At 45.1% G+C, this 72,089-nt stretch overlaps 1 long non-coding RNA gene across 1 annotated transcript; it reads left to right on the top strand.

The window, feature by feature from the left end:
• Positions 1-41,722: 41,722 nt before the first annotated feature.
• Positions 41,723-67,921, top strand: LOC147108822 (uncharacterized). The gene is made up of 2 exons (XR_015080735.1): positions 41,723-41,811; positions 67,740-67,921. It is a non-coding gene; the product is annotated as an uncharacterized LOC147108822 (long non-coding RNA).
• The last annotated feature ends 4,168 nt before the right edge of the window (positions 67,922-72,089 follow it).

The raw sequence follows: 72,089 nt of genomic DNA, 5'->3' as shown, positions 1-72,089 counted from the left end.
CAAGCAGTCAGGTGAGTGCGTCGGGAGGAGGAAGATCTGACAGCGATGGCGATTGGGGTTGGCGGTGGGAGGGAAGGCCGAGGCAGGGGAGGTTCAAGGTTTCCTTGTGGGGCCTGGAGGAGCACATCTGCTATTAGCTTATCAACCCTCTTCTGGGCCTGCTCCCACTTGGTGCCAGGCTTCCCTACCGAGACCAGCACCTGGCGGCAAACACGTTACCGCGCGTTAAGATATAGCCGGGGTCAGATTGACTCAGATGTTTGAATATTTATGAAGCGCTCGCCAGCCTGTGGTGGGGGCCGCACACACCTCCTGAAACCTGGGTGTTAAAATTACGGCCGGCGAGAATAGGGTGCCAAGCAGTCCGCTGCCTCAATTTTAAACCCCTGCATACCTTGTTCTCACCGGGAGGCTGGTTTGGACCAACAGGGGGTCGGTAGCGTGGTGGGTATATTATTGCACTTGTAATCCTGAGGCCTGGACTAATGATCCAGAGAACGTGAGTTCAAATGCCAGCATTGCAGATTGAGAATTTGATTGTACTTTTAAAAATCTGTAAATAAAAAACTGGCATCAGTAAAATTGACCGTGAAGCTGTCAGATTGTTGTTAAAAAACCCAACTAGTTCACTATTGTCCTTTAGGAAAGGAAACCTGACGTCCTTGCACGACCTGGCTTATATTCAGCTGTATCAAACTGCTGGACTGCAGCTGGTCAGGAAGAAGGCCCACCACCACCACCACCTCCCCAGGGCATCTAGGGATGGCTGATAAATGCCGGCCTTGTCAGCGACGCCCACATTCCAAGAATGAATACAAAAATAAATATTTTTATATAATCTATTAGCCCAATGATCCACTATCCCCCTTTAGAAATTCGTTCAGAAATAAAAAAATATTTACAGCTCTTGGGAATTCATTTTTCCTTGGCTGGCTCTGCGGTCCTTTCGGCGGTAAATCTATTAAAATTCCAACACAATTGTTTTCAAATCACAACTTCACAGTTGGATATGGCTATCCATTTTAATCCAACTACAAATCAAGCTAATGAATGAATTTTGCAGCATAGAAGTAAACTCCCTGACCTTTGTAAGTAGGTCTAATGTTATTTGTGCCAATACAAAGGAATAAAGAATGTAAGAGAAAAGTAAATATGATTATCACAGAGAGGTTATAAAAATAGACAAGGCAAACCCATTTCTGCAGAGAAATTAGCCAAATCAGTACTGGTGCCTCGAAGGTAAAGGGGGAGAGAAAACATCTCAATGATGTTAAAAGTCTACCAAGGGGACAATTGCTTTCAGGCCGCAGTCTTGAAATAAAAGTGCAGAAGGATCACCATCCCAAAAATTATCAGCATAGTAGGGAAGGCCTGTTGTCTGTTTAGAGGCCGTGGCAAACGAAGACAGGGCAGAGGCAGGAGTGTAAACCTTTAGCTAGCAAACAGTCTTTCAATTAAAAAAAAAACTTGTTTAAAACTGTCACCATCTTTTATGCAAAAATTAAAGGTGTATGTATGCAAATTGTTTGTTTCTATCACTAATATATAATGCTTCTCCACAACCTCTTAAAATTCAAATACTAGCATAAAGAAAGAAGAAAGCGGCATACAGTGCCTTTCTCAATCTCAGGATGTCTCAAAGCGCTTATACAGCCAAATAAGCACTTTTGAAGTGTAGTCACTATTGCAATGTAGGGAAAGGTGGTTTAAATTTCATAACACAGGAAGCCTCCACAGAGCTCACTTTAATTTGCCGACAATTGTCAATTGTACTCTGCATAAATCATGCTGGATCTGCTGGTGTGTCACAACTCCCAGGTCCAATAGACAGTAATGAGGATGCCACCATTGTAGTCTTGAATGAAGAAGGGCTTGATAAGCAGATTAATATACCATCCTCTGAGGACATCAATTGCCAAGACAAGGCACCTTCATATGACTCGGCAATCACCTAACAGGAGCACCTGAAACTTCCTCAGGTGAAACCTGAGACGAAGGTAACCATGGAGTAACCTGAAAGAGTAAAAAATAGCCACCTCAACCACCTTGGGTCAAACATTGATGCTTCATGCCTGTTGTGTATGTACCTTTAAGGGAATAACTGGTCTCAGACTGCAGTACCGGCAGTGACCACCCCTGTATAAAAGGCACTAACAACCTTCTGTAGTTTCAGTTTCCCAATTGTCTCCATTCAGTAAAGACTTGTTATAATCAACTCCTGCTGTCCGTGTCTCAATTATACACAGACATAATATTGGCGACGAGCAGATACGAACTTACCTACAGTCTGCACCACCTCATGGGATCCATCCCTGAAGCGAAGTGAGCAGAGGTCGAGGCCAGAAAGAAGAAAGAAACAGTAGAAACGGGCGTCGACTGTGGGCATCCGCCTTTGAGTCAGCGGAGTTGAAGATTTACAGGAGAGGCTGTCGAGACCGGGGCTTGGTTCCTGTCGACGGTGCTTCAGCTAATCGGGCTGGTGGCAGGTAGTACACTGATCCTTCCTGGGCTGCGGCGGTCTAGAACTCGAGCGGGTGGCTTGCAACGGGGCCGAGCAGCGTTGTCGGGAAGAGGAGAGAGAGGGTGGAGCACACAGGGTGCGGCCGGTGCTACGAAGCCGGGTGGCGTACAGACCCGAGAAGAGGGAGGCAAGGGTCCCACAAGGTTGTTCCAGGACGGGAGAATAATAAAATAAAATATTAAACGCGCAGAAAGCCGCGAGGAGCTGCAGGTTGCTACGGAAACCGCGGAAAGCAACGCTAGCAACAGCGGGGAAGAAGGCAAAGCGCGGGAGGCGCCATCTTAATCCAGCGGGGATTTTGTTAAATCGGGGAAGAAGGCAAAGCACGGGAGGTGCCATTTTAGATTTCCAAGATGCCGAAGACTGGCTATATCACTGCCTTTGATAATGCAATAGAAGACTGGACCACGTATGTGGAAAGAGTCGAGGTATATTGCGAGGCAAACGAAATAGCTGATGAAAAAAAGGCATCAGTACTGCTAAACTTAATGGGCACAAGAACGTACGGCCTATTGCGGGACCTGATTACTCCAGCCAAACCAAAGGCGAAGAGTTTTAACGAAATTGTTGCTATCCTACAGGAACACCTAAACCCTGCACTGCTGCTGATAGCAGAAAGATTTAAATTCCACAGGAGAACTCAGCATAAAGATGAGAGCAATGCTGAGTACCTTACGGAACTACGCAAGCTATCAAAGCACTGCCAGTTCGGAGCAGGACTGGCAGATACCCTACGGGACAAATTTGTCTGTGGACTCCTGAGTGAAGGAACCCAGAAGAAGTTACTCTCAGAGAAAGAGCTGACGCTAGATAAGGCTTTCAGCGTGGCAGTATCATACGAAGCAGCAGCCAGGGGAGCTGCGGAAATACAGCAAAAGCCACAGGAATACGGCACCCACGAAATGACACGGGGATTTGCAAAATGTTATTGCTGCGGCAGAATAAACTATGACCAGAAGGACTGCTGGTTCAAGGACAAAATATGCAGGCAATGCGGAAAGATGGGACACATTGCACGAGTTTGCAGGTCTGGGAAGAAGACCAACGACAACAAAAAGGCTACTAAGGAACCGTACAGGAAAGTACAAAAGATGACAGACAGTAGTTCCATAGACCAGATGAGCGATAGTGAATCCGGGAACAAGAGACTAAGCTGTCTCAAACTTCACAACGTAATCGCAAAAGAGGATCACCGAGCCATTTGGGTCACCCTCACGATAGCAGGGTCCCAAGTCAAAATGGAATTGGATACAGGATCAGCTCTAACCGTCATGAATCGACGAGACTACGAGCGGCTATTCTCACACATACCCTTGAGGGAGACATCCATTGTCTTGAGGACGTATACGGGGCAAAAAGTATACCCCAGAGGAAAAATAAGGGTGCCTGTCGAATAAAGCTGCAAGAAAATACGGAAATTGTATCTCTACATTCTGCAAGATGGTGGACCACCGTTATTGGGACGTGAATGGATCAGAAAGATAAGTTTAGACTGGCACTCCATTCAGGCACTGACGGTGGCTGGTAAAAAGGATGACGACGTCACTCCTGGACGATTGTCAACAATCTTAGCTGACGCCAAAGAGGTATTTCAACAAGAACTGGGCACTCTTAAAGGCGTAACCGCCTCGATAAAAATAGAGGAGAATGCAATTCCCAAGTTTTTCAAAGCAAGACCGGTACCATATGCAATTCGCCCAGCCGTCGAGGCAGAGCTGCAGAATCTGGAGAATGCAGGCGTGTTATCTAAGGTAGACTGGAGTGAGTGGGCAACACCCATCATTCCTGTCATGAAGAAAACGTTAAACAATAAGTCTGAGGAGCCAAGGAAGGTTCGCATCTGTGGGGACTTCAAGGTGACGGTGAACCCAGTACTTCACACAGTACAATATCCTCTTCCAAGGATAGAAGATATCTTCGCCTCACTATCTGGAGGGAAGCGTTTTACAAAAATTGACCTAGCACAAACATATTTGCAGATGGAGGTTGAAGAATCCTCTAGGAAGTATCTCACGATAAACACTCACAAAGGTCTTTACCGGTATAATCGACTGGTCTTCGGAGTAGCATCAGCTCCGGCGATATGGCAAAGAGCGATGGAACAAGTCCTGCAAGGGATTCCGGGGACTCAGTGTTACTTAGACGACATCCTAGTGACAGGTGAAGATGACAGTGAACACCTTGCCAACCGAGAGCAGGTGCTCACTAGACTACATGAACATGGGCTACGAGCCAATCGCCCCAAGTGCGAGTTTTTTAAGAAACAGATATCGTATTGTGGCCACGTGATTGATGAAGAGGGGTTGCATAAGTCCCCTGACAAAATTGAAGCGGTAGTTACGGCTCCGGCGCCTGAAAATGTGTCGCAACTGAGGTCATTCCTCAGATTGGTGAATTACTACCATAAGTTTTTGCCGAATTTGTCCACAATTCTGCATCCACTGAACGCCCTACTACGAACAGGAGTAGCATGGAAATGGAGCGATGAATGTAAGCGGGCCTTTCAGAAGAGTAAGGACCTAATCACTTCAAGAGAAGTATTGGCTCACTACAACCCATCACTACCGATAAGACTGGCGTGTGATGCGTCTCCCTACGGCATTGGGGCGGTACTGTCACATAAATTCCTTGATGGTTCAGAGAGGCCGATAGCTTTTGCGTCACGCTCGTTAACTTCAGCCGAGCGTAACTATGCTCAGATTGACAGAGAGGCCCTCAGCCTGGTGTGGGGGGTGAAGAAGTTCAATCACTACCTGCACGTTCAGAAATTTACTCTACTAACTGATTATCAACCTCTCATCTCCATTTTCAACCCTCAGAAGGGCGTACCGATAATGACGGCACAAAGGCTGCAGAGGTGGTCCCTTTTCCTAGGGGCACACCAATATGACATCGAGTACAAGGGAACTAAACAGCATGGGAATGCTGATGGATTGTCGCGCCTACCGTTACCGACGGTGGAAGAAGAACTGACAGTGGATCCAGTGGAGTTATTCCACTCGACTATAGTCGAATGTCTCCCTGTGACGAATGCAAACATAGAAAAGGAAACACGAAATGACCCGACACTCTCCTGGGTCTATGATTTAACGGAGAAGGGATGGCCAGCACATGGCGAACCACTGCTGCCAGCATTCTCGCCGAGAAGAGAACAGCTGTCAGTGTGCAGAGGGACCTTGATGTGTGAATCCAGAGTAGTAATTCCACCCAAATTGACAGATAGAGTGCTCAATGAGCTTCATGAGGGTCATCTGGGTGGGGTAAAAATGAAGAACTTAGCCAGAGCGTTTGTGTGGTGGCCGGGAATCGATAGAGAAATCGAAGAGATGACCAAGAGCTGTACAGGATGCCAGAAGGTCCAAAACGCCCCACCACAAGCTCCTCTACATCCATGGGAGTGGCCTTCATCTCCATGGCAAAGGGTGCACATTGATTTTGCTGGTCCCTTTATGGACTCGATGTTTTTAATTGCGGTGGATGCACATTCAAAGTGGCCAGAGGTAATAAAAATGTCCTCAACCACCACAGAAAAAACTATCACAGTTTTACGAACCATATTCGCCAGGAATGGGCTGCCTGAACAGATTTGCTCTGACAATGGACCACAGTTTGTGTCTGAAGAGTTCCGGAGGTCCTTAAAGAACAATGGTGTTAAGCATTACACACCCACCCCATATCATCCAGCCACTAATGGATTGGCCGAGAGGTTTGTTCAAACATTCAAGAAGGCTATCAAGGCAATGTGTAATGAAGATATACCCCTACAACACAAGGTGGATAACTTCTTGTTTGCCTACCGGAATGCGACACATGCGGTTACCAACCAAACTCCAGCCATGATGTTCTTCAATCGAAGACTACGATGTCGCTTGGATTTGGTTAAGCCAAACGTCCGAAGAGATGTGGAGAACAGGCAGTTTCAGAATATGAATGAAAGGCTGACCAGGAGTTTTAAGATAGGTCAACCAGTTTTGGCCCGCGACTACCGCACAGAGAAATGGCAGCCAGGAACGATCTGTACACGGCAAGGACCTCTAATGTATACCGTGGACGTTGGAGAGAGCATTGTAAGACGCCATGCTGACCAGATTCTAGAGTCACTGGAAAACGTCAACTCCACACCATGATCTGATACACCTGGCGATGAAACCGAAGTACCAATTGCATCTACTGCAGAATCTGTGATATTGGAAGCAGATGAACCAAACAACAACATTGATCCCGACTCAACCTCACCAGAAGAACCTGATACCCCAAAGAGGCGTTATCCAGACAGAATCAGGAAGCCTCCTCAAAGATTGAACTTATAATTGCTTAACCTCAACCAATGTATCTCGCAACCGTAATTGTAATTGTAATTAGTTATTATTTAGTTGTTAAATGAATGTTATGTACTGTTTATCTAAAAGGGGAGCAATTGTTGTGTATGTACCTTTAAGGGAATAACTGGTCTCAGACTGCAGTACCGGCAGTGACCACCCCTGTATAAAAGGCACTAGCAACCTTCTGTAGTTTCAGTTTCCCAATTGTCTCCATTCAGTAAAGACTTGTTATAATCAACTCCTGCTGTCCGTGTCTCAATTATACACGGACATAATAATGCCCAAAAGAATGAGAAGGTTAAAGTGGATGGTATAGAGATTTTCAAAATTCTGGAACTTTTTGAGAAGGTAAATAGTGACATTGTTTTCACTGGCTTGTGAATCGGTAACAAGGGGAAATAAGCTTATGGATCATCTTTTGAAGAATGAAGAGGGAAGTTTTTCAAACAGTGGTTATTAGAACATGGAGTTCTTTAGCACACGTGGCTGTTGAGGCAGAGGCAGTGGCCCAGAAATTCGGGTCGGGGGCTTCCCGCGGGTGCAAGCCCCCGACCTGCACTTACCTAGCGCGCTGGCCGTTGAGCTGTGGGCCCGCGTGGGATTCCGATCCTGGGCCTCCTCCAACTGTCGGCGCGCAGTGCTTGCGTATCCCAGGGGCGCAGTTAGTTCGATGCGTCCCCTGGGATCACGTGGGCCATGGAGAGCCAATGGTAGCAGGGAATACTTCATTCATAAGTTTGACAGGAAGGGCTGTCAAACCTATAAATACTATAAGCCCTAAAACATCACTAAAACTTCAAATAATTTTTTTTTAAAACATCACATTTTAAAAATAACTATAAATTACATGAAATAACTATTTTAAACAATTTAAATTTTTGAAAAAATTAATTACATTTTCTAACGGGGCTAAAAATAAACTTACCTTTCTTTAAAGTATTTAAAAATAATAAACCTGTGGAAAAAATGTTTTAATTTTAATTAATTCACCACTTACCTTGTTAAAAGCACGCCTTGCGCCTGCTTTTTAAAAGTGTAACTGCTGGAGACTTACCCTCCCGTAGAACCTGCAAAAAGAACGTAAATTCGATGTGCACGCGATGCCTCTCCGGCGCACGCGTTCCACCTGTCAACCCCTTCTTTCAGGGGAACGGAAGTGCCGGTTTCCCGCGCATGCGCAGTGCATGCACGAAACCGGCACTTTTGTTGGGCCGACGCATGAGTACCCCGTGCGTACTCACGCGTTGGGACCCGAATTTCTGGGCCAATAATTTAAAAGGTAAAAAAGGAAGAATATAAAAAGATAAGGGGAAATAGCAGGGAAATGAGTAGACAGAATTAGTGCCAGTACAAGTGTGATGGACCAAATGGCTTCTTTCTGTGCTGTGGTTTCTATGATTCTAGCTCTCAGCACGATACAACTGTAAGAGAACAATGTTCAACGTTCTCACCAAACTGGAAAACTCCACTGCCTTCCTCCATTCCACAGGCATACAATTTTACAAACTGGCTGGGAATAAATCGCTTGACCAGGATGGCTCACCAGTTAGTCACTGACTCAAATCATTTAAGATGAATCACAATCTTCCACATGCCCAATAATAGCCTAACTATAGGGAATTCGGAGACAAATTGAAACACCATGGGCTGAATTTTGCCGGCGCTCAGAGGGCGGGTTCGGAGGTGGGTCCGCTGCCAAAATCGAAAAGATTGACAGCGGGCCGGTATCCTGCTCTAAACCCGCCTCCTTGTGAGTTTCCCTAGTGCCAGTTCTGCCTGCACTTTGTAGACCTGGCAATAAGCGGCGGGTCAGGCAATGCTGATAGTTAGCAGGGTAGTTAAAGCAATTGAATCAACATTTTACCACATCCAAAGCATTTTCCCAAGTTTTCCTCGAGGTTCCACCGCTCGGGGATCACGCCAGGTAAGTATGTCGGGTTCTGAACAACTCTCCATTTGTTTCATTAGGTCACATCTGCAAAGGTGGTTTAAAACCTGCCATTTTACTGCTGGTCATTTTCCAATCTCAGAAGCTTCAGCCTTCAGTATTTGGAACCCACTTTTGAAGTGTTTGGAGTAATCTCTCTATCCACTGTCACCTCCTTGGAACAACCTATCTCAACATTGACAGATTATTAATGTCATCTCAACCTCACCTGCCATCTATTCCATCAGCATCGATGCCCTTGAAAACATCTCACCTTGGTCCTCAGAATCCCATCACGATCAGCCCCAACACCAGCATCCCCAGGCACACCAGCAGCACCAACATCAACACCAACCTTCTCCACAATCAACTGATGCTGCACTGGACACAGGGCATTATCACCGGTGTACTATGCTGCCCGGGACACCAACGATGGACTCACCATGTCCAGATTAGCTTCACTTAACACTGAACACCCTGGCTGCCACATGAGGCACCAGGTTGACACCGCCCTACACCAGCACCATAACGCATCCCTACAATGTCCTAGCCATACCTTTCACACTCATCACCATTGGGGGGGGGACGTTATGTCTCACCATTCACAGCAACTCACTAAGATACTTTCAAAGGTGCACACAAATCTGTCCAAGAACGCAAAGTGTTGAAAATAAAGATTTCAATGTTTGACAGCACATTACCAGAAACTTCACATGAACATTGGCTAAACCACCCAAGTGCCTACCCTTGTGTGTTGTTAGCTGGTATGTTTGGACTAGGATGAGGGTGAGTGTGAGGGGTGGCTAGTGAGATGGGGAAGTGATAATGTAGATAGAGAGGGATGGGTGGAGGTGCAAGGTAAGTTGGTGTGAGTAAAGATGTGCAGGAGTAGGGTAGGGAAGGCAGAGTGGTGGGGATGTGATGAGTGGCACAGCAGGGTGAGGTTGAGTGTGGCTTTACAGTAACATTTCATGATCTATTACGTTCATTGAAAGGGTTGCGCCACTGCAGTCTGGTCCTCCTGATGACATTCCTACTTGTGCAACCAGGCTGTGTTGGTGTCCTGGGGAGGTATCTTCCGCCCATGGGAAGGGAAGAGAACCTCCCTGCGTGCTATGACTCCCTCCATAAGCATATGGAGGGAGTCATGAGAGAGCCTGGGTGCAGCTGTGCACCTCTGTGCAGTGCTTGTCAGTGTTTGCAGCACCTCAATGCTGCAGGACACTGACAGCACAACTGTCAAAATCAATTTGGACATGGCCCCTTTAAGAACGTAAAATGACGTCATCAGACCCGCTTCCTATTAATTGGCCGGGAACCTCGCAGGGCAGGGCTTAACAAGCCCCATCATCGGAATATCTTGTTGGAGGCCGGGATTGATACAGATGCGAGGTCCCCACACGCCACCGAAGTCGCCCGCCCTGGACCTGCCGAGGTTGGAAGAATCCAGCCCCATGTGACTAAAGTGTCCCATCACTGAGCCAAATCTTTATGCAGGTTCCCAGCCCTGATCTCTCTGTTAAAGGCTCCACACCACCGCAGCAAGGTCCCTTTGGTGCTAGCAGGGAAATCAGGATGAGGAAAGGGACTGCTTGTTGAACACATGGCGAACAAATTTAAGAAAAATATTTGGACTCAGGCTTTTCTTTTCATAAGAAAACCCCATTCATCTGAGTGCAGCGATTTCCGTCCTTGCCAGTTAATACCATTCTGTGAGATGCTTCATACTGTGCAGTGATTTCAGTATCACTTTGAACTCGTAATATGCGTTTGAACATAGTTAGGGGTATTCAGCTAAATTGTTGAGAATGTAGAGACCGACCGATGTTTATTTAATCGGGGTCGAGAAGAAACCAATGGCATCAAAGTCACTTAACTGTTGTAATTTTTAGGGTTACTGGCAACATTGGGGAAAGGCTGGTAAGATAGGAACTTACTTCAGAAATTCTGACATAGGTGTTCAGAACATAATGCACGTCAGGCATTGTTCTTCGGTTGAAAGTAGGTCATTCATTCAAGTGCTGTACATTCCAGTTATAGTTTCTCCTCCACTTGGGTTCTTCCTGTTGATGGGTTGTTGCAGCGTTTTCGCTCAGGCCAACATCCCCAGCATCGAAGCTCTGACAACGCTTGATCAGCTCCGATGGATGGGCCACATCGTCAGCATGCCCGATACGAGACTCCCAAATCACGTGCTCTACTCGGAGCTCTGACACGGCAAGAGAGCTCCAGGTGGGCAGAGGAAACGCTTCAAGGACACCCTCAAAGCCTGCTTAAAAAAGTGCAACATCCCCACCGACACCTGGGAATCCCTGGCCCAAGACCGCAAAAAGTGGAGGGGAAGCATCCGGGAAGGCGCCGAACACCTCGAGTCTCTTCGCCGGGAGCAAGCGGAAGCCAAGCGCAGGGAGCACAAGGAGCGCACGTCAACCCAAGCACCCCGCCCACCCGCCGCTTCAACCACCATCTGCCCCACCTGTGACAGAGACTGTAGGTCCCGCATTGGACTAATCAGTCACCTGAAAACTAATTTTTAATGTGTAAGCAAGTCATCCTCAGTTCCGAGGGGCTGCCTAAGAAGAAGAAGAACATTCCAGTTATAGTTTCTCCTCCACTTGGGTTCTTCCCCATCTTCCTGTTGATGGGTTGTTGCATGTGAATGAATCATTTGACTGGGTTGTGCTCTTCTGAGCACTGCAGGGTTATTAAGGCTTACAAACAAAATGAAATCTGTCAATACAAAATTGCACGTGGAATGTTTTTATTCATTCCAACTCTTCATTATAATCTCACTTGTTTTCTAATTTCACGGTTGTTGAGAGCATAATTGCTGCTTTATGACTCCAAGTGGAGACTTCATACCACTGAGAAATATGCCATGTGGCAACAAAGTGCTACCATCACAGTTGGTGCCAGAGCTTAGAGCCCAGGCAGCTGAAGGCACGGCCGCCAATGGTGGAGCGATGAAAATCAAATGAGGATGTACAAGAGGCCAGAATTGGAGGAGCGCAGAGATCTCGGAGGATGTAGGGCTGGAGGAGGAGAGAGTTAGGAAACATGTTCTTTCGTGCAAAGTGTAATAGGAAGAACAGCGAGGTGCCCTGTACGGTCCCATATTTAAAAATGTAAATGAACCATTGACCTGTGATGTGTTTCTGTGACCTCTTTACAGTGGTTCAGTGCTATTAAGACCTTAAAAACTGCCGGTACTTAATACTAATTTCTCTCAGGAAGGGTAGCAGTAACGGGAACTATTCTTACTTCTATAGCATGCCTTCCATACAGAAACGCATCTTGAAGTCTGTGACAGTGTGGCAGAAAAGGGAGGACACCAAACAGGAGGATGAGTGGGGGGAAAAAAGCAGGAAAAGGGGTTGGGGGTGAAGCTCAAAGCAGCGTCCAAGATGAGGGACTTTAGGAGGCTTTTGAAGGCAGGGAGGGAGGTGGCAAAACAGAAAAATTTGGGGGGAGGGGAGTTTGAGAGAGCAGAGGCGTTATTGTAAATGCATTTGTGAATGTATCCTCCATTATTTATTTCTAGTGAAATCATGAACATGTTCCAAAAGAATGGTTTTGTTAGAAATATAGAACAGAGGAAATCCTCACAAACACACTCACTGTAGGCTAGAAGTTGTTGATGATAATATAGAATAAACACATGATGCAGTTGGATGACATTTCTCTCTCCACTATTTTAATGGAGGCATTCATTCATTTATTTTAAATTAGCAGCTCTCTCATGGCATTGCTCACAGGTTATACTGAAGCCTGAAATCTGATATGTGACAATTAAAGTGTGATGGGAAGTACATGTGTTGCTTACAAAAAAAGTGTGCTATACACAAAACTTTGTATTTGTCCTCTATTACAGAAAGTATGACTTGCATTTATATAGCACCTTTACGACCAATAAAGTACTTTTAACGTGTAGTCACTGCTGTAATGTTGGAAACTCCACAGCCAATTTGCGCACAGCAAGCTCCCACAAACAGCAACGTGATAATGACCAGATAATCTGTTTTCTAGTGATGTTGGTTGAGGGATAAATATTGGCCAAGACACCGGGAAAAACTCGTCAGCTCTTCTTCAAAGAGTGCCATGGAACCTTTTACATCCACCTGAGAGGGCAAACAGGATCTCGGTTTAACGACTTACCCAAAAGACAACGGGCTGGATTTTCATTGAGAAGGCGAGTAGGAGGCGGGACTACAACTTTCGGGGTTGTAGTCCCGCCTCCATCGAGTTCTAGCCAACCCACGTGATTTTGATTGACCTTGTTGAGCTCGCCCAGCAGGCTCAGCAGGCCAATTAGGGGCCAACCGGCAACAGGTGACGTCACAGATTGATATTTCATCTGTCAAGACCTTTGACAGATGAAATATCAGCGTTTCACAGTTGTTTGAAGCTGTCAAACACAGACAGTCTGTACTCTAAGTTAATTCCTTCCTCTCAGGATGATTTAGAGATCTCCCAGGAACAGAAAGCTGAATGCTGCAATTTTTGACAGCTCGCAGCCATTCTGCTTTCTGTGCCGGTGAGATGAGGGACTCCTGAGACCGGAAGGAAGGAAGGATGTAAAGGTAAGTACATGTAAGTAAAACTTCTTTAAACACTTTGCACAGACCAAACACACTTACCTTTGCACTCATGCACCCATCACTCACCTGAACACCGAACATCTCGACCCCGCCAAGCCCTTCATCCCGACGGTCCGCCTCCTCTAACTTGGCATGGTTTGGAACCGTCGGGAATCCCACACTTCAACATTAAAAATAGAGATTAGGCTAAAAACTGCTTGTTAACTACCTGTTAACAGGCAGTTAATTGGCACTAATCCCCTTCCCGTCTCGGGGAGGCGGGTCCCAGTGCGCGGCGGGTACCCGCCTCCTTTGAAACTGGCATGGAGGCGGGTTGGGGGGCGGGATGGGTTCGGGACCCCCGATTTCGGGATTTTAACCCCCCACACGCCTCCAATCCTGCCTCCACGGCCCAATGAAAATCCTGCCCAGCACCTCCGACATCCCAGCACTCCCTCAGTACTGCACTGGAGTGTCGGCTTAGATTTTGTGCTCAAGTCTCTGGAGTGGGATTTCCGAACCCACAACCTTCTGACTCAGAGGCGAGAGCGCTACCAACTGTGCCACGGCTGACACTAATATCACGAACACGGAGAGGAATTCTTACTATATGATAGATTAAAGATATCCTTGGATATTTGTCTAGACTTCTGGTATTTCGAGCAGAGATTTTCAAACATTTATATGTAAGGAATTCCCTGCAGATATTGACATACTCCCAGGGACCCTGCTGAAAATACTGACACATTGCCAGGACCTCTTAATCTCTGAAAAATTGCCTTAGCTACACAAAAGAAAGCAATGGTTTCATTGCATGAAAACATTTTATTTTTGGCATACAGAAGGAAAAATAGAATGCCAGTGAGTCACCAAACTCAGGAAAATACAGACATTTGATGATAACATCATGATGATCTTGCAGACCCCTGGTATCCCTGAATGTACCCTCCGGGATCCACTTGCTGGCCTCAATTTTCAAAACCTATGTTGTAAAGACAAGGCACTGAAGTTCACCAAGTTACAATATATTTACTTTAAAGAATCTTTGTACATGAAACTGCACTACCATTTCAACCAAGAATTCACTTTGCAAATCTTCTTAGCTACATTATGGCAGAACACTCCATGGCCTTGTGCTACTGACGGGTCCTCAGCAACAATAACAGCAACAGCAACTTTCACTTATAGAGTATCGTTAATGAAGAAACATGCCCCAAGGCACAAGATAAAACAAATGGAAGGGCCAAAGAAGGGGATAATAGCAGGGGTGAGAAAAAAGCTTGGTCAAAGAGGTGTGTTGTAAGGAGGACCTTATAGGAGGAGAGGGAGGTGGAGAGGCGAAAGGGTTTAGGAAAGGGGATTCCAGAGCAAGGGGTCTCGGCAGCTGAGCCACTGAATAGTAAGGTGAAGGGATGGGAGGATGTAAAAGAGACCTCACTCATAGTGGAGAATTGCAGGAGCTTTGCATGTGATTTCCTGCCCCTATGATTTTCCAATAAGCTGCCGTGTGCTTGGTCTCGCCAGCGGTGCAGTGGCCCGGAATGTTCTGCCCGTCATTTTAAAAAGATCCCGTTTGCAGACCAATTCACTTTACTGCCCTTCTGCCAATGGCAGTCCAATTTGGGCACCGTTATGTAAATTAGAAGAGCCAGTGCTCGTCCCTTCAGACAAGAGGACATGAATCTTGTCATTCATGTGGAAATGACTTATGAAATGATACTGGGCGGCCTGCTGGTGGCGCTGTCCAGGGAGAGTATAAATACTCGGGCATGGGCCCAGCTTGCTCAGGACATTCTTTAACAGGAACTAGTGAAGGACACAACTGGATCTCCATGTTGAAAAACAGTTGATTAAAGCTTTGTTTAATACTCAGACCAAGTGCCTAGTAGTTTTCTTACATCACAAGGCAACACCTTCAGTGGCAACTTAAGCATTGCCATTCGGAGCTGGGGCTGCCATCACTTCTGGCTGTCCACAGACGGAGCTGCTCAGCTCTCCCCCCACCCCCCCCCCCCCAGCCAGGCTATTGATGCATTTCTTTTCCACTCACTGTCCTGTCCAGACCATCCACAGTCATCAGGGAAGAAAGAGCGGACAGAAATAAAGCCACAAACCACAAATGGAAACAACTGCACATGTGCAAGATTAGGCGTGCACAGCTGTGGAATCCATGCCACAGTGCGAATCGGGTGGATTCGACAATGCAAAGGAACCTCATCTGTAATATAAATGAGCCCGAACCTTTTTACAGGATACGCCACTGGTTTCAACATGATCAATCTGTAGCCTTTGACATCTCCCCCTCCCTCCACCCATCGTCCCCCCCCCCTTCCCAATTTCATGGGGGAAATCAGAGGGTTTGAAGGGTTCAGCGTATTCTTCCAGATGGCCCAATTAAAATTGAGAGCTCACTACGTGGAGAATGATAAAGTAAAAAAAAAAAACACACCCTACTGTGCTGTTGCACAGCTGGTATTATTTTTGTAACTGTAAACCTGCAACAAGAAAAAAGGGTGCATGACACTAGCCTCTGGTGCGGCTGTCTTTATCTCCGAATAATAAATTCTGAAAACCACATGAAAATTAGTGCAAGAGATGAAGCCTTTGAAAAAGGAAGCCGAGACGATCGGAATTGTCGATAGCTGTTAACTGGAAGCTTGGCTAACTTTGCAGTCGAGCCCAAAGTGAGGATTTTGCCTTTTCTGGAATATGGTTGATCAGAATCAGTCACTTTTTCTTTCACTTTATGTCTTTATTTGGAAAATAAAACATGAAATCATTATCCACTCCATTCTGCTCTTGATCTAATACGGATGACAGACATGTTTAGAGAATCTGTCTTACCTCCTTGAATAGAGTAGGTTGTTAAGACTTTTAACCTATTCTTCATTTAGAGTGATGTGCAATGTATCAGACTCCTGTTAGCTCTTTTGACGAGCGCAACCGTCAATGTAGCTCTGAACAGAATGCCTCTAGGATGGTATTAGCCCATATTTAAGGGTTGCAATGTGTGTTCAATAATGATATTACATCTGTGGTGCTCCAGGAATAAAACACATATAAAATTACAACTACAGTTACATAAAAGGATTAAACATTGAGAAAAATAATTGAAAATGCCTTTGTCGCTACAAATGGCAAATCTTAAACAGGCTTAGCTCCCGAGACGCCTATGATCCACCCACTATGAAAGCTCAGCCCAAGCTGGGCTGCGTTCGTTGTGGCAGTCCCAGATAATATATAGACTGCAATGTGAGCTGTAACAGCACTTTCTCTTACACGAAATAACAAATTTGGTGCGATAGATAAAATTGTTAATATCACGCCATTATTTGTATCACTGCTTTACCTTCCCCCCACCCCCCACCCACCCCGGTGAGATGTTTAACAAGAGATTTTAACAGATGGCACTGCCCTTTTATATATTAACTGAACCATTCCAAGAAGCAAATATCCCGACTGGGAACTGTGCCCGAAAGGCACCTCATCCCCGTCGTGCTGGGCTGCGAGGCAGAGGCGAGCAGCTCTTGTTATTTGATGACTCGGGGTTATACTGGGGCCATCGGAAGAAAAGGCTGAGACCAGCCCCAGCTCACCTAACGCTGCCCAAGCACGTCATGACAAGAAAATGGAAAGATTCCAGTGCACCCTGTAGTGGGAGAGTGTGGCCTCTCAATACGCGATAGACTGTAATGCAAACCTAAATGAGTCAGCGCAATGTTTGAGCTTATGTTCAATGCTGAGCTCAAAGAAGTCAAGCCTCCACCGCACGCACCCACACAGGCATGGGGTTATTTGAAGCCTTTATTAGTCCCACATGATGAATAGCCGTACGAAAAAAAATACAGCATCTGCTATCAGTGCCACCATTCTAATTATACAGAATATTACTGTACTGTGCTGCTGTCCATTGTATATAACCTGCTGCTCATGGAATTGCTTTGAACTGTACTACTCCCATTCTGCTGGTCTGTCTTATGTTGCAATCACAATAACATTTTCTTCATAAAGAAAGAGAAAGGGAAGGAGAAAAATAACTCCCGAGGTCGAGACGAATAGCACTGCCACCTTTAGCTGAACTTAAAACTTGACAGGGAGCAGGACAGAGGTGGGATCATAGCTTGAGTTCCCTCCGCTGCTGATGAAAATATATTTATGTATCTCATCAATTGATGCTTCATATCATGAGACATGTAGTGAGTGAATGGAAAACAAAAGCCTTTTACTTATGAAAAGTAGATTTAGTGTCCATTTTAGCAATTTCAAGACAGTGCGTTGGAAAACTCGACTGCCAGTCCAGTGGTAGGCAAGTGGTATCCCCAGAAATAACCCCAACTCCAGCCCTGGATTGTTTCCATTCAGGAGACAGAGCCAAAATCAAATTTGGCCACATTTATTCTCAGCCAAATTGAGATTTTCCTTTTCAAAGAGTTGGAGTGGAGCCAACGTTTTAGTTTGCCATCACCTTGGAGACGGACGGCATTTTTAATGGTTCAGATCGTGGATTCATTCCTAGCCTTCCCACAAAGGGTGGTAGAAATTTGGAACGGTCTCCACCAAAAAGGCTGTGGATGCTGGGTTAATTGAAGCTTTCAAGACTGAGATTGCTAGATTTGTGTTAGGTGAGGATATCAAGGGGCATGAAGCAAAGGCAGGTAAATGGGGCTGAGGTACAGATCAGCCATGATCTAATTGAATGGCAGAACAGGCTCAAGGGGCTGAATGGCCTACTCCTGTTCCTGTGCTCCGAGTTAGAGCCTGGTGACGTAGAATTTTTCAGCATCCCAGAAGAGACTAACTCATTGGCCCAGAAATTCGGGTCTCCACGGGTGAGTACGCACGGGGTACTCACCCATAAGCCCAATGGAAGTGCCGGTTTCCTGCATGCACTGCGCATGCGTGGGAAACCGGCACTTCCGTTCCCCTGAAAGAAGGGGTTCAGAGTTAGAACGCGTGCGCAGGAGAGGCTGCGTGTGCGCATCGAACTTGCGTTTTTTTTGCAGGTTTTCCCGGGAGGGTAAGTCTCCAGAATTTACACATATAAAAAGCAGGCGTAAGGCCTGCTTTTTACAAGGTAAGTGGTGAATTAATCAAAATTAAAACATTTTTTCCACAGGTTTATTATTTTTAAATATTTTAAAGAAAGGTAAGTTTATTTTTAGCACCGTTATAAAATTATTTTTTTCAAAAATTTTAATTATTGTTTAAAATAGTTATTTCATGTAATTTATAGTTTATTTTAAAAATGTGATTTAAAAAAAATTTATTTGAAGATTTAGTGATGTTTTGGGGCCTGTAGTATTTATAAGTTTTGACAGCATTCCCTGCTCCGATTGGCTCCCCATGGCCCACGTGATCCCAGGGGACGCATTGAGCTAACTGCGCCCCGGGATACGCAAGCACTGTGCGCCGGCAGCTGGAGCAGGCCCCGGATCGGAATTCCACGCGGGCCCACAGCTCAACGGCCGGTGCGCAAGGTAAGTGCAGGTCGGGGGCTTACACCCGCGGGAAGCCCCCGACCCGAATTTCTGGGCCAATAGTTGCGAAGTTGTTTCAGAATCGGTGCTGCTCCAAATGAAGACAACGTGGATTTGAGAACTTGTATACTCTAGACTTATGACTAGAGTCCTTCACCTGGTTCAGTATAAACATATTAATGAAAAATATGAGAGGTAGCCACTTAAGCCATCCACATATAAAACTGGTGGGGCGATGAAGAAGTCCCAAGGGAATTCGAAGTTTCAAAATTTTGAGTTCTAAGCTCAGGGATCAGAAGTCTCAAGGCCCACTCCATCCTGACTCTCTCAATAGGGATTTCGTGGCTTCTGACAGGGGACGATTTCTTTTTTGTGCAACATTGGCCCTGGAATTTTCGGTCAGTGGCGAAGCAAAGGTATTCGCCGCTGGCCCCGAAGTAAGCTCCCCACAAAAATCTCGTGACCTCTGTGGCGAGAGGTTCGGCTTTTCCGACGCGCAGTTGAAATCAGCGTAGTCTAGTGGGAATCCCACAGTGCGATGCTGCTGTGACGTTGACAAGCTGTCTAAGCAGCCAATCACACTGCAGAATTCTCACAGACAGAGATCCAGGAAATAGAAAGCATTTAAAGCAATCACTTTTTTAAATATTTACAGAGCGCGAAATAAAGATTGGGACATACACATTGGGTTAAGGTAGAAGCTGCAATATCATGAACAAACTTTAAAAAAAATGTTAAATTAATTTTAAAATCTAATAATTTTTAACTTAATGGAGAAATGTGATATTCCACCAATATAAAATGAGTTTTTCAGGGCCAGAACGGTTGTTTATCAGTAGTTATTACTCAGATCGGTGTTAAAAACCCAGTTACACTTCATTTGAATGGGTCTAACTTTTTATGGAGTTTCTAACAGCGATATTTGTTGGGAAAAGGGGAAGTTTTTGTCAGATCCGTGATTTCACTGATTGCCAGCTCTGGTGGGGGGGTTCCACAGCGCAGCATGTGGAGGAGCAGTGAACGACAGGCCGCAACTTCAAGGTTTTCATGTTAGGCTGCGCGTGTGCTAAATCCTGAAGTTGCGGTCAGTCTCAAAGGTGAAATGACGGCAAACGCTGCCCAGTTTGCCGTCATCATGACCGTAAGTTCTCGGCCATTATTCCTGAAATCTTTTGTTAGCCACTGAAAGTAGCTCTGAAAATGTTTGTGCTTGTAAAAGTCTCAAACACCGGGACCCTGAAATTCCATAGGGTCCTGGGTGGTCTTCCTGGTCTCTCACAAGTGGGCGATCGGCAGAACCCCCCCATGTAAATGGAGTTATGGCGAGAGGCCAGCAGAACCCCTGTGGAATTTCAGAACCAGAATATTTTTGAGGTGAAGCATAACTTGATGAGATGTAAATTTAACGTGAAATCATAATTGAATTTGTTTTGACAACCGAATCCGACGTTTGCAATGTTAGTAATCTGGCTCAGTTGGTGGCATTCTTGCCTCCAGGTCAGACGGTTGTTGTTGCAAGCTCCAATATAGGACTTTAAAACATAATCTGGGCTGATGCTCTACCGCAGTACTGAGGGGGCTGCATTGGCAAAAGTGTTGTCCTTGAGATCAGAGGTTAAACTGAGGCCCCAGCTATGTGTTCTGGTACATATCCAGGATCCCAGGACACTAAAAAGAGCATGCTAGTCTTCCAGTATTCTAGCCAACATTTCATAGAAACATAGAATCATAGGACGCGATCTTGCCAGCCCTGGTATGGAGGAGGGACTGCCGGGAAAATGGCAGAATCTGGGGGCAGATGCCCAACCCGCCTCCGTGCCATCTTGCCAGGAGGCGGGTAGCCGACCCACGCCGGGTCCCGTCACCTTGGAGGCGGGAAGGGGATTAGTGCCACTTATCTGCCTATTTACAGGCAGTTAACAGGCAGATAAGAGGATTATCCCCATTTTACCCACAGAAGTGCGGGCTTCCCGAAGGCTCCGAACCCCGCCAGGGTCACCGAGGCGAGCAGTGGGTCTGCGGGGTGCAAAAGTGCGCTGTGAAGGTAAGTGATGGGTGCAAGTGTGGAGAGGTGAGTATGTGAGGTGAGTGGAAAGTGTTAGTAAAAGTTTACTTACCTTTGTTTCTTCCTGCAGGTTTCGGGAGTTGGGTATGCGGAGAGTCTCGCACCTCCGTGGCAGAGATGACAGACGGCCGTTGCATTCTCCAATGCAACAACCATCTAATTTCTGCTGAAGAAAGAGATTTGATGAGTCTTGAATTCAAGAACTCATCAAACTACATAGAATGTCAGTGTTTGACAGCTTCACAGAGCTGTCAAACGATGACAATTCATCTGTCAAAAATTTTTGACAGATGAAACGTCATACGCTGACATTCTCTGTAACCGGCTTTCCCTTAATTGGCCTGCTAAGCCTGCTGGGCGGGCTTAACAAGGTCAACCAAGGGAAAATAGCGTGGGTTGGCCAGAAGTTGATGGAGGCGAGACAAAACCCGACAAGTGGGAGTCCCGCCTCCAAAAGCTCCCCATTGGCAAAATCCAGCCCATAGAAATTTACAGCATGGAAGGAGGCCATTTCGACCCATCGGGCTTGAATTTTCAAGCTCTGTGGAGGCGGGTTTGGTGGCGCGAGTGGTGGGGAAATTGCAGAATCGGGGGGCAGGAACCCATCCCACCCCCAATCCACCTCCGTGCCAATGTCCCAGGAGGCGGGTACCCGACCTGTGCTGGGAGCCTCCTCCCCGAGGCGGGAAGGGGATTAGTGTCAATTAACTGCCTGTTAACAGGTAGTTAACAGGCAGTTTTTTGCCTAACCCCTATTTTTAGCCCTGAATTGTGGGCTGTCCGACGGCTCCAAACCACGCCAAGTTAACGAGGTGGAGTGTCGGTCTGAAGGGGTTGGAGGGGTCGAGATGTCCTTTGTGCAGGTGAGTGATGGGTGCATGTGTGCAGAGGTAAGCGTGTGAGGTAAGTGTAAAGTGTTTTAATAAGTTTTATTGACCTTTACTTTCTCCTGCAGGCTTCCTTCCTTCAGTTCTCGGGAGTCCCTCAGTTCACCGGCACAGAAAGCAGAATGGCCGCTGAACTGTCAAAAGCTGCAGCCTCTGCTTTCTGGTCTGGAGAGATCTCTAACTGAGTCTTGTTAAGTATGTGTATTGTATTGAACAATTAACACAAAGACTTAAACGTATAACTCAAACAGGTCTTTACTGGTTGGAGGTAGGGACTATACATAGGTCTTTACTTCATGCCCACAGGCGGGAACTGAGGGGAGATCAGTACCCACAGTACTATTTATACCCCTATGGCCAGGAGTGGTACTGCGTATCACTACGCCCAACAAGTAGTGCAGTCCTGTCCATAGGTTCAAAGTAGCACACATATTACATACACAACATTCCTCCCTTCCTAGCTTTACAGTCATCTCCCCATTTAACATAACGTAATAACATATATACATATATAACTTCAGGTTTACATAACAGAATAACATAGATACATAGATAACTTCATGTCAAAACAGATCACAGATTCAGTCTCTGCGGAAAACAGTTCACAGATTCAATCTCTGTGGTGGAGTCGGTTCACGTTGCTGGAGTGACTCATTCAATAGTCCTTCCATGGATTTAACAGTTTGAACTTCCGAACTGAATTGGCTCCGTTCGGAGGGACCACGTGTGTGATCTGGTAGAGGTAATAATGGTTCAGATGGGTCATCTTCTGTTTCGACTTTTCCTTTTCTGCTTCTTGGAGACTCTCTGGGCTCCACTGTCAGCTGCCAGCTGCATGCGCAGTTCCTCCTTCTCTCCCTCCTTTTTCCGTAGTAGAGCCACCTTCTCCCGATGTTCCGTAGACTTTCGGTGCTCCTCCATGATTTCTGTATGGTGGGAGTCGAAGTTACAAGTTGGGCAGGACAGGACATAGTAATATTCGGTGTCGTCCTGATCTAGGCCAGCGAGAGGGTCTTCTATTTCCTCCATACCCAGCTGGGCGTTAGCCAGCTTTTGTTCCAAGTCCAGACATCTTTCCTGAAGAGACTTCTTCATGCGTACCTCTTCATCCAGCTTTTTCTGGGCTTTCAGCAAGTCGTTTACTAATGACCTCATTTGAGATTTTACTACTTCAACTTCTTTTGGAGATTGATTGATCGGACTATTCAATCCCTCTACCGGAGCAGCTGTTTCAGCGGTCTGTTGTTCTACGTTGACGTGAGTCAGCGTACTTTTGGCATCCAAGGGCTGCTCTGTTGCAGTCATCTCAGTCTGTGTTGCCACCTCAGCTCTTCCAATAACCTTTGAGAGCTCCGAACCCCTTTCGTTTGAATATTGAAGTTCGTGTTCAAGTTTTTCCCATTTCAGAGTCCTGTCCTTCAGCATATGCAGGAGTTGGCTGACCGTTAACTCCTCTGACATCAGACGTTTTGTGTGCTCCTGCTCCATTTTCTCCATCAGCTGCTTCTGTTGTCTTTCCAGATTCTCCAACTCTATATCAAAGAACTCTTTCGTTGCATTCAACTCTTGCTCACAACGGCGAAGCATTTGTTCTAATTGCTGTTGTAGTTTGAAATGGAGTTGAGTTCGAGCCCGGTGTCCCTCAGAAATGGGCACATCAGTAGACTTGCCAGACTCAGAATCCACAGTTAAACTATGTTGTTGTTGCTCAGTGGAATTCTGTGCTGAAACTTTGTCTTTTGCACCTGAGTTGGGCTTACCATCATCCGTTCCAGAGTCTGGGCCGACTATCTTCACCGAGTTCTCACTCGTTATTGTTTGTAGGAAATGCCAGTCCATATTCATTTTCCTAATCCACTCCCGTCCTAGTAGTGGAGAACCTCCTTCAGATATCACATATAAGTCCATTATTTGACTGTCTTCGCCCTTGTGGACCACTGCAACCTCTATTTTCCCGATGGGGTACACTCTTTGCCCCGTGTATGTTTTCAATATAATCCCCGTATCCTGTAGGGGAATATGTTGGAATAACTTTCCGTAATCTTTCTTATTTATGACCGTCAATGCCGATCCAGTGTCCAATTCCAGTTTTACTTGGACTACTTCTATCTGAAGAGTGACCCAAATTGTCTGGAGGTCTGCACCCTTACCAGCGTTGAGTACTCTTAAGCTAGCCAGTTCATTACAGCTTAAGCTAGCCAGTTCATTACTGCTAGCGTCTGAATCGGACTCCTGTTCGGTCACCTTGTGTACCTTTGCGTATTTTCCTTGCGGTGACTTCTTGTTGCTGGTCTTCTTCCCTGACCTGCATACTCTAGCTATATGTCCAAGCCTACCACAAGTTCTACATTCTTGGTTTTTAAACCAACACTGGTTCTGATCATGTGTTGTCTTTCCACAACGATAACATTTGCCAGAACTCACACCCAATTTGTGTGCACTGAGCTCCGGTGACCGTAGCTGCATTACTGCCGTGCCTCTCGCTGCGGCTTCGTGTGCTGCTGCCATAGTGACCGCCTTCTCAAGCGTCAGCTCATTCTCCTCGAGCAGTCGCTTTTGTGTATCCTGTTTAAATAAACCACACACAAATTTGTCTCGAAGTGCCTCTGTCAGTCCCGTTCCAAACTGGCAATATTTCGCTAATTTACGCAATTCCAGCAAATAATCAGCATTGCTTTCATGCTATAGCTGCCTTCTGTCATAAAATTTAAATTGTTCCGCTAGCATCAGCGGCGTGGGGTTTAGATGATCTTTCAGGACAGTAACAATCTCATCGAACATCTTATCCGCCGGTTCATCTGGTGATAACAGGTGTTTCAATTGCCCATATGTCTTCACACCCATTAAATTTAATAATGTTAGAGCTTTATCTTGGTCATGAATTTTATTGGCCTTACAATAATTTTTTACTCTTTCAACATATATGGCCCAATCTTCGAGGTCACTATCAAAGGTGCTAATATTCCCGTGTTTAGGCATTGTAGATTTGCAATTTCTCAGATTTTATTTTGTTTACTTGTTATCAAAGATGGCGGCTTCCCGCTCTTGCCGTCGTCCTCCGCCCACAAAATGGTGGTTTTCCCGCGCTTGGCGGTCTTCACCCATCCCCCGACGCCGTCTCCCTTCAGCCCCCGAGTGCGGCCCTTATCTTTGGTTCCGATCGCTGGCCCGCGCTGCGCCTTGCACTTGAAGCTCTTGCTCGCTCCCTCCCGGGCTCTGGCTTACCCACTCGCGCGTTTCACCGCGGCTCTTATCAGGGATTGCGATCGCCCTTATCTTCTCCAACTTCCCCAGCCCTGTCTTTGCAGCCAACACTGCACGGCTTACCCCACCACCTAGGTTGAACAAGGAAACTGCAGAAAGACTTCTGTCAGTCGCTGGAAGCTGTCAGGATGTTTGCTGCACTCCAGTGCTCAGTCGCTGATGGAGGCTTCAGAGTCCTAAAGCCTGTCGCTTCTAGTGGGGTGGTGATGTTTGAAACCTCTCTTCAACTGCCGCAGGGTAAGAACCTGACTCGTCGCCAGTGTTAAGTATGTGTATTGTATTGAACAATTAACACAAAGACTTAAACGTATAACTCAAACAGGTCTTTACTGGTTGGAGGTAGGGACTATACATAGGTCTTTACTTCATGCCCACAGGTGGGAACTGAGGGGAGATCAGTACCCACAGTACTATTTATACCCCTATGGCCAGGAGTGGTACTGCGTATCACTACGCCCAACAAGTAGTGCAGTCCTGTCCATAGGTTCAAAGTAGCACACATATTACATACACAACAAGTCTGAGTAGAATGATTCAAGTTAGAAGACAGATTGTCAGTGTTTGACAGCTTCACAGAGCTGTCAAATGCTGATTTTTCATCTGTCAAAAGCTCTTGACAGATGAAATGTCAATTGCTGACGTCACCAGTAACCAGGTGTCCCTTAATTGGCCTGCTGAGCCCACAAGGTCAATCAAGGGAAAATAGCGTGGGTTGGCCACAAGTCAATGGAGGCGGGACTACAACCCAAAAAGTGGGAGTCCCGCCTCCATCACGTTCCCATTGACAAAATCCAGCTCATCATGTCCACGCCACGGACAAAGAGCTATCCAGCCTAATCCCACTTTCCAGCACTTGGTCCGTAGCCCTGTAGGTTACAGCACTTCAACTCCCTTAACCCATTATTGCTCATGGGCCTTGCTGTGCACAACATGGCTACTGCATTTGCCCACATAACAACAGTCATTGCATTTCAAAGTACTTGACTGTAGGAAGTACTTCGGAAAGTTTCTGAGTAATGTGGCGTAAATGCAAGATCTTTCTTAAATATGGTGATTTAGGGGTTAATCTGGGCATCGTAAAGATTATACAACCGATTTGCAACAATTTATACAGTGCTATACTTTTTACAGTACGCTTCACAACACAGTCTGCAAAATCACGGGTAAAATTAGACATTAGACTAATTGATTATTATTACATTTTAGCTTTTAGCAGTAATTCATTAGAGCTGCTAATGGCACAGGATCCACAGCAGCAGTCCCTGGAACATCACATTTGTTTTGCCTCATGTAACACAAAAGACATGTTTTCTATATAATATGAGCAAGAATGATATCCTTAAAAAATTGCTTCAAATTACACCCCAGGGAAAAGGTGGCTGCCAAAACCGAAGGTTATTTTTAAATGCTCCTCCATCTTCACAGCATGTGTGACTTATACAAAGTGGAGGCCCTCTGCCCCCTGTCCCTGTGGTTTAAGTGAGGATCAACAGAAGAAGGGTGTGCCAATATTAATTTAAGGCCAAGAATTCAGAAGGTGCCGAACATTTGCCGAAGTTGTCCCAGCTACAACTGTCCCTCTGTTTGTTTGAAACACTTTCATTTGACTTCAATTGCCATTTTGTGTGACAGTAGACGGCTCGTTTCTTCAATGTAATCTGACGGACAATCAGTTCAGTAATGCAGTAGCTTTCTGAGTCGCCCTGCCCTTTAAACCACTCCTGGTTATCATAATGGCCCGGAATTTCCTGGAAAGCTACGGTGTAACTATGACGTAAGAGTGGAGTTATGTCGCTTATTTTCCTGAGGAAATTCGCATGTAACTGAGTCATGCCAGTTGTACGCCAGAACATCGCTACATACAATTTCCTCAATCGTTTGCGCCGCTCCCAGGTTACATCTGCTGAAACCCCACCTGGCTCATTAGGCAGCTCGACAGAGAATACGCGATTCCTCTGCATTTATGCCAGTTTTAAATGGCCCCAAATTTACACCCAACATTTTAGGTGCAGCAGGATCTGAAATCACTGGCCCGTATTTTCCGATCCCTACGGGTGTGCACGAGCTGTATACACACCCGTAGGGACCTTGCAAATGCCGGTTTCAGGCATGCGAAGCCCATGCGCTGAAAACCGGCATTTCCGATCTGTCAAGAATCCTCTTCACAGATCGGACGCCTGCCCTGGAAAAGGGCCTCTGCGGGGAGAGAGTTCCGCTTTCTGCACAACCTCCGCCCGCTGAAATCCCTTAAAAATCTTAGGCCTGCTTTTACCAGTATAAGAGTTTAATCATTTATAATTTAAAAGGTAAGTTTATTTTTAGCCCCGTAAAAAACTTTAATGTTTTTAAATTAAATTTTTGTTTAAAATATTTAATTTAATGTAACTTTAACTAATTTTAAAAATGTGATTTAAAAAAAAATTAATTTAATGTTTTGATGTGTTTTTGGAGTGATCTCCATTCATACTTTTGACAGGTCTAAGCTGTCAAAAGTATGAAGGGAGATTCCCTTCTCCCATTGGCTCGCCTGGCCCACGTGATCCCAGGGACACTTGCGAACCGCCCGCGCCCCTGGGGTACGTGGGCCCTGCGCATTTCATCATGGAGAGGCCCAGGATCGGAAATGTTTGGACCTCTGGAGCCCTCAGGTAAGGGCGTAGATTTTTTCTTATAAAATTCTAACAGGACTAGACAGACTAGATGCAGGAAGGATGTTCCCGATGGCGGGGGAGTCCAGAACCAGGGGTCACAGTCTAAGGATAAGGGGTAAGCCATTTAGGACAGAAATAGAGTCATAGAGTTATACAGCATGGATAGAGGCCCTTCGGCCCATCGTGTCCGCGCCGGCCATCAAGCCCTGTCTAATCTAATCCCATATTCCAGCATTTGGTCCGTAGCCTTGTATGCTATGGCATTTCAAGTGCTCATCCAAATGCTTCTTAAATGTTGTGGAGGAATTTCTTCACCCAGAGAGTGGTGAACCTGTGGAATTCTCTACCACAGAAGGCAGTGGAGGCCAATTCATTAAATATATTCAAGAAGGAGTTGGATATATTTCTTAACGCTAAAGGGATCAAGGGATATGGAGAGAAGGCAGGGACAGGGTACTGAATTTGGATGATCAGCCATGATCTCATTGAATGGCGGAGCGGGCTCGAGGGGCCGAACAGCCTACTCCTGCTCCTATCTTCTATGTTTCTATGTTTCCAGATCTGAGGCCTCCGCACGCAGGAAGCCTCCGATCGGAAAATTATGGGCCACTATTTCTGGAGTCTGAGAGTGAATTTTTTAAAATTCTCCTTATTGAAACCTGCTCTGCTTATTTATGGCATCAGAATCTGTTACATTAAGGGAAAAGCTTCCACAATTGCAGTTTCTTAAACACGCTGTGCGTAAATGGCGGTTTAAAAAAAAAAATTCATTCTGGGGATGTGTGCGTCACTGGCAAGGCCGGCATTTATTGCCCATCCCTAGTTGCCCCGAGAAGGTGGTGGTGGGCCTTCTTATTGAACCACCGGTAGCAGTTATGATACAACAGAGTGGCTCGCTAGACCAGTTCAAAGTCAACCATGTTGGTGCAAGACTGGAGTCACATATAGGCCAGACCGGGTAAGGACAGCAGCTTTCCTTCCCTAAAGGACATTAGTGAACCAGTTGAGTTTGTAACGACAATCTGACAGCTCTTTATTTCCAGCTTTGCATTTCCAGATCTTGTTTTTAAACTAATTCAAATTCTCAAACTGCTATGCTGGGATTTGAACTCATCCTCTCTGGATTATTAGTTCAAGACTCTAGGTCACTGGTCTAATAACATAACTACTGCACTACTGTACCCGATAGTTTGATGGCTTTAAACATTAATTTTCATGTCATCAGTAAGACAAGGAGGGACTTAAACAAGGAAGACGGTCCATATTCCACACTTTCCTCAGGTCCCAATTGTTTACACTCTTGCCGGCTCTGTTTAATGCCAATTTTTACGCTCTGAAATATGCTAATAAGATTCTCAAAAAAGTTCGGTTGAAGTTGCCATCGGCAAGATTGGCGTTAAAACAGATGTAAAGTGTGGCGTAATTTCAGCGAAATGCAATCCAGAAAATTCTGGCTCAACGTAACATTTGGCAAACAAGGCAGCAAACATGCTCACTGCATTTTTTTTCTTGATAGTCATGAGGATGAGCAAGCTTCAGCATAATGGAGCACATATACAAGTGCAGTTTGGTAAGGAATGACTACAAATCTATTAGGGATTGACGATATCAAGTAGGGGGTGAATTCAGTCAAGGATGGATGTGTCCAATGGGAATAATACTGTCAGGCAGCCATAAGTGCAATCAGAGAGGAGCATTGGGATCAATTCAGAATCAGCCAGTGAAGGAAAGGGGAGCAAGCAGGTCAATTTAGAATAATCATGTGGAGCAGAGGAATGTTCAGATGACGTGCATTTTACCAGTTAAGGCATTTGGATTAATCCTGAAATTACCAGTGTCAGGCAGGAGCCCCTCTGATCAATAGGAAAGGACAAAGGAGTACTCAGATTGATTGAAACTTTACTTTCAGATCCATCCAGTGCTAAAATTCTATATGGTACCAACAATCTGGGAAGAGGGAGTCAGGTTTGGTGCTTTTGTTTGGGTAAATTCAATTGACATTGCTCCCAGCCCATTAAATTCAGCCTGAGGGAAGAACGCTTAGATTCACTGCGAAAGAAAGACTTGCATTTATATAGCACCTTTCACAAATTCAGGACGTTCCAAAGTGCTTTACAGCCAACGAGGTGTTTGAAGTATGGCCACTGTTGTAATGGAGGAAACGCAGCAGTCAATTTGCAGACAGCGAGCTCCCACAAACAGCAATGAGATAATGACTTAGAAACATAGAAGATAGGAGCAGGAGTAGGCCATTCGGCTCCTCGAGCCTGCTCTGCCATTCAATGCGATCATGGCTGATCATCCAAATTCAGTACCCTGTCCCTGCTTTCTCCCCATATCCCTTGATACCCTTAGCCTTAAGAAATATATCCAACTCCTTCTTGAATATATTTAATGAATTGGCCTCAACTGTCTTCTGTGGTAGAGAATTCCACAGGTTCACCACTCTCTGGGTGAAGAAATTCCTCCTCATCTCAGTCCTAAATGACTTACCCCTTATCCTTAGACTGTGACCCCTGGTTCTGGACTCCCCCGCCATCGGGAACATCCTTCCTGCATCTAGCCTGCCTAGTCCTGTTAGAATTTTATAAGTTTCAATGAGATCCCCTCTCATTCTTCTAAACTCCAGCGAATGACCAGATCATCTAAAACAAAAGCAAAATACTGCGGATGGTGGAAATCTGAAACAAAAACAGAAAATGCTGGAAATACTCAGCAGGTCAGGCAGCATCTGTAGAGCGAGAAATGTTTCAGGTCAATGACCCTTCATCAGAACTGGAAAAAGTTATAGAGATGTAACAGATTTTAAGCAAGTGCAGGGCAGGGAAAGGGGGTAGGGGAGGAAAGAATAAAAAGGAAGGTCTGTGATAGGTTGGAAGGCAGGAGAGATTAAATGACAAAAGGTATGATTGTACAAAGCAAAAGTCGATAGTGATGGGCCAGAAAATCTACTTTAGTGATGTTGGTTGAGGGATAAATATTAGCTAGGAGACCAGTGAGATCTCCCTTGCTTTTCTTTGAATATTGCCGTGGGATGTTTTGCATCCACCTGAGAGAGCAGATGGGACCTCGGTTTAACAGCTCATCTGAAAGACGGTGTTGTTTTAGCAGGGTGGGGGAGTGGATAGGTTAAAAATTTGTATGAGAACTTGGCCCATAAAAGAAAAACCTAAGTAAAGATCCAGCTATATGTTTGAGATACTGCTGTTATTGATTAATTTTACCTATATCTTGCAGGCAGGAGTTAATCTCAGTGCAATAGGGCCTCCAAAGCGTCACCTTTGCCATCAATCCTCACACACCAGACAAGATCACTAACTACTCATGACTCATGCATATCCAGCTCCTGTTTGTATTGTGGTGTCACACCGACCGGCCTACGCTTACTTCATCACTTGCAATAACATCTCCCTAGTCCATCTGGCACGAATGATTCGCTTTAAAAAATAATAAAGAGTGGATTGTCCCAGTCCCCACAAGCAAGGAGGTACCTCACACCCCACGAGTACGCATTGAAAAATCAGATCAAATTGGGCCCACTGCCTGCGATTGTCCGATGCATACTCTCGGCATGTGAGATGCCATGTTATGTGCAAGACCGCTGAAAATGCACCCCAACTCCGTGGCTCAGCATGTGGCGCTCTCGCCTCTGAGTCAGAAGGTTGGGGGAGTTCAAGGCCCACGAGAGACTTGAAGACAAAATCTAGGCCAACACTCCCAGTGCAGTACTGAGGGAGTGCTGCACTGTCGGAGGTGCCGTCTTTCGGATGAGAAGTTCAACCGAGGCCCTGTCTACCCTCTCAGGTGGATGTGAAAGATCCCACGGAACTATTTTGAAGAAGAGCAGGGGAGTATGGTAATCAATAACTCCCAATTTCTAAATAAGAAAATAAAATCTCTGACGTCATGTATCTTAAGTAGAAGCATGTGCCAATCTGCATTATCACCACAGTTTTATCAGCATGTGTAAGCCCCTATCTCTCCAGGAGCCTAAAATGCTGCGTCTTTTTATCAACATTATCTCAGTAATTATACGCACATCGTTTTTTTTATCTGCACGTCTAAATATAACAGAACATTCACTCTGGTACAGCACACGCGATTAAAAATGAAATATGATCTGTGTTTATGGGTCTGGCTGCCAAGGCTGCTTTCATGCTGCTTTTTGGCATGAGTGACTATTTTTACGACTATTTTGTATAAACTGTTGATGCATTGTCTGTTTTATTGGCTCGCAGACACTTTCTGTAAAATTGTCAAAATCAGATCCACATGCCGGGGTTTTTATAGGCCCAGCACCCTCCAAAGGGTGGGAGATATTTTCGGCGCTCAGAATCCACATCACCTTATTTTTTTACATCCTATCAGTTGATGTAAAAAAGGGTTTCTTAGCAATGTACCCAGGAAATTGGAACAAAATAGTGGAGAGTGGAAAAACGCTCCAGAATTCATCAACTAGATCTGCAAATTCGGACACATTTTTGACTTGGGGACAGACGTAGCAATCTTGAAGGAGTTAAAAACTCCAGATGCACGATATATTTTTTTTTCGAAAGACAGAAGCTAATTTCTGTAAATACAGTTCACACTGTACCCAGAAGTAAAGATGTCTGCCAACGACCGTAGCCCGGTATATGCCACTTCCTGTTGCGATGGAGCAACAGCAATGCTGCACGCCTTGTACAACTGACGTGAAAGCTAATCGGATCAGATTAGACTGAGTGACTTCAGACACATCGCCTCATAGCCTCTTGCCCAGTGCAGTACACTGACACTTCCGTTTTGCCATTCCCTCCTCTGCAGTACCACACTCATTGATTCTGCTTCTCGTCACTGTGCTTCCATATAAATAAAGCACATTCAAAAACTCCCATGGGGCTGCTGGAGACTTAAGAAACAGCCATTATGATAAATTAAGTTGTTGCGTTTCCATCTAAAAATGTTTAATTTAGCACATCAGTGAAAATTCACTTTCTTGTTTGTGACTGCAACCATGTTATTGTGGGATAGGATAGAGGCAGCAAACATTCAAGAATGAGCACTTGAAATGCCATAGCACACAAGGCTACGGACCAAGTGCTGGAAAATGGGATTAGAATAGACAGGGCTTGATGGCCGGCGCGGACATGATGGGCCGAAGGGCCTTTTTCTGTGCTGTATAACTCTATGGCTCTGTGTCCCTCCTCATCCTCCTTGACCTGTCTGTAGCCTTTGACATAGTCACCCACACCATCTGACATGAATCGGTTATTCATGAAAGAAAGACTTGTGAAGTGATGCTGAGCGGCCTGCGGGTGGCACTGTTCAGGGAGAGTATAAATACTCGGGCATGGGCCCAGCTTGCGCAGGACATTCTTAACAGGAACTAGTGAAGGACACAACTAGACCTCCATGTAGTAAAACAGTTGATTAAAGCTTTGTTTAACGCTTAGACCAAGTGCCTAGTAGTTTTCTTACGTCACCATCCTCCTCCAATACTTCTCTGTTGTCCAGTTCAGTGGGACTGCCCTTGCTTGGTTCCACTTTTATCTATCCAATCGAAGCCAGATCATCTCTATCAATGGCTTGTCTTCCCAATCCAAACTGTCAGCTTGGGAGTCATCCAAGGATCAAGCCTTGATCACTCTCTTCATCCTCATCTACATGCTGCTACTTGGCAACATCTACAGATTTAGGGTCAGCTTCCACATGTTTACTGAAGACACCTTTACTTTACCTCACCACCACTTCTCTTAACCCCTCCGCTGCCTCTCTGATAGCGACTGCTTATCCAGCATCCAGTCTTCGATGAGCCACAATTTTCCCTCCAACTAAGCATTGGAGAGACCAAAGCCATCGTCTTCAGCCCCCACCTCAAACTCCATACCCTCGCAACTGACTCCAACCCCTCCCTGGCCACTCTCAGGCTGAAACAGATTGTTCACAACCTCAAAGTCCTATTCGACCCTGAGCTGAGGTACCAACACCATATTCTCTTTATCACAAAGAACACATACCTCAACCTCCACCCTTACTTCAGCCGATCCGCCGCTGAAATTCTCCTCCACGACTTTGTCGTTTCCAGATTTGAATATTCCAGTGCTCTTCCAGACAGCCTCCCATCCACCACCCTCTGTAAACCTCAGCTGTAAAACTCTGCTGCCCGTCTCCTATCCCACAATAAATCCCACGCACCCATCATTTCTGTCTTAACTTACCGACATTGACTACTGGTCCCACAATCTCTCAAGTTTAAATTTCTTATCCTTGTGTTTAGAGCTCTTCATTGTCTCACCTTTTCTCTATCTCCAGCGCGATAACCCCCTCCCCACCCCAGAACTCTTGTTTCTCTAATTCCGGCCTCTTGTGATTCTCCTCACTCTTTGCCCCACCATTGGGGGGGCCATGCCCTCAGCCACCTAGGCCCCATACTCTAGAATTTCCTCCCTAAAGCTCTCTGCCCCTCTAGCTCCCTTTCTTGAAGCCAATGGACTGTTCAAGGGATTGGGGGTAATATTCTGGCATGGATAGCGGATTGGCTATCTAATAGAAAGCAGAGAGTTGGGATAAATGGTTCATTCTCAGACTGGCAAACAGTAACTAGTGGTGTTCTGCAGGGGTCAGTGCTGGGTCCCCAACTCTTTACAATCTATATTAACGATTTGGAGGAGGGGACTGAGTGTAACATATCAAAGTTTGCAGATGATACTAAGATGGGAGGGAAAGTAGTGAGTGAGGAGGACATAAAAAACCTGCAAGGGGACATCGACAGGCTAAGTAAGTGGGCAGAGATTTGGCAGATGGAATACAATACTGGAAAGTGTGAGGTTATGCACTTTGGCAGGAAAAATCGTAGAGCAAGTTATTATCTTAATGGCAAGAAACTGGAAAGTACTGAAGTACAAAGGGATCTGGGGGTCCTGGTGCACAAAACTCAAAAGGTTAGTATGCAGGTGCAGCAAGTGATTAAGAAGGCCAATGGAATGTTGGCTTTCATTGCTAGGGGGATAGAATATAAAAATAGGGAAGTATTGCTTCAGTTGTACAAGGTATTGGTGAGACCGCACCTGGAATACTGCATACAGTTTTGGTGTCCATACTTAAGAAAAGATATACTTGCTCTCGAGTCAGTACAAAGAAGGTTCACTCGGTTAATCCCGGGGATGAGGGGATGGACATATGAGGAGAGGTTGAGTAGATTGGGACTCCACTCATTGGAGTTCAGAAGAATGAAAGGCGATCTTATTGAAACATATAAGATTGTGAAGGGGTTGGATCGGGTGGATGCGGGGAGGATGTTCCCGATGATGGGTGAAACTAGAACTAGGGGGCATAGTCTTAGAATAAGGGGCTGCTCTTTCAAAACTGAGATGAGGAGGAACTACTTCACTCAGAGGGTGGTAGGTCCATGGAATATGCTGCCCCAAAAAGCTGTAGAAGCTACATCATTACATAAATTTAAAACAGAAATAGACAGTTTCCTAGAAGTAAAGGGAATTAAGGGTTACGGGGAGCGGGCAGGAATTTGGACATGAGTCTAGGTCCGGATCGGTCATGGCCCTGTGGGTAGCGGAGCGGGCCCAGGGGCCCTGTAGCCTGATCCTGCTCCTATTTCGTGTGTCTAATTCTGTTAGATTCAGGAGATGGTTCTGTGATAGTAGATTGGCAGTTAGGATCAGATCAGCCATGATCTTATTGAATGGCGGAGCAGGCTCGAGGGGCCGATTGGCCTACTCCTGCTCCTATTTCTTATGTTCTTATGTTCTTATGTTGGGTTCAGCAATGGGTGCGCGATCCATTCCATCAGGTTACCTCCTGGGTGGTGAAGTTGAAAGTTACCCCCAGTGAGTTTTGACCTACTTCTCCCGGTGAATGCACAATTCTCAGGCCCGAGTTGGGTAGGGGACTGGCTTGTTGGGGGTTTGTCTATTAAAAAAATACATTAGCAAACATCCTTTCCAAGCACAATAGAAACACAAACAAAGTCATTTTTTCCAAGACACTGGCTAGCTATCGTGCAGCAACCAGGTCAGGCAAAAAGAGCAACCAACAAGTAGGAAAGCATTAAATTTGTCTATAGGTAAATGTGCCCTTGGACAGATCACAATAAACCTTTCTGCTTACAGCAAGGAGATTTAATAAGGGTAATTTATTTTAACTGTTCAGTTATTTGGCCCTAACCTCCCCCGCCATCTCATGGTTGTAAATGCTAATTTGCAAATTGTTTATTTATATGCGAGACAGGAGCTGATATAAATATCAGGCTTTAATCTCTTTAACTATCCTATGTGTTTAAATAAGAACCAGTACTTTACTAAATAAAGGCTTCGACCATATCATACTTTATAGGGGCTGCTCTTGCCTGCCGGATAAATAATGCAAAGCAAGATAAAAAGACAGACAAAATAAAACTCTGACTGTGTTTCCTCAAACTATTGTCATTTTCGGAGAATGAATTTGTAAAATCTATGTATAACAAGGAGAAAAATATTGCACAGTATTGGGACAGTGCCAAGATGGCTGTGTGATGTATGTGTTGTACAGGGACACATAAGTAATAATGGCTGAGATTGCTCAGTCAGTAGAATGCTTGGCTTGCAGCTGAAAGGTTACGGGTTGAAATCTCGGTTCGGCGCACTCAGCTTTCCTTCTTTGAGAGGCTGGTTGAACAAGTTCAGTCCAGGCAGGAAGGCAACGGTAGCGAAATAGAGAAGGGAGGCAAGCTGTCCACATTACTGCTGATAGCTGCTAAAAAGGTACCCCTGAGTTTCAAACAAAGAAACCTCAGGCAACGGCATGTCAAACATGTTTCTGTACAGGCTTGCATTTATAGATTTGCATTTACATAGCGCCTTTCATGGCCATCAGACGTCTCAAAGCGCTTTACAGCCAATGAAGTACTTTCTTTTAAAAATGCAGTCGCTGTTGTAATGTGGGAAATGCGGCAGCCAATTTGCGCACAGCAAGCTCCCACAAACAGCAATGTGATAATGAACAGATAATCTGTTTTAGTGATGGTGGTTGAGGGATAAATATTGGCCTCAGGACACGAGGGATAACTCCCCTGCTCTTCTTTGAATTAGTGCCATGGGATCTTTTACGTCCACCTGAGAGAGCAGACGGGGCCTCGGTTTAACGTCTCGTCCAAAAGACGCCACCTCCAACACTGCAGCACTCCCTCAGCACAGCACTGGAGTGTCAGCGTAGATTTTTGTGCTCAAAATCTGGAGTGGGACTTGAACCCACAACCTTCTGACTCAGAGAGGTGGTGTAAGGTATAAGGAGGTGTTGGCCAGGTCAGAATCACTGCCACCGGTTCCAGGGTTCTGGATGGCGGTTGCGTTGGCGGTGGGGGGTGGGGTGGGATTGAGAGGGGGAGACTGGATCAGGATTAAGGGCACCGTGTCCAGGTTTCTAGGTGGGGTGTAAGGGGAGGAGGGGTGAGGCTGGATCAGGATTAAGGGCACCTTGTCTGGATTTCGGGATTGTGGTGTCGAGGGGAGGTTGAATCAGAATTAAGAGCACCATGTCTATGTTTCTGGATGGAGGGTTGGTGGGGGTGAGGCAGAGAATCTACATCTGGATTAAAGACATTAGGGTACATATTTGTCTTGGAAGGCAGTGCAAAGTGGGTGATGGCGAATCAGTAGCTCGATTTACACTTCCACTGATGTTCCTTTCCATTGACTTTAAAGTCGATACCAGAAATGCGACGGTATACCTATCAGGAAAGGTTGAACAGGCTGGGTCTCTTTTCTCTTGAAAAGAGAAGGCTGAGGGGTGAGCTAATAGAGGGCTTTAAAACTACAAAAGGTTTTGATAGAGTGGATACAGAGAGAGCGTTTCCACGTGGGGAAATGCAAAACTAGAGGACACAGATTTAAGGTGATTGGCAGAAGAACCAATGGCGACATGAGGAAAAACTTTTTTACGCAGCGAGTGGTTAGGATCTGGAATGCACTGCCTGAAAGAGTGGTGGAGGCAGGCTCAATAGTGTCTTTCAAAAGAGATTGGAGAAGTACTGGAAGGAAAAAAATTTGCAGAGCTACGGGGAAAGAGTGGGGGAGTGGGACTAGCTGAATTGCTCTTGCAGAGAGCTGGCACGGGCTCGACGGGCCAAATGGCCTCCTTCTGTGCTGTAACCATTCTATGATTCTATGATAGTCACCAAGAAATCCAATAGGGAATTCAGAAGGAACTTCTTTACCCAGAGAGTGGGGAGAATGTGGAACTCGCTACCACGGGGAGTGGTTGAAGCAAATAGTATAGATGCGTTTAAGGGGAGGCTAGATAAGCATATGAGGGAAAAGGGAACAGAGGGCTATGCTGATAGATTTAGATGAGGAAAGATGGGAGGAGGCTCGAAGTGAGTATAAACGCCGGCATGGACTGGTTGGGCCGAATGGCCTGTTTCTGTGCCGTATATCCTATGTAATCAATGGAAGAGAAAATTGGGCAGAGTGCAAAATGGGCTGCCAATTCGCTACCATCCGAAACAAATTCATACCCCAGTGTGTTCAGAATTCTGGATGGGGGAAGTTGGGTCAGGATTACAGGTATCATGTCCAGATGTCGGGCTGTTTGGGCAAGAGCCACATCAAGATTACCGGGACCACCCTCCTGGTTATGGGCGCTGGGGGGAATGGGAGCTCGTCAGGATTACAAGCCTCTCTTGATTCAGGAATTATTCCCTTAGATTGGAAAATTGCCAATGTCACCCCACTATTTAAGAAGGGTAGGAGAGATGAACTAGGAAATGATAAGCCTATTAGTCATGGTGTGGAGATGCCGGAGTTGGACTATTAGTGTAATGTCTGTCGTGGGGAAGTTACTAGAATCTGTTATTTGGGACAGAGTGACTGAGCACTTGGACACTTTTTAAAAATTCATTCCTGGGTTGTGGGCATCGCTGGCAAGGCCAGCATTTATTGCCCATCCCTAATTGCCCTGGAGAAGGTGGTGGTGAGCTGCCTTCTTGAACTGCTGCAGTCCGTGTGGTGAAGGTACTCCCACAGTACTGTTAGGGAGGGAGTTCCAGGATTTTGATCCAGCGATGACGAAGGAACAGCAATAAATATGAGCTGATCAGAGAGAGTCAGCATGAATTTGTAAAGAGTATGTCATGTCTAACAAATCTAATTGATTTTTTTGAGGTGGTAACTAAACTGGTAGATAAGGGAATGTCTATGGATGTTATTTATATGGACTTCCAGAAGACATTCAATAAGGTTCCACACAAGAGATTGTTAACCAAAATGAGAGCACCTGGAATTGGAAATAACCTATTGACATGGGTAGGGAATTGGTTAGGAGGTAGGAGACAAAGAATAAGGATAATGGGTATGTACTCAAGTTGGTAGGATGTGACTAGTGGTGTCTCCCAGGGATCTGTCCTGGGGCCTCAGCTTTTCACTATATTTATAAATGACTTTGAGGAAGATATAGCCATATATTCAAGTTTGCTTATGACGTTAAGTTAGGTGGCACAGTAAATAGTACAGATGGGGCAGAAGGTGGCAAAGGGACATTGATCGATTAAGTGAGTGGGCAAAACTGTGGCAGATGGAGTTTAGTGTGAGGTCATCCACTTTGAAACTCAAAAAGATAGATTAGAGTATTTTCTAAATGGTGAGAAACTAGGAACTGTGGAAGAAGCAGAGATTTAGGTGTCCATGTACAGAAATCACTAAAAGCTAGAGGACAGGTATAAAAAAAATCATTAAAACGGCTAGTGGAATGTTGGCCTTTAGCTCAAGGGGGCTGGAATACAAAGGGGTGGAAGTTATGCTACAGTTGTATAAAGCTCTTGTAAGATCTCATCTGGATTACTGAGTTCAGTTCTGGTCACCACACCTCAGGAAGGATATACTGGCCTCAGAGTGGGTGCAGTGCAGATTCAACGGAAGGGTTATATGATGAGGACAGGTTGCATAGACGAGGCTTGTATTCCCTTGAGTATAGAAGATTAAAGGGTGATCTCATTGAGGTGTTAAAGGATTTGATAGGGTAGATAGAGATAAACTATTTCCTTTGTTGGGGGAGTCCAAAACAAAGGGGGCATAACCTTAAAATTAGAGCTCGGAAGTTCAATGGTGATGTCAAGAAGCACACCTTCACACAAAGGGTAGAGGAAATCTCCTCCAAAACGCTGTTGAGGCTAGGTTAATTGAAAATTTCCAAACTGAGATGGATTGATTTTTGTAAGGGGGCAAGGGTATTAAGGGGTGTGGAACCAAGGAGGGTAAATGGAGCTAAGATACAGATCAGTCATGATCTCATTGAATGGTGGAACAGGCTGGAGGGGCTGAAAGGCCCTATATTCCTTTGTTCCTATTACAGTGATTGTGCTCATTTTCTGGATAAAGAGGGAGTAGCTCTAGAGATTGTGTTTTATGATAAGTGGGTGAGCCGGGGGCAGGGTTACATGGGCTGTGCTTATATTTCTAGATTGGGTGGAGGGGGGAGGAGCGGGTTGATTATGTTAAGTATAGAGGGACAGTGCTCCTGTTTGATTTTCAAAGCTTTACAGGATTTTCCTAATTTGAAAGAGATGTTAATACAAAGGAAATTCACCTTCCCCCATAAATAAATCAGAGCTATTATGTGCATGAAAGTAGGCCGATTCCTGGTCATTAGCAGCGAGGCGCATTCAGTGCTCAAAGGATTACGAGTCTTTCATATTTAATTTGTCTTTGTCTGAACTTTTATAAACAAACGTGAACTTTTTTGACCCTATTAGCAACGGAGGCATATCACGCTTACGATCTTCAGGGACTGAATAGGCTTTCCCCATCATAGACACGTCGCTTAGTACAGGATACACACAGGACAACAGTGGGGTAGACTGATTGTACAATGTGAAAGCAAGACAACGCTGATTGCTCCTGACTGCGATAGCTCTTTGTCGTAGTTGGAACGTGCTCAATGACCCACTCGTATAAACTTTCAACATAAATCAGCTTCTAACAGCTTCTAACATCCTAAATAGTATTAAGCATAAGAGGCCAGTTGAACAACTGAGATGAGGAGAAATTTCTTCACTCAGAGGGTTGTGAATCTTTGAAATTCTGTACCCCAAAGGGCTGTGGATGCTGAATCATTGAGTATATTCAAGGCTGAGATAGATTTTTGGTCACTAGGGGAATTAAGGAATATGTAGATCGGGCAGGAAAGTGGAGTTGAGGTCAAAGATCAGCCATGATCCTATTGAATGGTGGAGCAGGCTCAAGGGGGCCGTATGGCCTACTCCTGCTCCTAATTCTTATTTTATGTGCAGAAGGCAGCTTAGATGCTTCATGATGTCATGAGACCCTCTTATGACGTCACAGCGTGGATGCTGTGGATCTGAGACACCCCAACGTTAGTGTTAAATTCAATGACATTTTTAAAGTTACCATCAGGACACAATGGTCAGTCAGAGCCCTGTGATCTGAAAGTGCCGCTCTTCACTACCCCCCAACTCCACCATCTCAATTTGAGCATGCTGCTGGTCCCAATGTAGGCCTATCAGAGTCCTAAGTGTTGCACTGTCTTCACTGATGCCTCCAAACCCATGAAAACTTGGGTCCAGCGGAATTTTAATAGTGTGGCATGCCAGTGGTAGCTGCAGGAGTATCGTGTAGGCACCAAGATTAGGGTACTGCCAATGTATAAACACCAAACAGCGATGTTAACATATAATTTCTGCCACCGATAAACAGTGACTGAGAGTTATGGGAAGATCAGCCAGGTGTTTTGAAAGAATGACTCTCTACAAGTAACTTCTCAGGTGGGGTAGGTCTGTGGTTGATTCCACAATACAGTTTGTGCGAAGGGCCGTCAAGTGATAAACAACTGTTGTTAGAGACTACTTTCACTGAGCAAGGCAAATCTAACAGATACTTAAATCATTTTTAACAAAGGTAAAAAAATGTCCTGTTTGGATTTTATCTTCTTGTGTACAGTATAAGTAACAGCTTTGTGACTCTTGCTAACCGGTTGTGATGTCAATGCCAGGAGACAAGAGGCTGACCATATAATCCACAATTGACAAAGTTGTAGGCTAGTTATGTCAGTTTGGTTGGTTGGTTATGTTGGTCTTGGTCCTAGTTGACTTGTTATGTCAAGCAAGTTCACGAATAGTATGAACATCTACAGCTCCTGTATGTATGAACATTTACACCATTTGTCATTTATTTATTTGTATTTAATATTTTTTTCTCCTCCCAATTCAGTTCTTTACGTAACAGCCTTCACTTTATTTGAAAACGTAATTCATTATGTGAAGGGCTTTGAGACATTTTGAGTTGTAAAGTATTACATAAATGCCAATGTTATCATTTTCTTCTCTCTCTAGGCCGTGATTTTCTCAGTGGTGTCAGGATGGGGGCGGGTCAGCTGGTTTCTGGGTGCCGGTCCGACCCCCAGCTGCCTCCGCTCTGCAGACGTGATTTTCCCTTGATTGGCCTTGCTGCGGGCTTACCGGCCAATTAACAGGAAGCGGGTCTGATTACTTCATTTGATGACGTGTCATCTGCCGGTTTCCTTAAAGGGACCATGCACAATTTTATTTTGACTATTGATTTTTCAGTGTTTGACAGCATTGAGGTGCTGAAAACACTGACAATCACTGCACAAAGGTGGCCTCTTGCACCCAGGCTCTCCAATGACTCCCTCCATATGCTTATGGAGGGAGTCACAGTACGCAGGGAGGTTCTCTTCCCTTCCAAGGGCGGAAGAGACCTCCCCAGGACACCAACTTACCTTGCACCTCCACCCAACCCTCTCTATCTACTTTATCACTTCCCCATCTCACTAGCCACCCCTCACACTCACCCTCATTCTACTGCAAGCATACCAACTAACAACACACAAGGGTGGGCACTTGAGAGGTTTAGCCAATGTCCATGTGAAGTTTCTGGTAATGTGTTGTCATACAGTGTAATATCTTTTTCAAAAAGTGCCCCTTATTGGACAGATCTGAGCGCACATTGAGAAGTGTCTTACTGAGTTCCAGTGATTGTTCAGTCATAACTACCCCCCACCACCACCCCCACACACCCCCATCTCGCTATAGTGATGTGTGTGCATGGAATGGCTTGGACATTAAAGGGATGCTTCACGGTGCTGGTGTGGGATGGTGTTAACCTGGCGCATCATGTGGCAGCCAGGGTTTACAGCATCAAGTGAAGAAAGTCTGGCCATGGTGATGCCATTGTTGGCCTCCGGCCAGCAGTTTTGTCAGGGGCTGATGACCTGTGTCCAGCGCAGCATCAGGTGATGGTAGCGAAGGTTGGTGATGAGGTTGGTGATGTTGGGGATGATTGTGGAAGGCTTCGGAGGACCAAGTTCTGATTGTTTCATTGGCTCCGATGTTGCTGGAATAGATGGCAGTTGCAGGTGAGATGACAGAAGCAATCTGTCACTGGTGAGAGAGGTTCTCCCAATGAGGTGGTACTAGACATACAGTTCGATTTAAAAACTTGTAAGCTAAAGAAATTTGTATATGTATTAAAAATGCAGTAACCAACCTTTTCTTTGCTTTGAAACTCACCATGTGCAACATTGCATCCTTGACACCACTTCTGCAGCTGTCATCTTTTCACAAACATCAGAGCAGACTCACAACACGCCACACTTTCCTGGTGTGTTGTCCGAACATCGTAAAACCCGATCCAGAAGCTGGAGAATCAAAAAAGACCCTGAAAACTGCTCACAGGTACCTGGTAATAGGCAGTTAATTGACTTTAATCCATTTCCTGCCGCTAGGTGTCGGGTCCATTCGCAAATCAGGGACCCAACACTTGGGAAGGCTGTGTGGAGGCAGGTTGACGGCAGGTGCGCAACCCGCCGTTAATCAAAATGACTTTAACCTCTGCTCCGCCTCCAAACCCGCCCTCTGAGCGCCGGCAAAATTGCGGCCTAAGTCTCTATCACCATTTACCACTAGTTGTTGGAGCAGGCATTCTGTTCCCAGGCATCTGCTCTCTGACTCCTTAACTGATTGCTAGTAAGGGATGGTGTTTGCAAGAGCAGCTCAGCAATGACTTACCTTGTGACTTTCCATCTCTCCCCTGTGTGACATCCACTGGCACTTACCCCTTTGTGGTTCAGGCAGGATCTGGGGAACACTGCAGGAAGTCCTGGGCATAGATCCATATCCTAATATGCCATAGCATTCTATCAATACACAGTGCCACTTTCAACTGCAACCCCACACCAGCATAACATACAGTTACATAACTGTAGGGGTTCCTAGAACTGTAGGGGTTTTCTTTAATGTCAAGTCTTTAAATTATAACTGGAGAGTGAAATAGTTCATTACAATGTGATCTGAACCAGGGAAATGTCACCGTTATGAATCTTGTTGCCATGGAGTGCAAACGTCTGCAAGAGGGGGAGGCCTTCTTAGGAGCTGTTTTCTTTAATTAGTTTTTTTAAAATTTCAATTCATTTAACTCGCCACTGTTTGTTTGGGTTTGAATGGGTTTTGTGTGTGTGTTGCTGTGGGAACCGTGGGGTAGGCTGGGTAGAATTTATGTGCTTCATGTGGGGGTAGGTCTGTGGAGGCCCCATGACTGAATTTTAATTGCAATATTTTCACACGGGTTTTTAAAAAAATATTAATATAGAGATGTAACACAACCGGTATTAGGTTGTTTATATTAGCGCTCCAGACACATCACAGCTGGGATGACTAGAGGATATACACCAGGGGACAGTAGGGAGTACACAAGGGGGGACAGTGGGATATTGGGGATATATAGTAGAGGATAGTGTAAGACATAATTCAGTCCATGCATACACAACCCATATGAACCTCTTATTTACACAGAGTAAACATGTTACAGAAGTGGTACCTTAAGCTTATAAATACTACAAGGTCATTTTACACAGCATTTTATTAGCTGCAATGTATACATTATAGGATTAGCAACTATTCAATGTACATTATATAGTTAGTATCTAAAATGTACAAATTGCATAAGTATGGGGTATATTACACAGTAGACACTGTACATAATACTGTGTTAGTCAGTACAATATGGGCTGGATTTTCATTGGGCCGTGGAGTTGGGATTGGAGGCGTGCGGGGGTTTAAAATCCTGAAATCGGGGGTCCCGACCCCATCCCGCCTCCAACCCGCCTCCATGCCAGTTTCAAAGGAGGCGGGTACCCGCCCCGCACTGGGACCCGCCTCCCCGAGGCGGGAAGGGGATTAGTGCCAATTAACTGTCTGTTAACAGGTAGTTAACAGGCAGTTTTTAGCCTAATCCCTATTTTCATTGTTGAAATGTGGGATTCCCGACGGCTCCAAACCACGCCAAGTTAGCGAGGCGGGCCATCGGGATGAAGGGCTTGGAGGGGTCAAGATGTTCGGTGTTCAGGTGAGTGATGGGTGCATGAGTGCAGAGGTAAGTGTGTTTGGTGTGTTTAAAGTGTTTAAATAAGTTTTACTTACATTTACATACCTTTACAGCCTTCCTTCCTTCAGGTCTCGGGAGTCCCTCATCTCATCGGCACAGAAAGCAGAATGGTCACCAGCTGTCAAAATCTGCAGCCTCTGCTTTCTGTTCCAGGGAGATCTCTAAATCATCCTGAGAGGAAGGAATTAACCTGGAGTACAGATTGTCCGTGTTTGACAGCTTCAAACAGCTGTGAAATGCTGATATTTCATCTGTCAAAAGGTCTTGACAGATGAAATGTCAATCTGTGACGTCACCTGTTGCCGGGTGGCCCTTAATTGGCCTGCTGAGCCCGCTTGGCAGGCTCAACAAGGTCAATCAAGTCTAAATCGCGTGGGTTGGCTAGAACTCGATGGAGGCGGGACTACAACCCCAAAAGTTGTAGTCCCGCCTCCTACCCACCTCCTCAATGAAAATCCAGTCCTATGTGTCTATGCTACAGGGTTATCCCTTACAGTAAGGACCTTATTTTAAAAGGCTCTGTAGCATCAGTTGGGGTCTTGCCCATTGCCTCTGGATAATTGGGCATTGGGTCTCCATTGGCTGAGGCACCTACGCCCAATTTTCTGAGCTATCTTTTTGGAGGCCTGCGCTGAGGGAATGTGAAGGTCATCAAATTTTATTTCATTTACCTCACTCTGTATTTTTCAGTGTCAGAAGAAGCTCTGCCCTCTGCGTGAACGTCGCCCATCAGAGATGGGCGGAGCCTCTATGATAACGAACAAGCTCTTGGAGTTTGTCAGCACCAGGAGCCCTCGTAAATGGAAGGAAGTTCTTTTTTAATCCATTGCTTTATTGCATTTTTTATGCCCCATTCCTGCATTTAGCTCCATGTATTGGTTTTGCAGGGAGATCCTCCATTTTCTTGTATTTTTTTTCACTTCCAATATTTTTGGTTCTCTTTGCTGTGATGTTCCACTTTACAAGGCATCCGAAGGCAATGGGTAAGGTACAGAGCCTTTTAAAATAAAGTTGTTACTGTAAGGGATAACGCTGTAGCATAGACACATATTGTACTGACTAACACTGTACAATGCCTACAGTGTAATATACCCCATACATGATTACTTATGCAATTTGTACATTGTACATTATAACTGTATAATTGAATAGTTGCTAATCCTATAATGTATACATTGCAGCTAATAAATGCTGTGTAAAATAACCTTGCAGTAAATATAAGCTTAAGGTACCACATCTGTAATATATTTGCTCTGTGTTCATAAGAGCTTCGTATGGGTTGCATACGCATGTGCCACCTCACCAAACTGCTAGAGTGGGCATATCTTCAGGGTTCCAGAAGTGCTGCATAAGAAAGTTCAAGATGGGCCCAACGGTGCAGGTGCAATGACCCCTAGGGTGCTCTGGCCCAACCAGCATTATTGCAGGACCTGCACCTGGACATGTTAGAGAAGCCCTATCTCCAACGCCTCAACTTCAGAAGAAAGACTACCAGAGAGTTATGCCATCTGCTGCCCACTGATTGGCACATGACATCTGGCGCAGGGATGGTATTTCCAGGAGAAGTGTAAGCTATCACAGCATGAAGCCTCCCTGCCATCTCATCCTTTAGAAGGTTCAATTATGAGGATAGGTTTCATAAACTTGGCTTGTATTCCCTTGAGTATAGTAGATTGAAGGGTGATCTGATCAAGGTGTTTAAAATGTTAAAAGGTTTTGATAGGGTAGGTACAGAGAAACTAATTCGTCTGGTGGGGGCATTAAAAGCAAGGTGTCATAATTTTAAATTAAAGCTAGTCAATTCTGGAGCGAAATCAGGAAGCACTTTTTCACACAAAAGGTAGTAGAAATCTGGAATTCTCTCCCCAAAAAGGCTGTGGATGCTGGGACAATTGGGGCTTTGAAGACTGAGCTCGATAGATTATTGTTAGGTAAGGCTATCAAGGGATATGGAGCAAAGGAGGGTAAATGGAATTGAGTTGCAGATCAGCCATGATCTAATTAAATGGCGGAGCAAGCTTGAGGGGCTTAATGGCCTACTCCCGTTCCTAATGTTCCTATGAGGACAATCATCATTGCCTTGCTCCTGAGGAGAACATATCTTCCTTAGTTGTAGTGAGGTACGAATGAATTGAGTGACTGCATTGACTCGGGGACTGACTTACCTCCATGCAGTTGTCAACTGTGCTTTTATTGGAGGGTGGTCCACAACTCCAACTAGGACTACCTTCCTTAGGTACATCTAATGCAGTAGCACCCCCAAACCTTAAGGATCAAAGGTAAATCGTGCTTGACTAATCCACTGGAACTTTTTGAGGATGTAACTGGTAGAATAGATAAGGGAGAACCAGTGGATGTGGTGTATTTGGACTTTCAGAAGGCTTTCGATAAGGTCCCGCATAAGAGATTAGCGTGTAAAGTTAAGGCACATGGGATTGGGGGTAAGGTACTGACTTGGATAGAGAACTGGTTGGCAGACAGGAAGCAAAGAGTTGGAATAAACGGGTCTTTTTCCAAGTGGCAGGCAGTAACTAGTGGGGTACCGCAGGGATCGGTCCTAGGACCCCAGCTATTCACAATATATATTAATGATCTAGACGAGGGAACTAGATGTAATATCTCCAAGTTTGCAGATGACACAAAGCTGGGTGGGCATGTGTGCTGTGAGGAGGATGCCGAGAAACTCCAGTATGATTTGGACAGGTTGGGTGATTGGGCAGATGCATGGCAGATGCAGTAGAATGTGGATAAATGCGAGGTTATCCACTTTGGTGGCAAAAACAGGAAGGCAGATTAATATCTGAATGGCAATAGATTGGGAGAAGGGGAAGTGCAACGAGACCTGGGTGTCCTTGTGCACCAGTCGCTGAAGGTAAGCATGCAGGTGCAGCAGGCGGTTAAGAAGGCAAATGGTATGTTGGCCTTCGTAGCAAGAGGGTTTGAGTACAGGAACAAGGATGTCTTGCTGCAGTTGTACAGAGTCTTGGTGAGACCGCACCGTGGCCTAGAAATTGGGTTGGGGCGCCAAAGTGGCGCAAAATTCGGCTAAGCGCAGGATTTAGCGCAGCAATCGGTGTGATACTGATCACCAGAAATTCAGTTTCAGTGCCCCTCGAGGGAGACGGGGCGAGGCTCGAGGTGCTCCGCGTCCCTCTTAGGGCGCTGAAACTGATTATCGCAGCGCAATGTGCCGCAGCGCCACATGCTGCGGCACGGCACGCTGCGGTACTGCAGGCCTTCCTCCCACTGTTAAGGGGGAGGTGCCTGCAACAGCGCGATCCCCGATCGCGAGTGCCGGCAAATGAGCCCGGCACCAAGGAGAAGTGCCGGGCTCTCGGGAAACAGCTGGCAATGCCGCGGGGGGGGGGGTTAGGAGGCTGGGGACGGAGGTGCTGGCAGGCGGCCGCCGAAAAAGGCGGCCGCCCCGCACCTCCACCTTAACTTGCGCCGCTGCCGGCACAGTAAGGCCCCGTGAACCAGGCGCGGGTAGCGAGCGGCGCAACTGCAGCGTTCGCTACCAAATATCGCGAACGGGCCACGATTGGGGCGCTGTGCACACCGATGACGTCATCGGTGGCGGCGCAGCGCAAATGCCTAACGCCACCATTAGCGCCCCTACTGAATATCGCCGGAGACGCAGCCAGTGGTGTTACAGCCACTGACTGCCTCTTTAGGCGCTAACAGGTGGCGCTACTCACCCAATTTCTCCCCCCTTGAGTGTTGTGTGCAGCTTTGGTCGCCTTATCTGAGGAAGGATGTTCTTGCCATGGAGGGAGTGCAGTGAAGATTCACCAGACTGATACCTGGGATGGCAGGAATGACGTATGAGGAGAGATTGGGTCGATTGGGCTTATAATCGCTGGAGTTTAGAAAAATGAGAGGGGATCTCATTGAAACTTATAAAATTCTAACAGGACTAGAGAGACTAGATGCAGGAAGGATGTTCCCGATGGCGGGGGAGTCCAGAACCAGGGGTCACAGTCTAAAGATAAGGGGTAAGCCATTTAGGACAGAGATGAGGAGGAATTTGTTCACCCAGAGAGAGGTGAACTTGTGGAATTCTCTACCACAGAAGGCAGTTGAGGCCAAGTCATTAAATATATTCAAGAAGGAGTTAGATATATTTCTTAAGGCTAAAGGGATCAAGGGATGTGGGGAGAAGGCAGGGACAGGGTACTGAGTTTGGATGATCAGCCATGATCTCATTGAATGGCGGAGCAGGCTCGAGGGGCCGAATGGCCTACTCCTGCTCCTATCTTCTATGTTTCTATGTTTCTATCAAAAGGAGCAAAGTTGCCCATGTGTCTCCGTTGTGCCATGGTGAACAATTAGGTAACATTTCTGTCCCCACCACAATTTCCTCTTTTATGCTTGTAAGATCTGCTCCCATGACCAACGCTCCGATCTCTAGCCAAGTTTGCTGCAGGCCAAGATCCCATGTAGTGTAGTCAAAATATATCCTATATCCTATTACACAAAGGATATAGAGGCACTGGTGAAGGTGCAAAAAAGATTTACAAGGATGATACCAGAACTGAGAGGTTATAACTATCAGGAAAGACTGAACAGACTGGGGCTCTTTTCTCTAGAAAAGAGAAGGCTGAGAGGTGACCTAATAGAGGTCTTTAAAATTATGAAGGAGTTTAATAAGTTAGACACAGAGAAAATGTTTCCACTTGTGGAGGAGTCCAAAACTAGGGGCTATAAATACAAAATAGTCACTAATAAATCCAGTAAAGAATTCAGGAGAAACTTCTTTACCCAGAGAGTGGTTAGAATGTGGAACTCGCTACCACATAGAGTAGTTGAGGCAAACAGCAAAGATGCATTTAAGGCTAGCTAAGCACGAGGGAGACAGGAATAGAAGGATATGCTGATAGGGTCAGATGAAGCCGGGCGAGAGGAGGCTCGTGTGGAGCATAAACACCAGGATAGATCAGTTGGGCCAAATGGCCTGGTTCTGTGCTGTACATTCTTTGTAATTCTATCTAAAAAATGGAGTGCGGAGCTTATATCAGAAAATCTGGTGCAACCACCCCCACTCTACAGACATGAGTGCACCTAAGATTTGGGCCAGCACGAGCCCATTCTTGCTAGGATCAGAAATTCAGTTCTTATGAATAGACAGGATTAGTTACAGTGATAGATAAGCACAATATTAGTCAATGCACAATTACAGATTTGGTCACTATAAAGTATATATTATGAATTAATTACATTACTGTACATATTACAGAGTTATCTACATAGTATATATTAAAAGTTACTGTATATTACAGGATTGGTCACTGCATAATGTATGCTATACAGTCTCCTCCTCTTAATTCAGAGTCACTAAATTCAAATTATCTGTTAAGTGCCAGCTGTAGCTCAGTGGGTAGCACCCCTAGCCTCTGAGTCAGAAGGTTGTGGGCTCAAGTGCCCACTCCAGAGACTTGAGCATAAAAAATCTAGGCTCAATGCTCCCAGTGCAGTACTGAGGGAGTGCTGCACTGTCGGAGGTGCTGTCTTTTGGATGAGATGTAAAACCGAGGCCCCGGCTGCCCTCTCAGGTGGGTGTAAAAGATCCGATGGCAGTATTTTGAAGAAGAGTAGGGGAGTTATCCCCGGTGTCCTGGGCAATATTTATCCCTTAATCGACATAATTGAAAAAAAACAGATTATCTGGTCATTATCACATTGCTGTTTGTGGGAGCTTGCTGTGCACAAATTGGCTGCCGTGTTTCCATACATTACAACGGTGACAACACTTCAAAAAGCACTTCATTGGCTTTGGGACGTTCGGTGGTCATGAAAGGCGCTATAGAAATGCAAGCCTTTCTTTTTTTCCTTTTAATTTGCATTGAAATCATGAAAAATAGCTAAACATTACAATTGTTTAATTCAAGCTGCTGGATAATTTGAATTATTTCAAGCAAAAAGCTATTTAAAGTTAAAATGATAATAGCAAGCCCCATTTGGTATATATTAATACATTTTGATTCTAATTAGTATCTCGTAGTGCCTCACCTATATTACTAGCTGAAATGTTATTCCATTTCAGGTTCCCTCCCAGCCTTGAATGTCAGATCTTTCTATATTCTTGTCCATCATTAATTGTTGGATGTTTTCAGCACTTAACATTTTCTTAGATCCACCTTTCACTGCTTTGCTGTCAATAGTAGGCTGGCAACTTAAAGAGATTTTCTTTCTGACGTTTAAAGATGCGTATTCTCTTCATCTTTACATCAAGAGAGCGTGCTGCTGAAATCAGCCGTAGAGTGGTACATATCCAACTTAAAAACTTTACAAAATGCACAATAAATTGAATCCAGCATTGTGTACACAGGGCTGATATAAATGGCACCCCTGGGCTTAATTCCAATTACAGGGTATTGGTGAGGCCACACCTGGAATACTGCATGCAGTTTTGGTTTCCATATTTAAGAAAAGATATACTTGCTCTCGAGGCGGTTCAGAGAAGGTTCACTCGGTTGATTCCGGAGATGAGGGGGTTGACATATGAGGAAAGGTTGAGTAGGTTGGGACTCTACTCATTGGAGTTCAGAAGAATGAGAGGCAATCTTATCGAAACATATAAGATTGTGTTCATTAATAAATAGACATTCTTATTATGAACACAGCTAGCTTTTGCTAGACACTTTATTGAGCACATGTGGATTAGGTACAGTATCTGTAGAGGCATCCATCTTGACTGCTGCCTTGTGGGTAGCCTAGTGCCTCATGGGTAATGTAGTCTTAATATACATACAGCTGGGTAGTGTAGTCTTATATACATACAGCTATATACAGCTCTACACAGCTCTACGGCTCCACCTAGTGTCCACTATAGAATGACATGTTATTGATCATTACATCCCCCTTTCTTTGAGGTTTAACAAAATCAATATCAATCAACTTTCAAGAAAACAATAAAGATAATATCAGTAACACTTTTGTTAGTGCTCTATAAACATAAACATTTTCAAAACAGTCAACACATTTTCAAAGCTTTACATTGTACTCAAAGATTAAGTCTATCAGGCTTTTTTACTTCACGTGTGGATCTTCTCAACACGGGTAAGTCTGATGTGTCTTCATGAGATTGTTCTGGCGGTGAATGACAAGATGCAGTTGCAGCATTGTCATCAATCTGGTCTTGAATAGTCTCTTGTGTTTTTAGGAGGGAACGGCGGTTCCTCCTGAGAATCTGTCCTTCCTCAGTTCTAACAGTGTATGACCTTGGTCCTACTTCCTCAAGAACTGTAGCTTTCCTGTTCCATGCATCTGGATCCTCAATCTTGACAACATCATCCCTTGTCAATGGTTTTAGAGTTTTGGATGACTTGTCATAGTATGATTTCTGTTTCAGCTTTAACAGTTGAAGTCTCTGTCTCAGTTCATCACTTTGCTGTTCTTTTGCACAGCAGGGTAGCGTGGTGCGCAACTTGCGACCCATTAGTAGTTCAGCGGGTGAAGAACCACAGTCTAAAGGTGAGGCTCGGTGGCTCAGCAGGGCGAGATAAGGATCAGACTTGCTTTCTGTCGCTTTCTTCAGTAGCTGCTTGAGAACTTGAACACCTTTCTCTGCCTTACCATTTGACTGAGCATACAAAGGACTGGATGTGATGTGCTGAAAGTCATAATGTGCTACAAACTGTTGCCACTCCTTACAGTTGAAGCACGGACCATTGTCGCTAACGGCAATCCTGGGAATTCCATGTCTGGCGAAGATGGATTTCACATGCATTATGACACTGCTTGCTGTGGTGCTTGAGAGCAGTGCCATCTCAGGATAGTTAGAATAGTAGTCAATCACTATTAGATAGTCTTTACCAGTTAAATGAAAAAGGTCCATACCAACCTTTTGCCATGGTGCTGTTGGTATGTCAGCTACTATCATTGGTTCCTTTGCTTGTTTGTTTTGGTGTTTCTGACATGTCTCACATTTGCCTATCATGTTCTCAATGTCCTTATTTATGCCAGGCCAATAAACAGTGTCTCTTGCCCTTCTTTTGCATTTTTCAATTCCGAGGTGTCCCTCATGAATCCTTTTGAGCATGTCTTGACGTAGAGCCTGTGGAATGACTATTCTGTTCTGTTTTAGTAATAGTCCACTTGCGACACTCAATTCTGACCTTATGTGAAAATATTTTGGACAGGAACCTTTTGGCCAACCATGATGAATGTTCTCTATTACTGTTTGTAATACTGTATCTTTTACTGTTTCTTCTACTATTTGCTTTGATTTTGTGTCTGACACGGGCAGCGCAGCAGTGACCATACTCACATGAACATCCACATCTTCTTCAGTAGAGCTCACATGACTCATTGTGGGTGCTCGGGATAGTGCATCTGCTAACACTATGTATTTGCCTGGTGTGTAGATCAGTTCAAAGTCATATCTTTGCAGCTTCATCATGAGTCGTTGAATCCTTGGAGACATCTCATTCAGGTTTTTTTTTATGATGGCAACCAGAGGGCTGTGGCCTGTCTCAACTGTGAAGGTGGGAAGTCCATATATGTAGCCATGAAACTTTTCTAGTCCAAAATACCAAGCCTAGACATTCCTTTTCAATCTGGGCGTATCGACACTCAGTATCAGTCATAGAGCTGGAGGCATAGGCAACAGGCTTCCAATCTTCACCCTCTGCTTGTAGCAAGACTGCACCTAGGCCATCTTTTGATGCATCCGTTGACACTTTGATTCTTTTTGTTGGGTCAAAGAAGGTGAGTACAGGTGTGGTTGTCAGCACTGTTTTGAGGTTTATCCACTCTTGTTCATGTCTTTCTGTCCATGCAAACTCATTTGTTTTATGTAGCAGGTCTCGCAGACAGGCTGTCTTGGCTGACAAGTTAGGAATGAACTTTCCAATGAAATTTATCATCCCCATGATGCGTAGCACTCCTTTTTTGTCAGTGGGTCGGGGCATTTTGAGTATGGCGTTTACTTTTTCCATATCTGGCTCTATTCCTTTACCAGATAGATTATCTCCTAGGAAAGTGACTTCCTGGACGCCAAACTGACACTTGGCTTTGTTGAGCTTCTGTCCATTCTGGCGTATGCTCTGTAGCACTTTAGTCAGTCTCTCATTGTGTTCTTTCAGTGTGGAGCCCCAGATGATGATATCATCAACATAGACCCGAACTCCTTCCAGACCTTCAATTATGTGTTCCATCGCTCTATGAAAGATTTCAGATGCAGATATTATCCCGAAAGGCATTCTGAGGAAACAATACCTGCCAAATGGTGTGTTGAAGGTACAGTATTTGGTGCTCTCTTCATCCAGTTTTAGTTGCCAAAATCCTTGTGAGGCATCGAGCTTTGTAAAGTATCTGGCATCTGACATTTCACTGGTGATTTCTTCTCGCTTGGGAATCTGGTAGTGTTCACGTTTTATGTTTGCATTTAAGTCCTTTGGATCCATGCATATTCTTAGATCATTGTTCTTTTTCTTTACACATACCATGGAGTTAACCCAGTCTGTTGGCTCTTCGACTTTCCTGATGACTCCTAGTGGTCATTCTGTCCAGTTCATTCTTGAGCCGGTCACGCAGGGGTGCTGGAACTCTTCGTGGAGCATGTACCACTGACTGAGCATCCTCCTTTAGCTGGATCTTGTAAGTGAATGGTAGAACTCCAAATCCTTTGAACACATCCTGGAAATTATTCACTACAGAATCCACCGAGTCATCTGGTCTGCTTATGGCACAGTTTATACGGTAGACTCTCTTGACCAGTTCTAAGTCCTCACAAGCTTTGTCACCCAGTAGCGAATCAAGTCTTTCAGCCACAACAGAAAACATGAGATGATGCACTTTGTCTTTGACTGTCACTTTAAGTCTGCATACACCTAAGCTATCTATTTTCTGTCCATTATAGTCCTTCAGTAGTACTGACTTTTTCTGTATTTTGGGCTTTTCTTTCATATTGTTGATGTCACTCATACTGATTAAGTTTGCTTTTGCCCCAGTGTCTAGTTTCAAGGTAACTAATGCTCCATTTACCTGCAGTGGGATCATCCATTTGTCCTCTTTTGCTGCATTAACTTTATGTTCAGCATTGTCCATTTCTGAGGGCTGCACATTTTCTGTATCCTTTTTGATATTGTCACATGACACCATTCCTACAAAAAATGTCTCACTTAAATCAGTGTCCTCAATTACATTAACTCGTTGCCCTTTCTTAGTTTTTACTTTTGAAAAGCATTGTTTGGCAAAGTGATTCTTTCCATTACACTTTGTGCACATTTTTCCAAATGCTGGGCATTGTCTTAACTGGTGTTTGTAACCACAGCGTTTACAATTAAAAATTTCATCCTCCGATTGCTTTTCATTTCTGTTCTGCCCACGTTTCTTCCCCTTGTAGGACACAGCACCGACAGCAGCATTATCACTCATTACAATCGCATCATCATTGATTTCACTGAAAGTCTTCGCGTGCTTTCGAGCTAGCTCGCTGGCTTGGCATATTTTCACAGCATTTACCAAATTTAGTTCGGTTTCTCTCAACAGACATTCCCTGACTTTTTTATCATGAATACCAAACACAATCTGGTCACGAATCATGGATGCTTTGAGCTCAGAGAAATTACATGTCTGTGCTTTCAGTTTCAGATCAGTTATAAAGCTATCAAAAGTCTCATTTTGCTGCTGTGTCCGAGAACGGAAGATGTATCTTTCATAGGTCTCATTCTTTTTGGGAGAGCAATGTGCATCAAATTTTTTTAGCACATCTTCTAATTTTTCTCTGTTCTCCTCTGGATTAAATACAAATGTATTAAATACCTCTATTGCCTGTGGGCCTGCAACCGTAAGCAGCAACACTATCTTCCTTGCATCTGGCTTTGTACCGAATCCGATGGCTGCAATGCAGAATTCGAATTGTTGTTTAAAAGTCTGCCAATTGTAGTCGATATTTCCTGTGAGTTTCAAACGCTCTGGTGGCTACAAATTCTTCATGTCGCTTTTCACAATTTTCAGCAGATCTTCACCAATCCTGGTACCATCTTATGTTCATTAATAAATAGACATTCTTATTATGAACACAGCTAGCTTTTGCTAGACACTTTATTGAGCACATGTGGACTAGGTACAGTATCTGTAGAGGCATCCATCTTGACTGCTGCCTTGTGGGTAGCCTAGTGCCTCATGGGTAATGTAGTCTTAATATACATACAGCTGGGTAGTATAGTCTTATATACATACAGCTATATACAGCTCTACACAGCTCTACGGCTCCACCTAGTGTCCACTATAGAATGACATGTTATTGATCATTACAGGGGGCTTGATCGGGTGGATGCGGTGAGGATGTTTCCACTGATGGGTGAGACTAGAACTCGGGGCATAATCTAAGAATAAGGGGCTGCCCTTTCAAAACTGAGATGAGGAGAAACTTCTTCACTCAGAGGGTAGTAAATCTATGGAATTTGCTACCCCAGAGAGCTGCAGAAGCTGCAACATTAAATAAATTTAAAATGGAGATAGACAGTTTCCTAGCAGATAAGGGAATTAGGGGTTACGGGGAGAGGGCAGGGAAGTGAACGTAAGTCTAGATTCGGATCAGCCATGATCCTATTGAATGGCGGAGCAGGCCCGAGGGGCCGTATGGCCTACTCCTGCTCCTACTTCTTATGTTCTTATGTTCTTATGTACTTATTAATACCATCTCCTTTTCTACAGCTTCCACAGATGCGTATAAAACATTAATAGATGGAGGTTCACATTATCTGTTAATTGGCACAAAATCTTCAGTGTTAAGGCACATTGGGCTCAAAATTACGATTGGACCCTAGCTGGTCTGAGGTGGATCACCTGACCAGGATCGGAAAAGGGGATGTAAGGAGGTTGTGCCTGGATTCTGTCCAGTGCTTCTTCCATGCAGCCATTTTCCAGTACGGGTGGGGGCCACAGGTGGATCTTCTGCCCAGCTTCCGTCCATTAAGGGAGACCCGGCTGGGGGAGTTCCCAGGCTTCCCTGGATAATCTGCCTAGTACACCTCCCAATAGGGCTAAAGAAAGCCTATGCATGTTGAAAGCAGTTGTGCGTTCTGTCTGGACCTAGTAAGGGCCCTAGATTGCCAAACAGGATTGATTACCTTGCTAGACATAGGCATATGCTCCCTTGTGTGCAGTTCAAAAATTTGCCAGCATTAACTCATCAGGCTTAACGCATCAGGTCAGAGGCTGGGTATTCTGCGTCGAGTGTCTCACCTCCTGACTCCCCAAAACCTTTCCAACATCTACAAGGCACAAGTAAGGAGTGTGATGGAATACTCTCCACTTGCCTGGATGAGTGCAGCTCCAACAACACTCAAGAAGCTCGACACCATCCAGGACAAAGCAGCCCGCTTGATTGGCACCCCATCCACCACCTTAAACATTCACTCCCTCCACCACCGATGTACCGTGGCTTCATTGTGTACCATCTACAAGATGTACTGCAGCAACTCGCCAAGGCTTCTTCAGCTGCACCTCCCAAACCCGTGACCTCTACCACCTAGAAGGACAAGGGCAACAGGCGCTTGGGAACACCACCACCTCCAAGTTCCCCTCCAAGCCACACACCATCCTGACTTGGAAGTATATCGCCAATTCTTCATCATCGCTGGGTCAAAATCCTGGAACTCTTCCCTAACAGCATTGTGGGAGTACCTTCACCACACGGACTGCAGCGGTTCAAGAAGGCGGCTCACCACCACCTTCTCAAGGGCAACTAGGGATGGGCAATAAATGCTGGCCTTGCCAGCGACGCCCACATCCCAGGAACGAATATTAAAAAAAAGGCTTCTCCCAGACTTCCTTTCCTCCAGCAAAGTAACATTACATTGCTCTGACTTTCCAGTCTGCTGTGGAGGCAGGCGCCTCAGATTGCCCTTATAGGCATTGGCCGTTCACCCTGAATACTTACATACTCACAATTTGGAACCAGATTTGCCTTCCATGGACTTTCCAGATTGTTGCATTTCTGCTGGTGGAGCGGGACTCCCAGGATTTCAGAGCAGTTAGCTTGAAATGACTCTATGAAAGGATAGGTTAGGACGGTTTCATGCGGTTGTCTGAAATTCCTCTCTCTGCTTTTTTTATTAGCAGTGGTGTCAACTCATTTAAAATAAATGAAATGGTGCCAGCCTTGGTTCAAGTTGGTAGCACTCTCACCTTTGAGTCAGAAGGTTCCTCACTCTGTGCTCCTCCTGGCCCCAGAAAGGAAAGAAAACACTTAACCTTTCATGGCCTCTTCTAGGGCTGACCCTTTTCTGTTTTAGGCCTGGTTAAAATTGCCAGGTCTGAGTTAAAATGGGTCCCAGTGGCATCATCGTGGCCACACATGCAAAGGTAAAGAAGGATCCCACTGGCTTTGGGCAGATGTTCTTGCCGCCTGCTATGAGAACAGGCTAAAATTGTTGACAGTGGCATTCTAATGCCTCCATTCTAATTCTAATGCATTTTTACTGCCTACTAGAAAACAATGGGGTAATTTTAACCATATTGGACAGGCTTGACTCTCTGGTGGGCAGGGAACACTCTGGAGAAGGCTGCAGGCCAAGAGCAGGTAGGGAGCCTGCAGCTGGGTTATTGGGTAGTCTGGATGGGGGGCCAGGCAGGGGGAATCGCCGATTCTTTGCCCTTTTTTTAAAGATGGGGTCACATTAGCTACGTTCCAATCCATTAGGACATTATCAGATTCCAATAAGATTTTTACAGCTTTGGTGAAAGGAGATGCAGCGAACGCCACCAGCACACTTAGGTGGACATCCTCAGGGTCTAGAGCCTTGTTTAGTCTTCAGCTTCATAAACCTTGCTACTATGCCTTCCCTTAAAACCTCAAACCTCTGCCAAGTACCACCTGATTTGAGTTGCTGGTCGGTCGTCTAAAAGTCAAAGTCCATCCCAAAGAGTCATAGATTGCATGACTCATTGAACAACTTCTCCTTTAACTCCACTCATTTCCTCCAAATCAAAGGTGTTGCCATGGGTACCCGCATGGGTCCTAGCTATGCCTGCCTTTTCGTGGGCTATGTGGAACAATCTTTGTTCCAGTCCTACTCAGGTCCCCTCCCTCACCTCTTTTTCTGATACATTGATGACTGTATCGGTGCCGTTTCCTGCTCTCGTCCCAAACTTGACAATTTCATTCACTTTGCCTCCAATTTCCACCCTTCCCTCACCTTCACATGGTCCATCTCTGACTTTTCCCTTCCCTTCCTCGACTTCTCCGTCTCCATCTCTGGGGATAGGTTATCGACCAATATTCACTACAAGCCCACTGACTCCCACAGCTACCTGGACTACACTTCTTCCCACCCCGCTTCCTGTAAGGACTCTATTCCATTCTCCCAGTTTCTCCGTCTCCGCCGTATCTGCTCCGACGATGCCACCTTCCACACCAGTGCTTCCGACATGTCTTCCTTTTTCCGCAACCGAGGATTCCCCTCTACCGTGATTGACACTGCCCTCGACCGTGTCAGTTCTATCTCCCGCACTTCTGCCCTCACCCCTGCCCCTCCCTCCCGGAACCACGATAGGGTTCCCCTTGTCCTCACCTTTCACCCCACCAGCCTCCACATTCAACGGATCATCCTCCGGCATTTCCGCTACCGCCAAAGTGATCCCACCACCAAATGTATCTTCCCCTCTCCTCCCCTTTCAGCATTCCGCAGGGACCGCTCCCTCCGAGACACCCTAGTCCACTCCTCTATCACTCCAAACAGCCCTTCCTCTTCGCCTGGCACCTTCCCGTGCAAGCGGAGGAAGTGTAACACCTGCCCCTATAACTCCCCCCTTCCCACTGTCCAGGGCCCCAAACACCCCTTCCAGGTGAAACAGCGATTTACTTGTACTTCTCGCAATCTAGTATACTGTATTCGCTGCTCACAATGCGGTCTCCTCTACATTGGGGAGACCAAACACAGATTGGGTGACCGCTTTGCAGAACACCTCCGTTCAGTCCGTAAGGGTGACCCCGAGCTTCCGGCCGCCTGTCATTTTAATTCACTGCTCCATTCCCACTCGGACCTCACCGTCCTTGGCCTCTTGTATTGTTCCACGGAAGCTCAACGTAAACTCGAGGAACAGCACCTCATCTTCCGATTAGGCACTCTGCAGCCTTCCGGACTCAATATCGAGTTCAACAATTTCAGATCATAACCTCGGCCCCTATTTCATTTTTTCTTGTAATTTTTCTTGTAATTTTTCCTTTCCTTTTGTTTCGCTCTCACACCTGGCAGCTATCCCTTGCCCTGCCAGTGCACTTTACACCCAATCTCAGCCTATTACCATCTCATCTAGCTTCTAACACCTTTCATTGTCTCTTTTTTACTTCTTTTGTTTCTTTTATTCTTTTGTCCGATCGCAGCCCTGCCTCCGATCCATCTTTTCTTTCCAGTTTTGAAGAAGGGTTCGACCCGAAACGTCAACTCAAATTTCTGTCCACGGATGTTGCCTGACCTGCTGAGTTTTTCCAGCATTTTCTGTTGTTATTATAGGTTGCATCAATATGCTCCTCTCCTGACTGCATGTAGAGGGGCTTCTACACCTTCATTCGTGAACCTGACAGGCCTGAGCCCTCCTGCTGATCTACCCTGTGCAGTTGAGGAAAGTAAATTTCATGTTTTGCTGCCAAAACTATTTTTTTTCTGGCTGTTATCATTTCTGGATCCTTGCCACCCCTTCTTACTCAAGATTATGCGGCGCCCATATTTTACATAACTCTCTGAGGTGAGCACCAGCTCTCTGTGAACTTGACTATCTGATATCTAGGTTAGCTTTTGATAGCATGCCCAAGATAAGGAGCCAGAAAAGCCTTTCTGCTAATTAATTTTGCTGCTGAAATTGTCCTATGCTACCACGGAAAGTGCTGCCAGACGAAAGTGAAAGCAAATAGGTTATTAGAGTGTGTAGCTAGGACAATCCAATGTAAAATAAAGAGCACCATGGTGTCCTTGTATAAGATCCTGGTTAGGCCCCATCTAGATTACCGTGTCCAGTTCTGGTCTCTTCAGATGCTGGGAGATATAAAGGCCCTAGAAAAAATTCAGAGGAAGGCCACCAGATTAATACCTAGTTAAAAACCCTTAACTATCACAATAGGCTCAGGTAGCTGGGTCATCTTATTCTAGAGAAGTGTTGACTTTAGCGAGTCTTTATTGAAGTATTTAACATGATAAAAGGGGACTAGAGCGTACACATGTGGCGAGATTGTTTTGAGTTAGCTGAGTTAGGGAGAATGAGGGGAGATGCGAACAAACTATGGAAGCATAGAGGTAGGTTTGATGTCGGGACCTTTTTCTTTTCCCAGAGGATCATTGGCCCCTGAGGCGTTTTTGGTGCACCTCTTTAAGAACTCAACACTGGGAGACGTGGGCAGACCGTGCGCGGTGCACACTCCACTTATGTGTCCCTTACTATTGCAATTGGGATCCTAACTAAGTCATAGGACCCTGATTTGCAGAGTTATAAGGCCGACCACCAAATCACTGGGTGCTCCAGCCACCCATTTAAAAATGGCAACAGCTGGAGCATTGGACTTAAGGGGCAGTAACGGTCCTGACCCCATTTTGAGGCCCCGTTAATGCCAATTTCAGCTAGTTAAAATTGGCCCTAGTGTCTCTTATCAGTTATTTGGCCTCCTTTATCTTCATTTCAGCCTATAAAACTCTGAAGTTTAAACTACTGGTCTATAAATGGAGATAGCAGCTAAATGGAGCATATACTGAAAGTGAGTAATGACTGAACAGAACAGGCAAATATATAGAACAGAAATATGCAATGACCAGGATTATATACTGAACAGGGAAATTCACTTAAGTGAAGCAAGCTGTGTATTTCTTTTAATCTAGCCACCAAAATGTATTTTGTTTTTTTAATGATATGATAATGGTTGAGGAGCTTTAAAACTCAATGTAGCTGCCAGATCTATTAAAACTGTCACTGGTTTACTGCCTGGCCTGAGGAAGCATCTCCTCTTTGGTAGCCTTGTACCCGAAGCAATGTGTAAACTTCACTCTCTTTAGACTTTGAAAGTACTGCAACTGTGCAACTGATTTGATGGACTGCTCTTGGAGGTTGATTTGTGGCACCAACATTGGCTTGCTTGTTATGTCGTCACTGGACAGCACTGTCAGAGTGCAAGGAAACAAAGTTAAATAATAAATTAAAACCACCTCAGTTACAAGGAACAGCAGCTTTACCCCATGGGTTTAATCAGCTTCAAAGAGCTACAAATCCAATAAAATGTTTCCTTGAGCAGCACTAGCCTGAACCGGATAGAGTTCTCACAGCTGCCAACCTGTTTGGAGATAACTGACAGAGTGGCTAAAATAGAACAAAGGAAGCTGGAAAATGAAGGGCTTCGGAGGGACCCAGCTGGTCCCTATCTTATCTGATGTTAGTAATGTCTCCTGTTCCGAGGAGGTAATTGCTCTCAGGGTGGAAGTCAGACTGGGAATACCTATTGTAAATGGAGCTAAGACAGTTAAACCTCAAAATAAATCTGTTTGTCTGATTTCTGTTGTATCTGTCCCACTATATCGCCATTTCACTACCATTAGAGGATAACGCAAAGTCTGCTGTTTGAAAGCCTTCACAATAGCACCAAATTGCCCTTTGACCTGCTGAAATCTTTTCTTTTCACAACCTTCCTTAAAGTTCAAATACGGCTTGGATTAATACATCACTGAAAGAGACATCACTCATTGTTGTCTTTGCCCACCGCAGGAGCACTCAACTGGCATGGACGCACAGAACTGGACCTGGGGTAGCCCCAGATCTTTGGTTGTGCACTGTACATTCTGGGCTTTTGTTGCTTGCACCCAGGCTTTAGGTTCTTGACTGCACAGTGAAGTGTATCCATTGGAAACAAATGGAGGGTACAGTGTCAGTGTGCAAAGATAGTGCACCTCAGAGCAACAGGATGGTGCTCATAGCTAAAATCCTTCAGTTGATAAATCTCAACCTGAGCAAGCCAGCGAGGTAACAAAGGTAGGTGAATCACTCCAAACCACTCCTGTGAACCCATCAATATCTGGCTATAGAGTACCTTTTGCAGAGACTTGAAAGTAGAAGGGTGAATGGCATTGAGGGAATCTAAAACAGGAGAGACAACTTTGTTACTTTCCTGGACCAATATTTATTTTTCTCATCAAGGCTGCACATGAAGAGTACCACACGTTTTGGAACGGGATAAAGAAAAAAAGAAAAATTATGAACAATCTCATATCTCACTACAAATTAAAATCTTTCTACCCCCAACCCTGAAGTATGGTGTAATGTTTGTACCTCTTTTGATTTCATAATCTTGAGTGGATTTTGCTGCATGTTTTTTTTTTACTGTTTTGAGTGTGTCAATTTTTTTTTGAATGAACATTTGAGGAGTGTAGTCGGTGTCTGGAGGTGATGTACTTTACAATTGGATATTATCCTGAAAGCAGGAAGCTCTTTTTAGTGTGGCATCAGTGTTCTCGGAATTGGAATCTGTTCCGATGGAATTCAGGGTTGTATAGGACCGGAAGAGGCCATTACATTGCTGTCCATCTGGTTGGCCCACAGGTTTATAAAATAGCATGCACTACTGCATCTCTCATGCCCCTCAATCACTTTCACTGCCAAGCATCTATCTACTCCCCTTTTGAACTTGCCAACATTATCCACTTCCACTGTTATCTCAGACAGCCCACTTCAGGGTGCATAGATCCTGATGGTCCATCCTTTTCAATTACTGGGTGACAAATCAGTGCCTGTAGACCCATGGACGATATCACCAACGGGCAGAATGTAGTTGAGGAAGAGGACGGGGCTGAGGATAGATCTTTTCGGGACTCTGGAGGTAAAGATGGGGGACAGGAAAGAAGCCATTGTCAGAGGTACTGTGATGATGATTGGATAGGTAAGAGTGGAATCAGGCGAGGACAATTCTACTGCGCATTGGAGGAGGGTGGTGTGGTCAACTGTGTGAAAGGCTCCAGAAAGGTTGAGGTGGACAAGAAAAGATAATGCTTACAGAGCACCATGAAGCAAGTGGCAATTGTAGCAATCCTGTATGGGAGGCCCCAAGGTCAGAGTCACAGAGAATTTCATTTGTGACTTTGGTTAGGGAAGTTTCAGTGCTGTGGCAGGGACATAAACCTGATTGGAGAAATTTAAACAGGGAATTGCAGGAAAGGTGGACCCAGATTTGCAAGGTGACAACATGTTCAAGGACTTGAGAGGATAGGGAAAGGAAAGGGAGATTGAAGATGAGGTGGTAGTTTGCAAGGACAGAGGGGTCAAGGGGCAATGACTGTCATTTTGAAAGGGAGGAGACAGTGCCTGCAGAGAGGGAACCATTTACAATGTTAGCTAGCTTCAGGGACAGGAAGGGAAGTAGGGTGGTTAGCTAAGCTAGGTTTCATGGATGAGATGAGCTTGGGGAGGGAATGAGGAGAGATGGGAGAGAAACTAAAGAGGAAGAAAAATGTGGGTTCTAGTGTGGGAGGAGCCTGGGTGGAGCTTTGGCTTTATGAGCAAGGAAACCCTCCTAATAGAGCAAAATGTGTAACAGGCATGGAAGGAGGGGCCAGAGTCAATGCATGTGGGAGCAAATGTGCAAAAAGCTTTTAAGTCTGATGAAGAGTGCCAAGGTAAGCTTTAATAAATAAGCTCGAGGAACAGCACCTCATCTTCCGATTAGGCACTTTACAGCCTTCCGGACTCAATATCAAGTTCAACAATTTCAGATCATAACCTCAGCCCCTATCATATTTTTATATATTTTTTATCCACACTTTTGGTTTGTGCCTTTTCCTTTTGTTTCTCTCTCCCACATGGCAGCTGTCTCTCATTCTGCCAGCGTATTTCACACTTCATCTAGAGCCATCTTTTGTTTCTTTACCTGTCCTATTACCATCTCGTCTCGCCTTGAATATCTCTTAATGTCTCTTCACCTCTCAGACCTTCCCTTTTGTTCTTTCCTCCTCTCCCCCATTTCCCAGCCCCCAAACTTGCTTTTTAATCTGTTTCATTTCCTGCTTTTTTCTCAGTTCTGACGAAGGGTCTTTGACCTGAAACGTTAACTCTGTTTCTCTCTCCACGGAGGTTGCCTGGCCCGCTGAGTTTTTCCAGCGTTTTCTGTTGTTATTTCGGATTTCCAGCATCTGCAGTATTTTGCTATCGTAAGCTTTAATAAATGGTGTGCAGTGAAAAGGGTAGAGATGCCTGCATTGTGCATGCACCAAGCACTCAACCCACAGCATGGTGCCACACCAGCACTGAAGCAGCCCCATCACGAGAAGCCATCAAGGACTGCAGCCGCCACAAGCTGCAGCACAAATAGATCCTCTGTGAATGAGACAGAAGGAGCCGGGAGGGAGCTGGGAGGGAGCCAGGAGGGAGCACCTGGTGAAGCACTGAGCGCCGGTGAGGAACAGCAGTGAACAGATGGGCAGCTGTGGTGGGACCCGTGAAGTTGTACTTTACAGTGGCTGCATACCGAGTTGCATTGATTACTCAGCAGAAGTGCTTCATGAAGTATTTCAGAGCTCCCTGAAAGGAACTGAAAAGAGCAAACAGCATCTGTGTAGGCATGGAAGTGCATTTCAGGAACTCGCAGAGTACCACAGGTCAAATGGAACCTGCAGGACATCCTGCAGGGAAGGCCCAAGGACAGAGGGTCCCAGAACTGATGCAGTTTTTGCTCACCAACACTGTCTTCCCCTACTGAGACCATGAACTTCAATGTACAGGAGGCTCTCATCTCTGGTATTCAGCGGCTCGGGGGATCAGCTGGAGAGGGCCTTGATGGCAGGCTTAATTTTTTTTTTTTAATGCCATTCAAGGGTTTGCACCCACATCTGCAAGAGGAATCCAGCAGCTGGGACATGGCAGGAGGAGAGAGGGATTGAGGACTGGACTTGACATCGCAGGGTGATTACCCATCTGCTCCTCCCCTTTGGCCCCCTCAGAAGACTGAAAAGGGGGCAGGTAGGAGTCAGCAGTCAGCAGCCAGTCAGTGCAGGCATTGAGTTGTTGGAAATGGCGGCAGGTCCATCTCATGTCATGGAGGATTCAGCTTACCTTAGTGGATTAATTTGAGATGTTATCAATTATCCCAGCAAAAGCTGATAATTCTGTGTCGATTATCCCCTTTTAAAAAGGATAAATATCTTTTGAAGAAAGGGATCGAATATTATATAGATAAGCATGGACATAGATATCAAATTGCCCATGGCGCATAATGGCTCCTGTGCTGTTGGGGTCATGAACAAGTGAGCTTTGGAATTCAATTAGTCAGCGTTGAATAGTGTGAGGGGATAGATTTGTATTAATAACTTAGATTTCTACTTGATTACTTTTGAGGGTTGGCGAGAAACATTATTTTTGTGGCGGTTTTACACGTAGCGTGGTTGCCTCCTCAGGAGAGCGAATGGGCTGGGTGGAGTTCATTGTAAGGCAAAATGTGTGTAGCCTGGGCAGGGAATGAAGTCGATGGGCCAAACGTTTCTTTTTTCATTCCAAGCTTTGCTTACTTTGAAAAAAATGTTATTACACTCCATATGTGACCACAGAGTTAGCATAAAAATAAATGATTCCAGCTGTCGCCACACAGTCTTGCCCTGCGCTTTGAATAAAGGTTGCGTGACAGTGAATGTGCCTGACATCCGGTGAGTGTTACTCTGGCAGGGTTTCGCCAGAAACTTCGAAAACAAAATGTTGTTATTAATAATATACTGTTTTGACCTGGAAAATAAATAAGTTAAAAGTGCTTTATTTAGTTTTTGAAACTCTGGCAGCATTAACACCAAATGAATGTTGGGCAGCAACAGAACTGATTATGTACAAATTACACATTGTAACAGAGAACAGCTCATCTAAAGCGAAGGAGCTCCATGTGATTATTTAAAATCTGTTTAAATATTGCAGTCTAATTTTTCTGAAATAAAAAAAATTATATTAAGGCTCTCCCATAATTAGCTACATGGATATTACAGTATAAGGATAATGGAATATGATACATTGGTAACATGATTGCAAGGCTACATGAGGAAGCATTTAAGAACAATGTAATTGCAATGTAGTAAATTGTATAATGATATGTTAACATGATAACAAATGGCAATTGTGGAACATTACACTGCAATGAAAAAACAATGTTTACAATAACTCCTCCTTATTCATTTCTCCTTCAATAGGTTTTAACACACTATTGACATTATATCTGGGATACACCAGAGCATTGTGAATGTGCCTGTTCTTGTTTCAAAACCCTTTCAAAGGAGCACGACAAATCATGTGCAAATCAGATTTATAAAGTTATTTTAAAACCAGGTAATGTGCAACAACAGAAAAGTAATGTCACTCTTCAAGGCAGCCTGCTTCATACCTTCCTAGAAAGCAGTAAATGTAAATACAAGGCATCATAATGGGACATTGTTTCACAGAGTGGTTTAAAAGTCTGCATTACACAATAACTTGGTCCATTTCCAGTCCATTATCAATCATGCATGTTGGAATAAATATCTTTGCTTTTTAAAATTAGAATAAGTTTTGTCAAGGCCACTTGGCAAATGATTAGGTTGAAGTAGATGACAGCAGTTGTATATCATCAAGACCCATCTCCTTCTGCAAGATCAGGGGAACATTACAGATTAGAACACAGATAAACTATGTGGCTGATGGAAATTCCAATATGCATTTCTCTTGCATTTCAGATGGATACTGGACCCATATAAATCTCCTGTACAAGTGACATATGCCTCCATTACAAATGGCACACAACTCTCATATGATACACGTGTCTGATATTATGGAGATTCTGGAACAAGATTGTAACATCCATCCGTCAGTCAAAATCCTTTCCCATTCCAATTCAATAAACTTGGGTCATGATTAACTGTGTTGTTTATCTCATTCACCACTAAACACTTGTTTTTCTGGCTTTTGGAAACAGAACCATTTCGAGACATTAGCACTCATACCAACCCCACCCCGCCAATATTCATGAATAAAAGATGTTCAGTAACTTCAATACCCCAATTTCCAACATTGGTGAATGCATGGTACAAATATTACATTGGCGCTCATCTTACCTACCCAATAATGAACAATATAATTGACTAACCTACTTTGTGTTGAAAAATGACTGGTTTTGGCGGTGGATGCTTTGAATGTGTGCCACTGGTACCATCACCTCAGAGAACAACTATGCGGGTGAAATTCCTCACAATCTTTGGCTGTAACACTATAATTATGCTGTTATAGCATTGAAAAGATTAAGGAAATTTTAGCACACTACACTGCTTAAGCGTAGTTATTGCACTAAATGCAAATTTCTTCGATCTTTTTAGTGGTTCAATATAACAACCGTCAATGCACCTCAGGGCTCATTTGCATAGCTTCATTATTCAAATACACTGAAGTTTCCTAGCTTAACAAGGCTCAGTTTTAACCCCTTCATAAACATTTTTACATTACTGACACTGAATCTATTTTTGGATGCTAAGGGAACCAAGGGATATGGGGATAGTGCGGGAAGGTGGAGTTGAGGTAGAAGATCAGCCATGATCTTATTGAATGGTGGAGCAGGCTCGAAGGGCTGAATGTCCTTCTGCTGCTCCTATTTCTTATGTTCTTAAGTACACTGAAGTTTCCTGGGTTAATGACGTGCCTGCAATCAGTGTTACTTTAGAAACAAACAGAAATCAGAGAAGTGTCAGTGAGGAGTTGGTGAGCTGAAGAGAGCATCAACTTCCTTTATTGATTACAGGCTGCTGAACAATTTTTTTAACCCTTTCATAAATATTTTAAAATCACTGACACCGAATCCATTTTACCCTTGTGCTTCCCTCTCTTCCCAGAAACATATTCTGGGACCCTGACGTCTCCCACCCCCAAACCCACACTCCAATTGACTTTGGACAATGGATGGCTTTCCCCATGGGCATGCCAGTCCATTGCATCATAATGGAGCAGGAGTTGCAGCAGCAGCATGTCCAAACCAGGAGAATTAGGCAGCCTGGCAGAGGACAGAAGCCCACGCGATACAACCCTCACCAACGTGTGGACTGGCCGCTAGGAGGACTTCTCCGAGGAGCTGTGCATCTCCAAGGATGCCATTGAGCAACTCTGCCAACTTCATCATGAAGATCTGCAGACTCACTCCACTGCCGCAACAACTCTGCCCATGGCAAATAAAGTGGCAACAGCCCTCAACGTCTATGACTATGAATGCCACGGGGCTCTCAGGGTGCAGAGTGCAGGGTGCCATGATGGCACACATGGGGCACTAAAGGTGCCAACTGAGTAGCCACTGATGTATGTGAATAGGAAGGGGTGCCAGTGCCAGGATGTTCTCTTTATCTGTGGTGCAAACCAGGCCACATGTTCTCACTCGTCCTCACAAGGGGGAACAGAAGGCAGACTCTACAAGGCGTCATCATCGACTGATTGACTGCATCATCTCAGCTTTGCCTTCTTCTACCCACCCTACCAGATACCTCAGCAAACCAGTTTGGCCCAACAGGACTTTGCCATTAAGCAGCGCCTGCCTGACAAAGTCCACACCAAATGAATGCTTCCTTTCCTGAAAGATTATCATATGCTGCTTTGACAGGGTGAAGAGTGTGGTGGCACCCAGGGTGGGCAAGAAAGAAAGAGAAACCACTGTGAGGGCCTTATCTTGCCAGATCTAGTTAGATCATTAAAAATCTTTCTGCACTACTCTATTGTCCTAGGAGTGAGGGATTTGGTCGACAGTACCAGTATCACCTCCCTCCAGGCTTACTACTCTGCCAGGCTTGTAAGACAGTAGTCCCAGGAAGCTGTGTCTCCTCTGCTCCATCTCTTGCAAGGGGACATCAAGGCCCTCCTCCCAGAACTTTGCCATTCTCTTTCTTCACCTCTTCTACCTGCTTGCCCTGTGGACACCGACTTTGCCATGATGCTGCCAACACCCTCCCTAACAGCACTGTGGGAGTACCTTCACCACGCAGACTACAGCGGTTCAAGAAGGCAGCTCAGCACCACCTTCTCAAGGGCAATTAGGGATGGGCAATAAATGCCTTGCCAGCGACGCCCACATCCCAGGAACGAATTTTTAAAAAAATAGAAAAACGATGTAGGTTAGGGATGCTGGAGCAGAAGTGAAAGAGAAAACACTCGCTGCAACCTTACCTGTCAGTCTCCCAGGGTCATGCTGAAGGCAGGAGTATGCAGAGTGCATTTAAGCCGTTATGCGCTCAAATTTCCTGGTGCTTACACTCATTATGCACGTGAATTATCCCAGAACTAACACCTGCTCGTGTGCAAATGAACTCACCCGGGAAATTTGAAGTAAAAACAGAAACCACTGGAAACGCTCAGCAGGTCAGGCACCCTCTGTGGAGAGGGGAAGGTAGGGTTGATATTTTAGAATCTGACAGTCATCGACCTGAAACGTTAATCCTATGTTTCTCTCTCCGCAGATGCTGCCTGATCTGCAGAGTTTCCAGTGTTTTTATTTCAGATTTCTAGTATCGGCAGTAATTTACTCTTTGTTTTACCCAGGAAATTTCTAGGCTATGCCCCCTGCTGGTGTATGCCATGATTTTCTGGCACTATAATGGTATTATAACAGTGCTATGGGCAGCAAGGAAATTCAGGGCCTATGTCTATTTGAATTGATTTGAAACTCTCTTACTACCATAATTCAGAAGTGCCGGGTTCGCGGAAAGCAGCCGGCAATGCCGCGGGGGGGGGGGGGTGGTGGAGGAGGCCGGGGAAGGAGGTGCGGGCAGGCGGCCGCCGAAAAAGCGGCCGGCCGCACCTCCACCTTAAAGCGCCCCACTAAGGCTACAGGACGGCCCCGTTTTCTGATCGCTGTTTGCGGCCGCTGCGGAAGAGGCAGCCGCAACTAAATATGGCGGTCGGGCCGGTAGTGGGGCAGTAGCGGGGCACTGCGCACACCGATGACGTCATCGGTGGCGGCACAGCGCTACTGGCTAACGCCGCCATTACTGCAGCGCTGAATATCGGCGAAAGCTCAGCAAGTGGCGCAAAAGCCCTCTTTGGGCGAAAACTGGGCGCAAAGCCTACTGAATTTCTAGCCCATTGTCTTTTATGCATCTCCGTAGATATGACTTAACTAATAATTGTTGTAATTTATGATTTCAAAAACCATTTAATTAGCGGCACTGTTGATTGAAGATTCTGTGATGTTTTTTGGTTTTATCACTCTTCTTCCTCCAGCTAAAAGTTTCTATCGGATTATTTTTAAGCTGTGTATAGATATTTGGTTTATAAACAGAAAGCAGTCTTGCAATCAAATGCTGTCTAAAGCCAGTTTGCGTTCATGTTGGAGTCACTTCCAGCCCATACGTTTAGCAAGTTGCAAAGACCGATCACCGAGGCACAGATTGTGTCCGCGATTAAGGGTTCTGCTCTGGGCACAATCGGCGATCTGGGCGCAACTTGCGCTCAAAACTGCGCTAGTTTTAAGAAGTGATTTTGTTTTTGCTTAGGTTTCTGCTCATACACATTTGCATATCGGCAATCTTAAAATCTTCCACGAGCCAGCGCAATCGGGCTGCGTTTTAGAATGCAATTTTTTTTTATTGCATTAAAAAAAATTCCGTGATATATTTAAGAGTGGTAACCTGGCGCAGCTTGATTCATGCAGCTGGAAATGGGCTTATCACAAAAAATAAGCATTTTAATCAGAGTGTCTAGTCCATCACCTATGAGTAACCCAATTTTAAATAACTGATAAAGACTTTATAAAATGATACAGAACCATTTACTAGTAAATTACTTAGTAAATTATAAAAAATAATATTTAAAGCTTTTAAAATGTGCCTCTTAGTGTCCTTGCGCCTAAAAAAAAGTTTAATTTTAAGAGCCTCCTCGAAGGCCCGCAAACGGGCACAATTAGCGGAAACCCACAATGGTGATTAGTTTGATCTGGGGGGCATGGCCAGTTTTGTGGACGGGGCCGGATTCTAGCGCGATGGTTTTTGAAACTGGCGCAAAAGGTCGCGGAAACTCGATTCGTGCTAAACATCATTTTCCGCCTGAAATTCCTCACT

The sequence above is a fragment of the Somniosus microcephalus genome, chromosome 13 (assembly GCF_052327205.1).
Source record: "Somniosus microcephalus isolate GS21.2 chromosome 13, FLI_Smic_1.0, whole genome shotgun sequence".
Taxonomy (NCBI): Eukaryota; Metazoa; Chordata; class Chondrichthyes; order Squaliformes; family Somniosidae; genus Somniosus; species Somniosus microcephalus.
Note: the sequence above shows the minus strand (reverse complement) of the source record. Positions and strands in the feature narration are given on the sequence as shown.